Source organism: Schistocerca piceifrons, chromosome 5, assembly GCF_021461385.2.
Source record: "Schistocerca piceifrons isolate TAMUIC-IGC-003096 chromosome 5, iqSchPice1.1, whole genome shotgun sequence".
Classification (NCBI taxonomy): domain Eukaryota; kingdom Metazoa; phylum Arthropoda; class Insecta; order Orthoptera; family Acrididae; genus Schistocerca; species Schistocerca piceifrons.
The window spans coordinates 433580450-433652538 of NC_060142.1; positions in this window are offsets into that span (position 1 = coordinate 433580450).

Here is a 72089-nt window from a genome sequence, read left to right on the forward strand (position 1 = left end):
TCGAGGGACTTCATGAACTAATCGTTCAAAATAATTTTCTGAGAACATATTTGGAAAGATTTCGAACGTTGTTATATGAATCCCAACGACTTTAGATACGTATTTTCGACAACTTACCGAGGGTAGATTGAAGTCAAAACCAACCATAACTGACTGAGTGGGGCACCTGTTTGAAATGATACGTTGTCTTTGAACTGTTCAGCAATTGTATCAGTCAGGGGTCGGTAAAAGGAACCAGTTATGAATTTATATCGGTTGTGTAGTATAACTCCTACCCATATTAACTTAAAGGAACTATCTACTTCATTTTCACAGGAATAAACACTCCACCACAACTGTATTTAATCTACCCATCTTGGTTCTTCGTAAAAATTTCAATCTAACGTATTCCCCACTTTAACAGCTTTCCGTACCGATAACGATTTTGGCTTCAGTGCTCTCTATTACCGTTTGGAGCCCTAGTTCTTCCTCAACACTGCTACGACAATTTACGACTATAATACTGATTGTTTCTAGATCTACCTTCCTGTGTGTGCCCTGCTCCCTTGTAGACTGATGCCCTTTCTGTAGTTTCCCGAGACCATTTAACATAGAAAGAAACCGCCCAGTCTCATTTACACAACCCCGCTACCGAAGTAGTGGTTTTCTGTATGTAGTGGACTGAACTGTTAAGCGGAATCTGGAAACCCACCAACCTATGGCACAAGTCGAGGATTCTGCAGCGTACACTGTCACAGAACCGTCTGAGACTGATTCAGACCCTTCCCTCGGCTCTGTACCAAAGGTCTGCAATCAATTCTGTCGACGGTGCTGCCGCTCCACCTTCTTCTCACAAGTAATGCTGACAGCCTTCACTACTTCAGCTAGCTGCCCGAAACCAGAGAGAATCTCTTCCTATCCAAAGCGACACACATCGTTAGTACCGACATCAACCACCACGTGCAACTGGTTGCACTCTGTGCTCTTCATGGCATCTGGAAGCTCCTGTTCCACATTTGGATTCCTTCCGCTATTTGGCAGCCAACTTCCTAAGAGGCCCCACTACGCACCTAACGTTGGGGCTACCAACTGCAATTAACCCTAAAAGTAAACTCCGTCCGAATAGGCTCTGGAAGGCCCAACGGTACCGACCGGCCACCGTGTCATGCTCAGCCCACAGGCATCACTAAATTCGAATATGGAGGGGCATGTGGTCAATACACCGCTGTCCTGGCCGCATGTGTTTACGAGACCGGAGCCGCTGCTTCTCAGTCAAGTAGCTCCTCAGTTTGCCTCACAAGGGCTGAGTGCACCTCGACCAGTAACCCTGCCCTCTATTAATAGCACTTGTCGTTTTGGGAAAGCTTTTGACCATTTGGAACGAACTATGCTGTTCGAAGATTTGAAGGTAGCGGTGATAAAATACTACGAGCGAAAGAGATTTAAGGGCACCTATAGTTGTGAAGGGTATGAAATATATCCCTGAGATTATTAAATCTACACACGAAGAAAACTTGGAAGGAAACCAAAGAAGCACTTGGAGAAGGAATTAAAGTTCAGGGAGAAAAAACAGTTGAAGAGAATAAAAAGTGTCTTAAAAATATATTATAAGATGAACTTAAACAAAAATAATATAATATAGTCGAATTAAATCACGCTGTGCTGAAGAAATGCGGATAGGAAATAAGACACTAAAAGTAGTAGATAAGTTCAGCTATTTGGGAAGCAAAATAACTAAAGTAGAGAGCATTTGAAATGCAAAGAGGGAATCGCAATAAAACTATTCCTGAAAAATACGAATCTGTTAAAATTCTTCTGCATTTTGCTCGGATCTAGGGTACACTTTAGCAAAGAGGTCTGCTAGGGCTCAGCAAACTACAACACTTAACATACTTAAGTCATTGTAACAGTACTTCAATGTGGCTACGACTACCGTAGAGTGAGTGACATTGAGAAAGTCAAAGAAGGCAGATCGTTTCGTATTGTCGCTAAATACGGGGGAGAGTATCACTGATATGATAAGCTAGTTGGGCTGGTTATCAATAAAACAATGGCTATTTGCGTTCTGGCGAGAGCTTTTAACGGTCACCAAATTCCTCCTCTGAATTTGAAACATTTTGTTGACGCCGTTCCACATAGGAATGAATGATTATCATAATAAAATAAGAGAACTCCTTTCTCGTAGGGAACGATTGTAGTTGGAACAGTGGAGAAATAGTCTGAGGGTGGTTCCATGAGCCCTTTGCAAAGCATTTAAGGGTCAGTTTCAGAGTTATGATGTACTTGCTGATTTCAGTTCGGGTTATTTTTCTTCTACCTTCCGAATTGCAGAAAACATGTTTACTCAAATGTCAGCGATGCAGCAGCGTGCTGACACATTATCAAGCTATAAAGACAAGCGACATTGCGCTATACACATTCCTGATTTCAGTGCAGTGTATACATTTATATCCTATATCTTCTATTAAAATGTGAGGATTCATATTGTTGATTCTCCTTATTATTAATTCGGAAAATGCACTTAAAATCCGCTGTTTTCTGCAAAAGTCCTCTCTAGCCTCTGGTTCAAAGTCGTATTTACTCCTTTTAGGGTTTTCTTGTGCTATAGTGCTTCTTAGGTGCTGTAAGATCATAACCTTCAAATCCGGGAAAAATTTGGAAATTTGTGGTAAGGTCTTATTGGACCAAACTGCTGAAGTCATCGGTCCCTAAGCTTACGCACTACTTAATCTAACTTAAACTAACTTACGCTAAGGACAACACACACACCCATGTCCGAGCGAGGACTCGAATTTTCGACGGGGGGAGCCGCACGGACCGTGACATGGCTTCAAATACGGTTTACGTAAAAAACACATCTGGGAAAACGCTATTGTCTAGCAAAGTCAAAGTCCAGTTGCAAGTCTTCCACTGTTGTGTTTAACATGCCACTATAGATGTCATGCGGTCTTCAGACTGAAGACAGGTTAGGCGCAACTTTCCATGTTAGTCTTTCTCATGTAAGCCTTTCAACTCTGCATGACCAACACAACTTGTATCCATTTGAAACGACTAACTAAATTCAAGCCTTGGTCTCGCTATACAATTTTTACCTCCATTAACAAACTGACGATTCCTTCGTGTCTCAAAAACGGGCGAGGTGGCGCCGTGGTCAGCAAACTAAACTCACAATGTCGAGGTCGACGGTTCAAATCCGTGTCCGTCTATCCAGATCCTAAATCATTCCAGCGTCGTGCTTCTAAAAATCAACAATTAAGAATTTGTAATGTTTCTACAACAATGACGTCATAGAAAGTTTAACCATGTTGTAAATGTTCAGTTCTGTCTTGTCAAGGCTCAGGTTCGCGTCTATATGTAGTAAGATAATAAATTAGTGGATGCTACAAAAGTTTAAATACGTGTTCCGAGAATTTATTTATGAAGAATTATGTGAATGAATTAATAATATATATGACAAGATTATTAATTATTGACAACGTTCATCGCGAGTTTGAATTTCGAAAGTTTATTCAGTGTGGTTCTAATATTTATTAAATCAGATAACCTGCATTAATACAATTTCTGCGGAGAAACAAACGACATCTAAATCGAAAAAGTTTGCGCAAATCAATTGGACTGAGTGACGTAATTCTGCGCATACGACTCAAATGATGAGGTTTTAATTACAGCTTCGTTCAAGAACCATTCAGAGACAAATTTAAAAAGCATTTAAATAATTTTGAAGTGTGTTGTAACTGACGTAGTTGACGAAGTCTGCAAATGGTCATATGTCAAAAGAAAATCATTTATACAAAACTTACGTCGTTACACTACACTACCCACATTCAGTCTTTCAACAAAATAGCTCTAAACTAGTCCCTCCCACCTGTACCCATATTTGTTAGTTGATGTACCTGTCTCTTGGTTTTCGTATACATTCGATTCTAGAGAATTAGCTTTTACTGATAAAGCGAAGACTCCAGAATGAGATTTTCACTCTGCAGCGGAGTGTGCGCTGATATGAAACTTCCTGGCAGATTAAAACTGTATGCCGGACCGAGACTCGAACTCGGACCATTGTAGAGCACTTACCCGCGAAAGGCAAAGGTCCCGAGTTCGAGTCTCAGTCCGGCACGCAGTTTTAATCTGCCAGGAAGTTTCAAAGCGAAGACTGTCCTTAAGAATAATAGGAAAGTTGCATACTTGGAATTTTTAAGAGCTCTCTTCCAACATCTAATGGCTGCAATTCAACTCCAAGGATCCGCGTCTCTACCACTAAGAGAGGCTGCAGATGTGATCTTCGAGGTGTAGATACTTCTGGAGGAAATATCTTGTTCAATGTATACCTAATGCGTCACTAAATTAAGGAATATTCTGATGATGGTAACCGGATATGAAGATATGAAGAAAGTGTGCACCATTATTCAGAAGGAGAAGTACGATTGTGGTTTGAATTGAGGCTCCCGAGCGATTAGGTGAATGAAATATGCACCACTAATTTCTCATGCTGTAGGGAGATATTTCTCAGCCCACAAAAACGTACTTAGGGACAAAAGACAATGTTTCACTCTACAAAAATTAGAAATGTGGTTAATTGTGTGCTCCTGTACGAAAATATAATTCAAATTTATTGTTCATTGTAACATTAAGACATGGATTAAGGTCATGCATAGATACAAATATCGAGTGTGTTTTTATGTGAGTGACAAACGAGAAGAATTTTTCAGTGAAAGACTTCTCATTAAAATATAACAAAAGGAGAATATGAATTTATAACGGGTAAATATTTGAGTTCTGAACGTATTGTTTCGGGTGTCGATGTAAGGAATAAAAATGATAAAACCTTTTAAAAGTAAAAAGGACTGTTCCAAGAAAATAAAAATCTAAACTTCCGGGCCCTTCTAGTAACGATGTAGTAAGATTTCCGAATCACCTTGTATCCATTGTTTTTCACATAATCCTTCCTGTAACATCTTTGTCACATTTGATTAAAGTCATCGAAACAATAACTTCACCAAACTAAAGAAGGCAACATGATTTATGTGTGTTAATAACACATAACCTTTTAAAATTACGGAGTAATTGACTTATTTCTTGACCTCCTCTTGGTTTTGTCTCTCAAAATTGTTCCTTTCAGTACCTCAGTTAAAATCTTATTCTGTCGAAGAAAATGTTGAAAAATTTTTCTTTGCGTGTTTTGGATATTTCTATAAGGTTCGTCTATTCGTTGGTATCTTTCAAAACATCTTCCTCTGTTTCTGTCCTTGTCCTGCTGGTTCTGCTTGACGACTTTCCAAAGCCACGTTTCCATCTCTTTTAAGCACTTTCTTTTTAGGTCACCTTCAGGTCTCCGCTTTCATTCCCATACAGAAGCACACTTCATGAAAGTCCTCTTAAAATAAATACATAAATAATAAATAAATAAGTCTTCACCAATGGATACGTTTGCTGGCATTTCACGCAGCTGTTTTAGTTCATTGACCTGTTTCAAATCAATCTGCAATTTTCACGCTGCACCTGTTGTCCCCTCTTATTAAACTGCCTACGTAATACTTGATGCTATTCCACTGATGATCCTTGCTGCATTTTCAATGCAACTTTTAAACAAATAAGGTGACAATCAAAATATTTATATTACGGGTTTTCTAATTACTTCATCTAACCAATACAGTATTTTATATCACAGAGGAAAGCTTATATAACAGTAGTTTTCACTGTAATTTACTGTGTAAATCTCTCGGAAAATATCGTCGGTATATTGGAAACTCTGCCCCCAACACTGTTCCGCTCATCTGTGAGATACTTACGCTACAGACGTATTTGTGTATAAATTTTCTCGATGTTTTCAACTATAAGTGCAGAATGTAGATGTGTTCTTGTCCTTTAGGTGTGTTGAATAATCAGTAAAACTGTGGCTACGTTAGTTCTTACCACAGAGTTTCATTACCTACTCCTTGGTTTGCTTTAAGTTTTGGCTGGAATTCCTGTTAGCATGCACAGTAGGGTGGCAAATATGTACCTTGAGATCCTCTGGCTGGCGCCTGTACGTCGCTTACGTGAGCTGTGCGTCAGATGTCTGTGCAGCAGTTTGCCCACGCAGCGTCGTAGTTCCATCCGGCTCTCCCTGCAAACACATCCATCAACATAGGGGCAGGGCTCCCTAGCCGTAAACAAGGGCGTGAGTTGGCGTAAACAGAGCAGTGCAGTGTGACGTAGTAACCCCGAGAGCTTGTAAACGCCGTCGCCGCCTACGCATGCTAGTTGTGCAACTTGTCAGTCTGATCTCCACAGCTCAAAATGCCTTTCTGCTGCGTCCCATACTAACAGAGTACACATCTCCGAGAGAACTTGAGATCAAGTGTTTTCAGACTGTATCGAACTGGGAGATGACGTAGCAATCAGATTTTAGTAATTTAATTGCGTTTATGGTACGTGGAGTGCAGAACATAAATACCAGTGTCCCAAAGCATTTTTGTTTATTATCCAAAGTTCTCCAGAAAATCTACTTTTTCATAGCTGCTGCTAAACATTTCGGGATGTGAGATCGTGATCCTAGAAACTCTTTAGAAACTCTTCTGTTCGCGACGTTTCGTCCAGGAATGCGCTGGGCATCCTCAGAGGCGCTCCTCCGCTAAGTCTTGGCGAGTGACCGGTCGGACGCCACAGAGCGACATATATACTGTAGAAAAGGGGGCGTGGCCGAAGTAACACTTGATGAGGAGAGATAATCCTGTCAAAGATAAAAGTTAACTATCGATTGTCGTGTTGTCAAAGATAAAATTGTCTAGCGATTCTGTAGAGCTACTGTTTATATGTCGCCGAGTTTCCTTACCTCCTTTTTCCTATTAAAATTATCCTCATGCTTATAAATTTCAAACTACTTTGAAGTTATCCGTGCATCTTTAAATCGCTAAATGTAGGAATTTTTTGTTGGGTGTTGTAGCTCTTGTGATAGAATGTACTTCTGCCATCTGGGCGGCCCCCAGTTCGAATCCTGGCAGATGCAATTTTTTGAGCAAAGGTCCATGTTCTATGACTATTTACGTAAAGCGTAATAAACCTAAGAAGAAAGAATTAGTCTGAATTTTTTAAAATCCAAACACTCTTTATTTACATGGCTTTATGAATGATTGGTAACTAAGAAATTGGATTAACAATGAAAACAGTAATTTTGCTGGCGACATTTCATTAAAAATACCCTAACGGAAAAAATAGTACACCTGGAAATACGACGTCGATTGTCATCTGATGACGGCATATGCCACTTGCTAGATAGCGAATGTAGTGATAATGGTCGTCCTCCAATAGATAGTCTAGTGTCTCAGGTACGAGAGCGCCGTCTGTTTCTACCCTTTGATAGGTAATGCTCACAATCAGAAGGTTCAGTGTGGTGCAAAAGTGTGAAGCAAGCAAGTAACCATGTCACAGATCCGCACTCGAGCTTCCTACAGCCAAATTATGGAGTTTGGAAGAAGTCAAATTGTAGCCTTACGAGAGGCAGGATGGTCCTTTCGAAGAATTGCCAAACAAGTTGGACGTGCTGCCCCTGTTGTGCAGCGTTGCTGGTAGCACTACTTACGTGAATATTTTCACACCTGTAGACGAAATTCAGGACGTCCAGGCAACACAAACACCTGCCAGGTTTGTCATATTGTAAAGGCAGCAGTGATAGATCATACACCTAATGCAGCACAAATACGAGGGCTTGTGAGTCCAGACGTGTCAACACAAACTGTTGTGAACCGCTTTCCAGCAGTGGGACTAGGACACGCACACCTTCTGCCCATCTTCCACGCTTGCCACAGCATCGATGTGCACTGTTCGAATGGCGCCGTTAGAGGTTCACTTGGAAAATTGAACTGCGCGCCGTGGTCTTCAGCGGTGAGAGACGATTTTGCCTTTACGCAAGTGATGGTCTTTTGTGGGTACGACGTAGGCTTGGTGAGCGCTGTCACGTAGAGTGCATTCGTCCAAAACACACTGGCCCCATCCCAGGTCTTTTGGTCTGGTATGCGATAAACTACAACTCTCGTTCAGCTCTGGTGTTTCATGAGAGGAAACTCGGTATGTGCAGAACGTTGTTAGAATTATTCTTTTGTCGTTCTTCGAAAATGATGGTGATACGTTGGACCAACAGGATAATACTCGCCTGCACACTGCCCGAGGAGCTCAATGTGCTCTGCAAGACGTGCAGCAACTTCCCTGGCCTCCAGTCGAGCACATGCGGGACACGATGGGACGAGAAGTGGCTCATGCTGCTAATCAGCCAACAGCTCTTGCAGAACAACGTGTGCAATAACGTATGTCAGGACAGTATTTGCCGTGTGTACGATCGACTGCATGCCATAGCCAGTTCCTGCATTGTCGCCCGTTGAGGCTGCACCACATACTAATATGGGTGTTTCGATACAGGTCGATACCGGTGCCTCAGAACCTCTTGTGTTCTTATTCTGTAAATATAATCGTTTCGTGTGCCCCATATGCATTGTTCAAAAAATAAAATATGGAGGGAATTTTAAGCATGTAGAATGGTACACCAATATCATTTTCTGGCAGTGTAAGGAGTCGTCCATTTTTCACAAAAAATTAAAATTACATGTGTGTTATTTAGCATATGTTTGATAAATTTCGAATTTAAATGACGTAGGTATTCGAAATTAACGTAAAAAACGAATAGGAAGTCGAAAAGAAAACCTCAGTCAATGATTACCAGTCTCGAGCACTGACAGTGTTTTTCAACTTCGTGTAGTTTGGGCTCCGCAGATAAGATCGTAGTTCACTGAGCTATATTTAAAATTTTTCATCGGCAAGGAACCAAACAGGATCCCACATGTTGCAGGCAAGCATTCTATCACAGTGCAGCGAGGTATACCATAAAGCCCTTCCAGTCTTCGCGATTTTGAGATGCTCCGAAATCTTCAAAGTCGATTTTGTCGAGAATTATTGAGAGTTGCATCGAATTGCTTTGGCCAGTTGATGTTTGAGTTCCGAGCTACAAGTGCCACAGATATAAACACGTATAGAAATCCGACTGCCTGAGATCTCGTTGTAAGCATCACTGTCGTATTTTGTTGCCTTAACATAACATTTAACAGCTGAAATACGGGGGCTAGTCGTAAGATTTTGAATATCACCTCAGAACTGTTAAATTGTGACGATAAAACTTGGTTTTATTGAGTCCTTGTCCCAATACTCACCCTTAAAAACGACACATTTTTTTCGAATGATGGTTGACATGGAGGACATCTTCGTTGAAGGAGTACGAATATTGGTTGCTTAGTGATATAACTTCCTTTGGACGCTGTGTGGTTCTTTAGTGGGTGCATGAGCGAGGAACAGATGCTGTTCATGAACGGAGGATTCAGATACTAATTTTTTCTACATTTAACATAAAATGAAAGAAGTAATACATAGCTTTGTTGCCATAGATGCAGCATCAGTCGCAAACAATAGTTTTTAAGGTTGAAACACATACATAAACGAAAGTTAATGAATGTGCCACTCTTCCGTACAATTTCTATTCAGGAGGCGTCGAGCCCTGTCCACTACGAAAGTCTGTAAAGGTTATTCAACCGCCAAATATACAAAATGAAGTCTCTGCGTGCATGTACAAACCTAAGTACACCTGCCGCTGGAGTTCCGGAGAAGGAATCCTTGCATCTCATTGACAGAGGCTTAATAGCTCATGGCAGCGCCCTCGTGCGGCGGTGGCGGTTGTAGCAAACGCTTTAGAGTAACTGGCTATCACAGTAAGAAACATTATGCATCGTCATCATTCTGCAAAATCCCCGCTACGCTGTTGTGTCTTCATCTGAAAGATGTCGAAGAAGTCTCTGTCAGGGAGAATCTTTGGATGTTCACAGAAGCGGCGTTGCCGTGGACGAAATCACCTCTCTTGACAGCTACCATTGATACCTCGTCTTGACAACCTCCAAAACCTCGTGAGAAATTCCGACAGTATTCTGCCGGGGAAAGGATAATCTGTTAGTACCACAGTACAGGAGGGGGAAAAAAAACTCAGCATCAGTTTGCTCTATCATGGCTGGCTCTTCCCATTTTCCGGAGACCGTACAACCATAGGTTTCCACTGCTTCTGTTGTTCCTTTGACCTGTGGTCACAGAGATAAACCCAGCATTCGTCCACGCTAAATGACGTGCAAAATATCATCTGGATTGACCTGATGCAATTGCATCATTTTCTCGGCTGTCTCGTTCGGTCGCGGAACCCAGTGGACGCTGACAATCATTATAGAAGATGTCGTGCAGGATGATGAAATCCGATCCATGGCTCATTTTCACTTTACCCATTTTCACCTCGAACGTGATACTCTGATAGTCGATTACCAGTATTTCACAGAGAGATTGTCTACCAGTTCATTCTTCATTGTTCAGACTTGGTGGAGCACACAGGAAGCGAGTGCGCTCCCTAACCATTGTGTCATATGATGTTGTATTGTTGGTCTTCACTTCCTCAATTTAGCATGGATCGCTGCGGCGTTGTTACTCTTTGAATGCAGACATCGTATTACCGAAAAATACTCTGCTTTGTCAATGGACTGCGACATTTTGTTTTGACTCCACTAGCTGTATGCTACGATATTATGGCACGAGGATTTTATTGTGTACTGGGACTGCAGGCATATATCTTCCAACAAACTACAAATTAACTACATAATTTTATTTCCTTGGAGTATAAAACTTCATGAATACACCTCAAACATCTATTCTACCATCTATCAGGATCATTTATCAGTAAAAATCAGGACTTTTATACAGCCTATGTTTGGAGATGTTGGATTTAAAGACAAGAGAGCAAGAGTTTAAGAAGAAACAGAACAGCATGACAGACAACTACGTCACACTGATTCACAAATTTACAGATGAGGTATTACGTGGCAAGAAATATAAATGTATGCTTGCTGCAATATATGGTAATAGATGTTGCCGTTCATTCTTCCCTTTTCTGATACTGAAGTGGAGTTTCATGAAGCAGCAAAAACATACACGATTGGAACAGTTCGCACATTCGACAGGGACAACATGTGGCCACGATTCAACACTTTGGGTGTTTCCGCATTCCATTAGTCCAGCATCAAAAGACACAGTGATCGGATTAACCATATCTTGGCCATTCCGCTGAGTTTTGATCGCTTCATTGAAACTCTGCATTTGCGACTCGTTGATAACATACTGCAGCGGCTTTCTATTTTTCTATTCATGTTTTTCGATTCTGAGCGTCAATGCGTCTGAAACATTTTTCGCAGCTACGCATAAGAAAATCACGTGATTTCAACGCTGGGCATCGCGGTTCTGACCTCATTTGCAGGGACATTAAGAAAACGGGTGAAATGTGGCTAAGACAAGGTGTGAAGAGTTTGCCAAAGTATGACACATCCACAGTGGCGTTGAGCAGCCTGGTGATGAACTTTCGTGCTAAAGTGACATCAGTAAGGTACACGTCACGAGGGCCGTTTTTCGCATGTGTCCACAACTTGTTGATACAAGAGTCGACGACCCCAAGAGTGACGTCGCTGGGTACCACGCTTTTGCATCATTACAGAGGAAGGTCGTAGGCATCTTTGAGGCAAATTTCACCTTTCTGTGAAGCAAGGGGGAAAATCACGGGATTCAGAAAAGCTGCTCTTCTACACAATCTTGTTGTCTCTGGCAAGCGTTGTTGTAGCATTATCCACCTTTTCCATACGTTACTTATCCCCTGTTGCCTGTCTCTGGGGGACTGAATTAATAAAAGGACATAAGATAATAACGGAAATGTCACTGACTTTAGTATTATAACGAAACATAGCACTGCAGACAGACTATCACGAAGCTGAAAATTTTTGAGACATGGTGATCCATTTACTATCCTGGGAGCACGTGGTTGACGAGACATCCGACCTGCTTAACGCAGCGGGTATTACGTCAACGTGCGGAAGGGCACTGTAACTACGCGTCTACTCTGAAGGGCATCTATCGGCTGTGCGTGTCATCTCCAGCAGACAGCGAAACTCATATTTGTTGGACGTTGCACTTGTGCACGCTTGATGACCTACCAGCAGCCAAGAGTTCAGAGTTCAGTAGACATGTGTGAAGGGCCAGATAGCTTTCATCAGACAGCTGCCGGTCTTACTCCTTATGGTCCGACGTTCGCCCCGCTGTCTATGGAATCCTGCAGACACGGTGAACCTATGTCAAGCACACGCCGCCTATGTTAACTTCGGGACTTCTATTTCACGATCGCTTCCCACACATCTAAAGGCCGGCACTTCTACCGCAGTGGTGCGTCAGCATTCTGTACGCCAGCAGCGCAATTGGGCTTCCGGTACGACCGTTTCCGCAGCACTAGATACGAATAGTATGTGGATGAAGCTAGTCCGCACCTTCTGAACGGGGACGAGCTCTTATATGTAGTCCAGCTTGATGTGACAATAAAGGGTTTTCTTGAATTCGATCATCTTGCTGCAGCCGTGCTCTGCTCACTTTCGACAGATAATGTCCTCCCTCTCCTCGCCAAGTAACCGACAAAGTCTGGGTGGAAGAACCGCTACGCCACCTTGACAGTCAGAAATAACGCTCCTCTACCTCTTGGCAGGAATGAGCCGTAGTGTCTTCTGTTACAGAAAACATGTAACGTATGGTATTGTGTGTTATGCGTTGGAAACTAACCACTTTTGATAAAGAATCCCCTATCTCAATATTGTTGTATTAGATACTATTGATATAAGGAAAATTTGATACCAAATTTATTATTATTTCGTTTGGTGGAATAATTAACACAGTTCCATCACCAGAGACAACTGAACACCCAGAATGGTCCTAAAGCGTTCCCAGTGTTGTGTCTTCCCTCACTCCATGGTGTCCATCCTAGTTTTTAGGTTATCTAGTGGACAATTTGCAATGAAGATGTTCACTGCACTTGGCCACTACGTATTAGTGTACTGCCATCCTTACTGTTGTTAACAAAGGCATTGCACTTCTATCTATAGCTACTGAAAACCAATCTGTTATGATGAGAATCCTGGGCTATGGGAGGAAAGGCATAGAAAAGCTACTGTATTTTATATATTCTCAAACTAAGGAATTATAGGATGTATAACAAATAAGGACACACAACACAACATCAAAACCGGTCGATGTCGTTGTCAAACTTCGACACCTATATCTACCTGAACTCCCTCTTCAAAGATAATCAAACGGTTTAGCGTTCTGCGCCACATTCAAAGTATTTTCGGTATTACCTGTAATCCAGATAAGTTACCATTCTATAAAACTGCATCATCTGCAAAATAAAATATACATCGGGATATATGTTAGCTATTTCCCTTGAGAACACAGACTGCTGTGAAAACACAACAGCTTCTAGAAACGCTAGTCTAGGCCCATATTCAGAGAAGCACTTAAGACTGTCACAGATAATTGTACTGTAGCGACACGCGAAACTGTTTCCATCGTACAGAGACAAATAATTAGCGAACGAAATTTTCTGTGCTTGTCTAAACACACGACAGTTTGATCTCGAGTAACAGGTGCTACAGGAGCACTGCCGTTTGGAATTGTTTCAAAAAAAAATAAAATAAAACAGTGAAATTACCTTTTCCGTATTATTTCGGATTTATTTTGAAGCCAAACAATGTGATTTTTATAACATGAAGTAAAAACAGGTTTGTGTAAAAGTAAGAGAAAGGAAATCGTCAATTATTTGACAGAACATGATCGTTATATTCAAAATTTCTGGAACTCCCTATATCATCGCAGTCGAGAAAAATAGGTGCTGTTACAGTCACCAGAATTTTACTTGGAGCATCCGACGTCACGTGCTGAATCGACTGACTGACATCAAATTCTGCATTTCTCCAAAATTGTTGAAGAATAATAAAAAACTATGAGCAGTTCTTTGAATTAGGTCGCAACAGATGCCGTTGTTCTTCTATGTCTGACAATGTACTCATGTTTGTTGCCAATAATAAACCACAAAAACTGGAAAATCGTGCCCTTAACTAATTGGAGTTAATTTCCACTTCAGTACTGTGCAGAACTAAGGAATTGCTTATTTCTTCGACAAACCTGTTGTCTGATGTGGACGATATGTTCATTCAGTAATGTTCGTGAAGGTAAGACAAGCTACAGTTCTGTTTTCAGTGTAAAGCCCACAACCTTAGTCGAATGCTTAATTTGTAGAAAAATTTACTTTTTACATCGTTAAATTAGACAGGGATCGGAGTGTGAGATGTAATACTAAACACAGAATATCACGCCGAAAAATTTATGTATAAGCAATATTCTAAGGTACACTATGTGATCAAAAGTCTCCGGACACCTGGCTGAAATTGACTTACAAGTTGGTGGCTACTTCCATTGGTAATGTTTCTATTCAATGATTTGTTGGCCCACCATTAGCGTCAAAGATAGCTTCAAGTCTCGCACGTACACGTTCAATAAGGTGCTGGCATGTTTCACGGGGAACGGCAGCTCATTCTCCAGGGAGTGCTGAGCTGAGGAGAGGTATCGGACGGTGAGGCCTGCATGAAGTCGGCATTCCAAAACAACCCAAAGGTGTTCTATATGACTTAGGTCAGGACTCTGTGCAGGCCAGTCCATACAGAGATGTTACTGTAGTGTAAGCACTCCGCCACAGGCCGTGCATTATCAACAGGTGCTCGATCATGTTCAAAGATGCAATCGGCATCCCCGAATTGTTCTTCAACAGTGGGAAGCAAGAAGCTCCTTAAAACATCAGTGTGTGATAGTGCCACGCAAAACAACAAGGGGTGCAAGCCCCCCTCCATAAAAACCACGACTACACCATAACACAACCGGCTCCGAATTTTACTGTTCGCACTACATACGCTGGCAGATGACGTTCACCGGGCATTCGCCATACCCACACCTTGCCATCAGATGACCGCATTGTGTATCGTGATTCGCCACCCCACACAACGTTTCTCCACTGTTCAATCGTCCAATGTCTACGCTCCTTACATGAAGCGTGGAGTCGTTTGTTATTTACAGGCGTGTTGTGTGGCTTATGAGCAGCCGCTCGATCATTAAATTCAAGTTGTCTCACCTCAAGCCTAATTGTCATAGTACTTGCAGTGGATCCTGATGCAGTTTGGACTTCCTGTGTGATGGTCTGGATAGGTGTCTGCCTGTTACACACTACGCCCCTCTTCAACTGTAGGCGGTCTCTGTCAATCAAGAGACGAGGTCGGCCTGCATGCTTTAGCTCTGTACGTGTCCCTTCACGTTTCCGCTTCACTATCACATTGAAAACTGTGGACCTAGGGATGTTTAGGAGTGCCGAACTCTCGCGTACAGACGTGTGACACAAGTGACACCCAATCACCTGACGACATTCGAAGTCCGTGAGTTCCGTGGAGCACCCCATTCTGCTCTCTCATAATGACTAATGACTACTGAGGTCTACAATGCACTTATATCAAAAACGTATGTTTTTGGGCGTGTCCGGAAACTACTGATTACATAGTGTATAGGCATAGACTGCAGTGGTACTGAACGGTTCTACCAACTTGTGTTGTCTGTGTGATCCACTGCTTGTGTAATTTTAAAATGAGGTTAGTAATGGATATTGAGACGGCGGGGAATTTCGTTGAAATTAAGCACTGATATGGCGCACCCAGTTTCACATTCAATAAAAAATGAAATAAAGTCTACAATTGGATCTTTGGTGTTAAGGAATGTAGAAGGTAAAGCAAAATCAGAACTAACGTTAATGCACTTGACGAAAAACGCCATCTAATGGATAACAGAAGTGCATATGCCACCCCAATGGTAAAAAGGTTCAATACAAATCGGTGTAGAAGAAATGTCACACTCTGCGCTCTGAGACCGGTTTTACTTACTGCTACTTAGACCGACGAGATGACGCATCCTGTCATGTTTACAGATATCCTTAGCGTTGATAAAACTGCTTACCTGGAACAGAAAAAGAGGATAGAAGTCAGACAGATTTTACATGTCATGATCGAACTACCGTTTAACATTTAGAGACCCACTAGCCAAAATACGAGACCCAAACAAAAGTTACCTTTAGATGCGAGGTTCTTTTGTGATTACTGTCCGGCAGCTGTACCCATACAGCCCGTCCAGCACGCAATATCTTAGAAAGTTAAACACTTTGGTCACATACTGAATAATACTAAAAATCTAACATGCAGCGTCATAATAATACTGAGATAAACAGATCTGCGCCTTATGTCAACAATCAGATTTCGAACAATGCGAAAGAACAAATTTTCATACACAAACACAAACACAAACCCAAACGTAAGCAAACACACACACACACACACACACACACACACAAACGACACGAAAACAGAATTAACAGTTAGGGTTTAGTTCGAACTTTTAAAACAAATGTCAGTAATACTATATAAATATCTAAATTATTTGTTACCAAGCGAATCAACTCATGAGAAGGACGCAGCGAAACAGCTCACTAATCAGCCGGCTGGATTCCCGTATGTATCGAAGGCACTGAAAGAAGATGTGATTAATTTCCTGGAGCTCCCCATAGTCCCTTTCTTTTGTTGAAATTAATATTTCAAGGCCACTTATGGGTCTGCAGCGCAGATATGGGGTGCTTTTTGTAGCAAACTCAGAGGGCACGATGACACTTACCCCAGAGCTCGTCCTGGCTCTCACCGACATGTAAGAAAGGCTACACACAACATATTTATATTAAAGACGGAGACATTTAGGAGATTGTAATAAAGAACTACAGCAAGTTTTAGCCGTTAGTTCTTTTGTATACCTTTAAGTTATAGGTTTCATAGAATATCGACAATGTCTTGTATACTGTCCACGAAGAGCTAGGTAAAAACTCGTGTATAAATGTTTCAGAGAACGTGTCTTAGCTTTCACACGATTGACACAAGCAATCCTATTGCGTAACACGACTGCGATCTTCGGGTGCCAGTACAACGATATTCCGTGTAAAACTGAACAGTATATGCGCTCCGGCTCTGTGCTAGGCATGCGAAAACCGACCGGTTAAAACCGATACCGGTATTTTGCTGCAGAATGACCGGTATTTTTCGGTATTTGTTATTCTCACTTACAAGAGGTGGTTTTTTGTAACTAATAACCGAGTGAAAAAAACGAAATATCGATTAGACATAGCAGCAGTGCTAATGATATTTATGTTTAAGTAAACCTTTTTTAAAAAAGGAGTAATTTTTATTCGTAAAATCTACATTGGCTTGAAGTATTGCATTATTGTAGAGAGTGGGAAAAGCGATCACTGCTATTTTAATAGCAATGAAGATAGAAACGAACAACAAACACGTGGTGTAAGAATTTGTTCAGTGTTGCTGAGTCAGTAATGTCCCTGTTGCTGTTCGTTGTGCCTTAAGGTACGCGTGTGTACGTACATTGTGCAGGACTCGACCCCACCTGGTATGCACAGTGGTTTCTCGCTGTCGTCGCCGGACATCCCTTGTTTTGCACAATTGCAGTAACCCTAGCCCGAACATATTTTTATTAAGTGACGTAACAATGAAGTGCGGTGCTTCATTTTATTTAAAAGATTGAATATTCCTTGCCATTTCTGTGAAAATGTTTGAGGAAGGAAATTACGGAAACAGTAATAAATGAAGAACTTAACAATTCATTCACAATACACAATAAAAATGAAAAAATGGCTGATCTGCTCTCTGTGTCCACATAGTATTATTATTAACGGGAAATACAGAGCTATTCAGCCTGAGTTTTCACTTTTCACTCGATAGCACTGACTATTCGTGATTCCCGAATAGTGGTATGAACCCCATTATGTGGTATTTAACGAGGGCATTAAACAATTAGAATCAATGTGATAACGCTGGTGATTTTTGTAGTACTCAGCCACTAACGATTTCGACAAAAGCAGCGAACAGTGGACGGATTAGGTTTTCTTTTATTTGACTTTTCTATTTAATACTTTGTTTCTATGTATCTTGTCACTGAGAGAGTCAGAATTTTTCAATATTCTATCGACTTCTAAATCTATTATAGGTAATAATAGGAAAACAACAAAAATCGATTATTTCAGATACTGGTTACTTTTATTGGATTTAACAATCAGATTAAACTGGCGTGGAAACAAACTATGTAATCTAAAACCAGTTGTTTCGGTGGCAACTGCCATCCCTAGTTTGTGCCCAACAGTAACGATAACAAGGCATCGTCAGAAAAAATATTAAGGACTCTGAGTACTGTTCTGCATAGATTCATATTTGCCTTGAGTTCTGTTCGGCATACAAAAATATTTCTGCACCGAAGGAAACCTAATTCTCCGTGAACAGCGTAACAGTGAGATGTGGCGCCTTATACCGCTCCTGTCTACAGTCCGTGTATCGTGAGAATAACTCATGCGTGCACAGTGACAGATGGTCTGAAGCGGGTTCAGTCGAGTACGTAGTTCTAGTTTTCATCTGCTAGAGGGCAGTAGCGTACAGAAACATTCAAGGAACAGGTCAAGAGAATGTTTTTGTGAATTGTTCTGTTTATTTCTTGAAGGCTTTGTTGTTTATTTATGTTTGTACAGTTTGTTATATGCTTTTAGTAGTGTGAATGATGCCTGAATGTGGCCTAAAGGAAATATGTAGATCATTTTTCTACTGATGAACGCTGTATGAACTAGTGTGAGAAATTTTTACGACAATGTGAATGCAGACAATGGGGAATTTTGTATTATAATATGTTAAGTAAGTTTATGGTAAAAGGAAAGCTAATTCTAGGGCAAATGAAAATAGTTAATAATGTAAAGTATAAACAAAGTATCAGAATGGTATGTTTATATATACTATTCCCGACTGTCATCCTCAGCATTATGCCACAATTACCTAAACCTGCACATAGGCTGAATCATATTGACTTTAGTATTGTACAAGAAATTCTATAATGAATAGTACGTGTATACTCCAGTCTCGCTTTTCAGTCGACCATTGTATCTCCCCTTGCACACGCTTAGGGTGCATAGATCCTGAGAAATCAGTACCCAGAACAAAAGCCTCTGGTCGTAATAACGGCCTTGATACGCCTGGGCATTGAGTCAGAGCTTGGATGGCGTGTACAGGTACAGCTGCCCATGCAGCTTCAACACGATACCACAGTTCATCAAGAGTAGTGACGCGTATTGTGACGATCCGGTTGCTCGGACACCATTGACCAGACGTTTTCAATTGGTGGGAGATCTGGAGAATGTGCTGGCCAGGGCAGCAGTCGAACATTTTTTGTATCCAGAAAGGCCCGTACAGGACCTGCAACATGCGGTCGTGGTTTATCCTGCTGAAATGTAGGGTTTCGCAGGGATCGAATGAAGGGTAGAGCCACGGGTCGTAACACATCTGAAATGTAACGCCCTCTGTTCAAAGTGCCGTCAATGCGAACAAGAGGTGACCGAGACGTGTAACCAATGGCACTCCATACCATCAAGCCGGGTGATAAGCCAGTGTGGCGAAGACGAATACACGCTTCCAATGTGCGTTCACCGCGATGTTGCCAAACCATCATGTTGCTATAAACAGAACCCGGATTCTTCCGAAAAAATGACGTTTTGCCATTCGTGCACCCAGGTTCGTCGTTGAGTACACCATCGCAGGCGCTCCTCTCTGTGATGCAGTGTCAGGGTAACCGCAGCCATGGTCTCCGAACTGACGGTCCATGCTGCTGTAAACGTCATCGAACTGTTCGTGCAGATGGTTGTTGTCTTGCAAAGTCCCCATCTGTTGACTCTGGGATCGAGACGTGGCTGCTCGATCCGTTACAGCTATGTGAATAAGATGCCTGTCATCTCGACTGCTAGTGATACGAGGCCGTTGGGATCCAGCACGGCGTTCCATATTACCCTCCTGAACCCACCCATTCCATATTCTGCTAACAGTCATTGGATCTCGACCAACGTGAGCAGCCATGTCGCGATTCGATAAACCGCGATCGCGATAGGCTACAATCCGACCTTTATCAAAGTCGGAAACGTGGTGGTATGCATTTCTCCCCCCTACACGAGGCATCACAACAACGTTCCACCAGGCAACTCCGATCAACTGCTGTTTGTCTATAAGAAATCGGCTGGAATCATTCTTCATGTCAGCACGTTGGAGGTATTGCCACGGGCGCCAACCTTGTGTGAATGCTCTGAAAAGCTAACCATTTGCATATCACAGCATCTTCTTCATGTCGGTTAAATTTCGCGTCTGTAGCATGTCATCTTCGTGGTGTAGCAATTTAATGGCCAGTAGTGTATTTGTGGTGCGCTGCTTCTTGAGATATACTGTCCACATTGCTGGTTATGTTAATTTTGCAAGGAAGTGAGCTACTGCCGCGGAGTGTTTCACAGAACAGTACAGTAGGACAAGCAGTCGGAGCAGCATCCATCAAAGCCCTAGCCGCCTCGGGTTCTGTGGCGGGCAACAGGTAGCGAACAAGAAATAGTGTGTAGCAAGGCGCTGTGTGCCAGCACCCCCGTTGTGTCTCGCCGGCCGGCCCGTGGCGTTATTGCAGTGACCCGCCTCTGCTCGGCCCGCCTCGACTGCTGTTTGGATTCCGGCCAGCTGTTTGATCCGCGCCTGTGTGCGCACCGTGATTAATTTCAGCAAGCCGCATCCCGCATGTTGCAGAAGCCAATCCCGCTGACGCTGCTGTTTGTTCGAAACTGACGCAGTGTTACCTACACTGCCATAATAACTCTATAGCATTGTTTACTGACTACCATCTGCTCATTTGGTAGCCATTCATTATCCTTCGGCCTCGTCCCGTAAGTAAATTACTACGATCACTCTTTAGTAGAGTCACAATGCGTGCATAGACTGGAAGAGAGGCAGTTCTGTGATGCTGTTTTGGGGGATTTCTTAAAGACTCAACAGTTTAAGGGATGAACGGAAGAAAGTGCTAAGTCACAACATGGTATTTTGAGTTGTTGCGTATTGTACGTTTCGTTAAAATCAAGAAAAAGAACAGAAATATAAAGTTACCGCTTGAGGGCGTTACTGCAGCGTGTATGCAACATAGCGCGACTCCGATGCTGCTCCATAGACACCGATACGTGAGAAAGGTATCAGTGTGGTATTCTTATTTTTACAATGAGTTGAATACCCCTAGCTGCATACAGGCGTTGATATAAGTCAACGGGGACAGATGAAAAGGTGTGCCCCCACCGCAACTCCAACCCGGAATCTCCTGCTTACATGGCAGACGGTCTATCCATCTGAGCCACCGAGGACACAGAGGATAGTGCGCCTGCAGGGCCTTACCTCTAGCACGCCTCCCCTGAGACCCACATCCTCAACTTATTTTCCAGCACTATATTCATAGAGCCCCTGCCCGTTATACTCATTACTCGCGTCTTTTTGCCCATTCCTGTAAGAGTTCTGGCACTGTTTTTGCATCCGCACAGAAGAAGATGGTCAAATGGCCGGTGAGGATTTTATATATATATATATATATATATATATATATATATATATATGGGGGGGGGGAGTGGTATGTGTTGTTTCGGACAGTGCCCGAACACTTACGGGAATCGACAAAGAGCCGCGAGTAATGAGTATAATGAGCAGGGGCACTACGAATATAGTTCGGGACAGTAAATTGAGAATGTGGGTCTCAGGGGAGGCGTGCCAGAGATAAGTCCCTGCAGTCGCACTATCCTCTGTGTCCTCAGTACCTCAGCTGGATAGAGCGTCTGCCATGCAAGCAGGAGGATTAGGGTTCGGGTCCCGGTCGGGGCACACACTTTTAACTCTCCCAGGTGACTTATATCATCGCCTGTATGCAGCTAGGGGTATGCATTTCATTGTAATTTCACTCTAACGAGCTGCATGGTATCTGTTCTTTCGGACATGTCTTCCCATGTTGTGGTAAATGAGGAAACGTGAACTATGGCGTCATTACTACCAAATGCGCCCAGGAAGGAAGAACGTGCTGTTATTCTTTTTTGATTGCCCAAGAACGAACACCGGCTGACATTCGTCGGAGGATGAAGAATTTGTACGGGGAGCATGTCTGTCGATAACCACTGTATTGGAATGGTGCGCCAAGGAGTGCTGTTGCTTCATGTTAACGCACGTCCCAATATCGCAAATGTAATACAGACGTTACGTCAACTCAAGTAAGACAACCACCTCACAGTCCTTGTCTCTCTCCATTCGATGATCACGCCTCCGCTCCCTTCAAAAGTCGACGATTCCGGTCGGACGGGGATGTGCAGCAGGCAGTTACGGAATTTTTCACGCAGCAGGGCAGGGTGTTTACCGAATGGGTATCTTCAACCGCGTGCGTCGGTACAATGATTGTATAAATGCTCATGACTATTTTGCATGATAGGCATACTGATGCTGGAGTGTGAGGCCTTCGAACGGATATATTTTGATCTTCTCTTATAAAATAACACAAAGAAGTATCTAGCAGATAGGTTTTTCTCACAGTACATGTGGAAAAACTCGTCAGCATGCAGTAAATTCGAAAACACAGAGTTTAGGGTGATCAGACAAACCTCACTAAATTGAGAGCTACCACTTTCTTTTTCCGACCTCTTCAAATGTAATAAGTGATAAATTTTATTTCATTGTAACAGGAACACGGTCTCACATATAAAATGGCTTAAAGGGAACGGGTCGTGATGCGTTACAAGAGGGATCCCACCTTAAAACTAAAGTGTTGTAGTGAAAACCCATAAATATAAATGTTAAGTAGAAATTTGCGTTCCCCACCTCTCCACTTTCGAGTAAAATTGCATGGTAATGACCACTAAGTAAGTTTTCTTGGTCCATGACTGTGATGTGGTATGAATACTGAAACGTATCTCTCTCCATAACAACGAAAAATGTAAATGGAGCGGAATGTTATCTGAAATTTTTACGCAACCAGGCCAAAGTTATATGAGTCGTAGAACATGAAGGGCAAGCAATAGTTCCAACGTGACTGAGACAGTGTTGTAGCTTATCCTCCATGTTATACAATCTGCAAATGCAGAAAACAGTGTAAGAAACAGTCGAGAAATTTAGAAGGAGAACTAATGTTGAGGGGAAAAAACTAAGATTTTTAGGATTAGCGAATAACAAAGTAATTCTGTCACAGCTAGTAAATGACTTCAGAGAACAGATAAAATGAAGATACTTTTTTATGACGAATATTATCACAAGTTGACGAGTAGTGGAATGTAGTGAAATTAAATCAGATGATGCTGAGGAAATTAGGTTACCAAATAAGACAGTAAAACTCGTTGATGAGTGATATTATTGGGGCGGAAAAGTAACGGTCAGTGGGTGAATTAGTGGGCACAGAAAAAGTGTAGATCAACGATAGGAAGAAAGGAACTTCTGAAAAACAAATATTTGTTTGCATCGAACTTAAAATCAATTGTTAAGAACTCTTTTCTGAATGTGCGAATAATCCCCATGTCGATTTTTTAAAGGAAGGAACTCCTATGTATAAAATATCTTCAAATGTCTGATTACACTTCCAATTAGTTAATACGTTAAGTATTTGGGACTGACTGTGTAAGATCTTGATGATTGACATTTATGCCTCTTAATTCACCACTGGAGCTAACGTGGATTTCTGAAAAATAGCGGGAGAGAAGAACAGAAAGAACCCAGCAAATATCATCAACTCATCATCTGCGCCTGAAGATGGAAAGAAGTAGGCTTACCGCACCTCTCTCCCCCCCCCCCCCCTCGCTGAACTATTCAAGATTTTCCTATGCTAGGAAAACCTAAAATAACACAAGAAGAGGATGTTCTTGGAGGAGAAGAGGAAAAAGCAGACCATATTGCTCATATGCCCATATTGCTGCAGAGGCCGTAACGGAAGAAGAGGATACCTCTTAATGATTATACTGAGGCAGCATTATACATTAGTAAATTCGATCAATAATTATGTGAAATACGGAAGATAACTTTTTCCATAGACGCTGTTGGATAGGTAAAAGGCTACAGGGATTATGTGATTGTTTTAACTAGTTGGTAGCATAGATTTGTCTGGAGTGTAGCCTTGTGAGGCAGTTAATTGTGAACAATGAACACTGAAGTGAGGAAGAGGTTAGAACGTTTTGAAATCTGTTGCTGTGGGAGAATACTGAAAATTAGTTGAGGTGATCGAATAACTGAGGGGAAGGTACATATTCTAATAAGGAGAAAGGAAATTTGTCGAAAAACTTGACTAAAAGAAAGTATCAATTGACAGGACATATTCTATAGCTCGATATTTCCTCGTCAATTTTGTAATGGAGGGAGGTTTGAGGGGTAAAATCTGTACATGCAAATCGAGGTGGGACTACAGCAGGCAGGATGAAACGGGAAGTGGTTGTAGCAGTTGCGTATGGATGAAGAATTTTTCAACAGTAGACTAGCGTGGAGTGCAGCATAAAACCTGTGTTCAGACTGAAGACCACAAGATGAAGAAGAAGAAGAACAACAACAACATCTTTCTCCACAACACTCTTCATCTCCTCGCTAAACACTAAGATGTCTCCTTCTGCATGACAAGGAAATTGTTATTGTTTTGTGAGCCCTCGGCTTATGTTAAACATAGCTTCTCATTGTGTTCTGTCGACCTCAACAAATGCGTTTCACCTAATTGCAGTCACATTTATTCTCCGCGTTCTATAGCTGCATAGGAGATATGAACTGTGAATTGAAGTGATGCGAAGTTTCACTTAAATTCTCACTTAAATGCTGTATCTTAATTAAGGGTGACTTTTCTTCCCTTCACCAATATAGTCGAAAAATGTTGACGCGATTATCTACCGAAATATTTATCATTTAAGTGGGTAATAGAGTACTGACTTCAGGCCGCAAGTTCATTAAAAGGTGTGTAAACTACGTTTTATTTTCTACGGGACCGCTTACGAGGGCGTGCTGAAAAGTAATGTCCCTCAATTATTTTAGTCTGTCTCAATATCGATTTGAACTGTTACATGTCATGAATATTATTCGGTCGACATTTCCGCTTCTCTGGCGCCAGTTGTAACCCTCTTCCGGTAAAGGACTCCGAATTGTAGCGTTTAATATGGCAGTGTGTAACGTAATTACGAGGGGTATTCGTAAATTAAGGTCCGATAGGTCGCGAAATGGAAACGACAGCGAAAATCTTATGAATCTCTCCACAGACTTGTTGGGGCGTGATTTTAGTACGGCTGTCAATAGCGTCATGTTGCTCTTTTCAGTTCTGAGCACACAGTGAGCATGTAATGATGCCTGGAACAATAATGTCTCAGGTGAAGTATGGGTGCCCACAGAGATGTTTCGCCTGATACCGTGAAGCACTGCATAACGTATCTGTCATGCTTTTCCTTCTTCATGTTGATCTTAGACAGCACACTGCATGGCCGATAACGACGTCCCTGCAGCATTTTCGATGGGAAGTGTCTGATCACCAACCATACAGCCCGGACTTGGTTCCCTTTGATGTTTATCTCTGCTCACATGAAGCGCTGGCTATGTAGATAGATTTTGGCATAGGCTAAAAACTGCAGCATAGGCTAAAAACTGCAGATCAGCATAGAGAATTGACAGAAAGCCAAGCAAGTTGGTACATCACTATGATAAATCGCTACGTAGGTTCGGCGATTATGTAGAGAAGCAGATGAGAGGTGTAGCAAATTGTTGCAAATAAAACATATTTTTTTCACTGTAGTTTCCATTTCACCACCGATCGGACCTTACTTTCCGACAACCCCTGTATGATGGTGCGTGGGGAACAGCGTTGTGTTATCGAGTTTCTAACTGCAGAAGAGTTCATCCTCACATGGATCGTCCTCTCCTTCAGCATGACAATCCCAGACCACACAAGCGCGCTGAGACCTCTACAACAATCCGACACCTTGGGTTCACTATCATCGACCATCCTCGATACAGTCCCGACTTGGCCCCACCAGATTTTTACCGGTTTCCAAAACTTAAAGGACTTCATTTTCATAGTAATGAATCGGTCCAATCTGATGTGAGGCTCTGGATCCATCGACAAAGTCAACATTCTACATTGGCGCTATCAATGAACAGGTCTCTCGTTGTGAGAAATGTGTTCGTCGCCAGAGCGACTACTTTGAGAAATAAATGTGTCGACGTGAAGAATAAAGCTGTGGAATTTTAAAAAAGTTTGTTTTCTTCAAAAAGATTTAAGAATTTTACATAAAATGTTATGAGACATTACTGTTCTGTACGAACTCGTTATTTGCAAGTTTGCCATATTTGATAGTAGATTGCTATGGAAATATGCGTCTCAGCTAAGCCTCAACGTATTTAGTTTACTTGGCAAGGCTAGATAAGCTCACCGGATATAAAACAGTCACCCCAGTTCTCACCCGTAGATGAATTCTTAGGCGTTTACAGGTGGCGCAGCAATCTAATCACATGCTCAATTGAAAGCCCAGTGCCCCTGAGTATAAGGTAGTAGTGATCAGTGAGACGTTTGTTTTTCAAGCCGACATTGTACGTAAACATGTATAAATGTACGAACGTGACAGAGCGGCAAAAAGCGGCAATCAGGTTTGGCCGCGTCCATGGACGTACGGTGAGTGAAGCTGCTGGATTTGCTAGTATTTCGCGGCAGACTCCAAAACATACGCTTTTCATATTAGGTGCATTGTGCTGCCACCTGCCGCCAGATACTGCATATCAGCGACCTCAGTAGTCATTAGACATCGTGAGAGAGCAGAATTGGGACCTAGAACGTGGTCAGGTGATTGGGTGTCACTTGTGTCATACGTCTGTACGCTAGATTTCCACACTCCTAAACATCCCTACATCCACTGTTTCCGATGTGATAGTGAAGTGGAAACGTGAAGGGACACGTACAGCACAAAAGTGTAGAGGCCGACCTCGTCTGTTGACTGACAGAGAACGCCGACAGTTGTAGAGGGTCGTAATGTGTAATAGGCAGACACCTATCCAGACCACCGCAGAGAAATTCCAAACTGCATCGGGATCCACTGCAAATACTATGACAGTTAGGCGGGAGGTGAGAAAATTTGGATTTCATGGTAGAGGGGCTGCTCGTAAGCCACACAACACGCCTGTAAATGCCAAACGACGCATCACTTGTTGTAAGGAGCGTAAACGCTAGACGACTGAAGAGTGGAAAAACGGTAGAGGGGCTGCTCGTAAGCCACACAACACGCCTGTAAATGCCAAACGACGCATCGCTTGTTGTAAGGAGCGTAAACGCTAGACGACTGAAGAGTGGAAAAACGTTGTGTGGAGTGACGAATCACGGTACACGAAGAGGCGATCCGACGGCAGGGTGTGGGTATGGGGAATACCCGGTGAACGTCATCTGCCAGCGTGTGTAATGCCAACAGTAAAATTCGGAGGCGGTGGTGTTATGGTGTGGCCGCGTTTTTCATGAAGGTGGCTTGCACCCTTCGTTGTTTTGCGTGGTACTATCACAGCACAGACCTACATTGATGTTTCAAGCACATTCTTGCTCCCCACTGTTGAAGAGCCATTTGGGGATAGCGATTGCATCTTTCAACACGATGGAGCACATGTTAATAATGCGTGGCCTGTGGCGGAGTGGTTACACTACAATACCATCCCTGTATTGGACCGGCCTGCACAGAGCCCTGACCTGAATCCTATAGAACACCTTTGGGATGTTTTGGAACGCAGACTTCGTGCCAGGCCTCACGGAACGACACACGATACCTCTCTTCAGTGCAGCACTCCCTGAATAATGAGCTGTCATTTCCCCAAGAAACCTTCCAGCACACGACTGAACGTATGCCTGCGAGAGTGGAGGCCGTTATCAAGGCCAACAGTATACTGAATTCTAGCATTACCGGTGGAGGGCGCCACGAGCTTGTAAGTCATTTTCAGCCATATGTCCGGATATTTTTAATCACATACTGTATCTACAAGCAGACTCTAACACAAGTGGCCACAAAACACGACGTCCGAATAGTGGTCGGAAAATGAACCTGAGTGTGAGAAAAATGGGGACACGTTTCACGGAGTGTCACTCATAACCGTTTCCAAACCCGAATGCAATTACTGCAGGCAGTAGGTGAGAAAACACTGCGACGGGAACTGCATGCCACGAACTTATGGAATCGGTCACCTCGCAAGAGGTCACTGCCCACACAGGCACGTAAAGACGACTAGGAAAATTCATCGGGCTGGAAGAATATGTCACTGGTTATCTGAACATTCCCTCACCCTATTACACCTCAACTGGTCTGCTAAACCTCTTGACTTGAACACCATAGAAGTTCTGTGAAACATGTTGGAACTGCGGATAAACTGCGACATCAGCATATTGGTGGAAATGCGCGGCAAAACCGTCAGGAAGTGGCTTACGCTGTATGCAAAAATCTGCAAAAGCGTGTGGGTGCACTTCCTAACAAAATCCACGCTATTATCAAGTCTAGGGTCGGATCTACACGGTATTAAATGACGGTTGTAACGATTTCTCTATGGGTGAATAATTTTTTGTCCGGTGAGCTTATATGCTGCCTATAATACATTTAACGAACTAACATTCAGAATCTTGCTTTCCGCGAAATTCGGGAATAGTATACCAGTTCAGAACCCTGACAGAAATTACGAGGCGACAGGTATCCACAAACTCAAAAATCCGTTCTTTCATTGTTCTCAGAAAGTTAGTGTGTAATAAACGTCTTGATTTTTTCTTGCTTATTTCACTTCTACAGCTGTTGGAGAAAAGCTGCACGTCAAGGTACACATTCGTTATATAACCACGAACTGCGAAATGTTTCTAAATCCGATATTAGAGGGATTATATTCCTCTTAAATATCCTGTTTCCTCTGAATCAAGTTACAATAGCTGAAAGGAGAGATAGTATTAGTGGATTGTTTTACAAGCATTACGCTAATACTTGCACTATTTGTGGCATATAAACGAGAAGGAACATTTTCGGTCTGTAAACAAGTGTGCAATAACGTAATCACTATCCACAGAGAGAGTGCGAGCAGTATTCGGCTGGCTGTGTGACGAAAGTGAATTATTTTCCAGAAGTTTACGCCGTGTGGGTTCCACTCCTTCGCACTCTCTCCTTGCCTCACGGCCTCTTGAGCAGACGGATTATAAGAACTACGTCAGGAGTATATTCTTGTTCTTCCCGCGGGAGAGCTGTTCCACAGTTGTGTTTGTTTTGCACTTGTTCTGCCGGACTCCACCGCTGTGCTTGCACAGCGGACCTGAGACGGAGTCCGCCTGCGTGTCCGTTTGTGTGTGTGTGTGTGTGTGTGTGTGTGTGTGTGTGCGTGCGGGAGTGTTCGTGTATGTGGGAGCGGGCGGAGACGTTGGGGTGGAGGGTGTTTGCTCTTCCAACCTTGCACTGCGCTGTTGGAACTGCGTGTGTGTGTGTGTGTGTGTGTGTGTGTGTGTGTGTGTGTGTGTATGCTGCTTCCCAGGACTGCCTCTCTGTCTTGTATCATGCAACACCGTCTGCTAGGTCGCTACTCTTTTTCAAAATGGCGTGAGCCATATCAGAATAGACTTTCTTTCACCTCACAATTCTCTCACACAGAGAGATTGTTGAATTAAGCAGTTTTTGTAAATATCATAACGTAGCATATGCTTGTCAGTTGTTACTGCGGAATACTTCAGCTACAAAAGACTAGATTCTTAATGAGCTACCTGTGAGGCAGGAGGAAACAATGACGGTTTCAGTACAGATTTTTTGGAGTATTCTGACAGGGAAAAGTAGTATTCTGTATGCTGTCCTATCTAAGTTACCAATTCGTGTGTAGCGAGATGCCAGGCTTATTAATTATAGCAGGATACAATGTTTTAAGAACTGTTGAGGTGGAATGGGATGAGGTGTATACAGACAGATGGTAATGTTGAATTGAATATAATCCTCCGTTAATTTGTGGCAATAACTAAAACTACCTGCCCAAAAACATACACAGAAAGTCTATTAAAGGAGGAAAACAAATAAGACATGGGGGCCTGAGAGGATTAAAATACAGCGAAAAACAACAAAAGAAATTTCATTTAATCTGCAAAAGAAGTCCAGTACCTCTAATATTCTGCAAAAAAATATTGAGAAGCATTAAGATTTCCAGAAATATCAACATCAAGACAGAAACAATAACGTACACAAAAAAATTCAAACTGAGTCAGAAACAGTGAAACGAGATGCAGGACAGGCAGCCAGTACAGAAGCCACTATCACAATTAATACGAATGATAATTTTGTGTCGGTAATAACAAGTTGCGAGTACTTGTAACAAGCACTTAGCGTATGTAGTAGCTAAAATATAATTAACGGGTTTATTTGAAGATGAAGGGAATATGTCAAAAATATCGTTCCGTAAAACTTTAAGCAACAAGAAATACTACCAACATCCCTCACTTAAATAAATAGAATTATGTAAGTTCTCAAAAGCAAAAGCTCATATTATGCTAAGGGAATCTGAAACGTAATTCTGAAGAGCTATGTAATAACTTCTACAGTGATCTACATCTACATCTACATCTACATTTATACTCCACAAGCCACCCAACGGTGTGTGGCGGAGGGCACTTTCCGTGCCACTGTCATTACCTCCCTTTCCTGTTCCAATCGCGTATGGTTCGCGGAAGGAACGACTGTCTGAAAGCCTCCGTGCGCTCTAATCTCTCTAATTTTACATTCGAGATCTCCTCGGGAGGTATAAGTAGGGGGGAGCAATATATTCGATAGCTCATCCAGAAACGCACCCTCTCGAAACCTGGCGAGCAAGCTACACCGCGATGCAGAGAGCCTCTCTTGCAGAGTCTGCCACTTGAGTTTGTTAAACATCTCCGTAACGCTATCGCGGTTACCAAATAACCATGTGACGAAACGCGCCGCTTTTCTTTGGATCTTTTCTATCTCCTCCGTCAACCTGATCTGGTACGGATCCCACACTGATGAGCAACACTCAAGTATAGGTCGAACGAGTGTTTTGTAAGCCACCTCCTTTGTTGATGGACTACATTTTCTAAGGACTCTCCCAATGAATCTAAACCTGGTACCCGCCTTACCAACAATTAATTTTATATGATCATTCCACTTCAAATCGTTCCGCACGCATACTCCCAGATATTTTACAGAAGTAACTGTTACCAGTGTTTGTTCCGCTATCATATAATCATACAATAAAGGATCCTTCTTTCTATGTATTCGCAATACATTACATTTGTCTATGTTAAGGGTCAGTTGCCACTCCCTGCACCAAGTGCCTATCCGCTGTAGATCTTCCTGCATTTCGCAACAATTTTCTAATGCTTCAACTTCTCTGTATACTACAGCATCATCCGCGAAAAGCGGCATAGAAGTTCCGACACTATCTACTAGGTCATTTATATATATTGTGAAAGGCAATGGTCCCACAATACTCCCCAATGGCACGCCAGAGGTTATTTTAACGTCTGTAGACGTCTCTCCATTGATAACAAAATGCTGTGTTCTGTTTGATAAAAACTCTTCAATCCAGCCACACAGCTGGTCTGATATTCCGTAGGCTCTTACTTTGTTTATCAGGCGACAGTGCGGAACTGTATCGAACGCCTTCCGGAAGTCAAGAAAAATAGCATCTACCTGGGAGCCTGTATCTAATATTTTCTGGGTCTCATGAACAAATAAAGCGAGTTGGGTCTCACACGATCGCTGTTTCCGGAATCCATGTTGATTCCTACATAGTAGATTTTGGGTTTCCAAAAACGACATGATACTCGAGCAAAAAACATGTTCTAAAATTCGACGTCAGAGATATAGGTCTATAGTTTTGCGCATCTGTTCGACGACCCTTCTTGAAGACTGGGACTACCTGTGCTCTTTTCCAATCATTTGGAACCTTCCGTTCCTCTAGAGACTTGCGGTACACGGCTGTTAGAAGGGGGGCAAGTTCTTTCGCGTACTCTGTGTAGAATCGAATTGGTATCCCGTCAGGTCCAGTGGACTTTCCTCTGTTGAGTGATTCCAGTTGCTTTTCTATTCCTTGGACACTTATTTCGATGTCAGCCATCTTTTCGTTTGTGCGAGGATTTAGAGAAGGAACTGCATTGCGGTCTTCCTCTGTGAAACAGCTTTGGAAAAAGGTGTTTAGTATTTCAGCTTTACGCGTGTCATTCTCTGTTTCAATGCCATCAACATCCTGGAGTGTCTGGATATGCTGTTTCGAGCCACTTACTGATTTAACGTAAGACCAGAACTTCCTAGGATTTTCTGTCAAGTCGGTACATAGAATTTTACTTTCGAATTCACTGAACGCTTCACGCATAGCCCTCCTTACGCTAACTTTGACATCGTTTAACTTCTGTTTGTCTGAGAGGTTTTGGCTGCGTTTAAACTAGGAGTGAAGCTCTCTTTGCTTTCGCAGTAGTTTCCTAACTTTGTTGTTGTACCACGGTGGGTTTTTCCCGTCCCTCACAAAATGACTCTGAGCACTATGGGACTCAACTTCTGAGGTCATTAGTCCCCTAGAACTTAGAACTAGTTAAACCTAACTAACCTAAGGACATCACAAACACCCATGCCCGAGGCAGGATTCGAACCTGCGACCGTAGCAGTCTTGCGGTTCCAGACTGCAGCGCCTTTAACCGCACAGCCACTTCGGCCGGCCGTCCCGCACAGTTTTACTCGGCACGTACCTGTCTAAAACGCATTTTACGATTGCCTTGAAATGTATATGTAATACATCACTGGCACAGCAAATTCTTTAAGACAGGATAAAATATGCCATAATTCTGCCTCTTCGAAAGAAAATTCACAAAAAAATTGAAGCAGTTATCATTTAGTTACCTTACTGACGTCTTTTCCTAAAATATTTTAATAAGAAGTACTGAAGAGTTGTCTCACATTTAAGCAGAAGTTAATTTTTAGCGCGATACTGTTTGGAATCCATAAACAATGCTCTACTGAGAATGATATTGATGTACTCATTCACCAAATCGTACAAGCCTTAAATAAGAATTTATCGCTAGCTGGTAATCTTTGTGATGTGTCTTAATTAATTAATTAGTTTCATATTCCATGGACCATTTGTACCATAAATCGTAATAAGTGGGCTCTGAATGTGTAGACCATGTTACTCTCTTGGGCAAGCTAAATTTTGTGGAACAGATGGCTTTACAAACAACTGTTTTGAATAATACTTAAGAAACAAAACGCAAAACGTGGTGATGAATAATTCAAGCAATGTTTAAGAACTCAAAAAAGGAGCATCACAGGATACAATTTTTCTTGTTCTTTATATTTGCGAGTGAACTTTCACGTAAGATTCATCAAGCAGAAGTGGTACTTTTCGGACGATACTAGTTTTTTAATAAATCCGATTAGAGGGAAAGCAACAGAAGAGATTTTTCATAATTTTTTAAAAGAATTATCAAGTGGTTCTCTGAGTAGAAACTGTTCCCTAAGTTTCAGAAAACACAGTATATTCAGTTTTCTGCAACAGATAGTCAGCCAAACAACTGACGCAGAACATGAACAGGAGTCTACTCAGATAGTTCCAATATTTTTGGTATAGACATAGACAAAAACTTGAACTGCAAGAAACATATACTGAGCTGCTCAAACAAATTAAGTTCAGTTACTTTTACTTCTCATGTAAGGGCTACTCTTGATGTTAACGGCTCTGTCTTCTAACACTGCATACTTCCAATCAATAAATCCTTATTGTATAATTTCTGGCGTCACTCATCACTTCTGCGACAGAGTGTTGATTGCACAAAAGTGAGCAGCAAGAATAACATGTGGTGTTTACCCTCAGTCATTTGTCGATACCTCTTTAAGGAGTTAGGCATTTTAACCGCAACTTCACAGTAAAAGTATTCGCTGTTGATATTCGTCATAAATACTCCATCAGAATTTGAGAAGTATAGCAGCCACCGTACGTACAACGCTAGGAAGAAATGTAAATTGTTATTGGATTTTTAAAGGAAACGAAAACATCGGCCGCATTTGAGCATAGAAATAAATTTAACGTGACAAGTGAAAATTAGAATCGGACAGGGATTCGAACTCGGATTTCCCACTCTACGCAGGCGGTCGCCTTAAGCGCTTTGGGCATCCCGCCATGCTTTCGATCCCAGTCAAATTAGTTTCAACCCTCCACACACTAGTGCTGCCCACTGTCTGCCTAAAGCTTTTGACAGAGTACCTCAAGAGCTCGGACATAGTGCGCACCCGCACTGATTTTGCAAGGAGCAGTTTATGTTCATAGATATTACTACTTGCGTGTGTGGTGTCCGTTCTGTTGGACATGTCCGACGTAATAGACACCAACAAACAGGTTGTTGTATCGGACGAAAGTGCTCACATTGGTGCAACGAAAACTCTGGTTTGCTCCAGGAGGAGACCGGGTGGATACTATACACATAACGTATTAGCTCACCTTATTACAACATAGATATGAAGAATTACTGAAATGTATACAATTCATTATCACAGTAATGTCATACGTATTTAAAATTGACCCTGAACTTTTACGTAACACTTGATACAGACAAATTACAAATCTCTCACTAAGAGTACATTCTAAGAGTACATTTAACAATAACTTTCATGTACCCGCCTGCCTAATATGGTGATCACACTGTTTGATTTACTAAGAGACGATGATGTTGTCACACTCAATGACAGCAGACTGTGCCGAGTGGTTGTAAGTAGAAGATCCGTTACGGCAGCATAGCGAAACGTTTCTAGGTGTAGCTACACTTGTGTCGCTCATTCGTCGATGCGGCTTTCAGTGACTTCTGTTTGTGTTGTGAGGCACCAACCTTGCCTTGACGTCTCGCTCTATGGGCGGCATCACACATATATAGTAATATCTGTGAGCATAGGCGGCTCACGGTATTTGGACAGTTTATCCGAACTCTTGCGGGATTCAGCAGAATAGTGCGAGCAAAGAAGTTACTGGACAGTGGACATTACTAGTTTGTGACAAGTTGAGAAATTTGATCGGATTGGAAGCGCGTCGGGATGTCCGAGGGGGCAGACTGGTCGGATAAAGCGGGATATCCAAGTTAGAGCCCCGGCCCAGCACAAATTATTATTTGTCACCTGTGAATTTCTTCAACTTTTGGCCGATGTCTTCGTTCTGCTTAAAACTCTTGTATGTACGTGCAGCCGCTGTATCATTAATAGGTGTCTGTTCCGTCGGACAAAAAATGGCTCTGAGCACTATGGGACTTAACTTCTAAGGTCATCAGTCCCCAAGAGCTTAGAACTACTTAAACCTAACTAACCCAAGGACATCACACACATCCATGCCCGAGGCAGTATTCGAACCTGAGACCGTAGCAGTCGCGCGGTTCCAGACTGTAGCGCCTAGAACCGCTCGGACATCCTGGCCGGCTCTGTCGGACATGTCGAACAGCTCTCATATACAAGGTGGCCAGAAACAGACTAAAAACCTTGTAAGGGTACTGCAGGGTAGGCTGTGCTGAGAAATAATTAAGAAACAAATTGGATACGTTGCGTCGTTTCCAGGTTAGTTAACGTTGAAATTGGCCTTCCGGGCAATAACACACACTAGTTCTAGCGGCCTTGAAAGTGCGTTCCAAGCAAAGTGCTGTAATTGAGTTTCTTTTGGCGGAAGACCAGAGCATCCTCAGACATTCATACATGCTTGCAGATTATCTGCGGAGAAGTGGCAATTAATAAAACCATGGTGAGTCGTTGGAAGAAGCGTCCGTCATCACCGCACCGAGATCGCTCAAACCTGACCCATCTCCAGTGTGCCGGAATGCCGCACACAACTGTGACTCCTGCAATGTTGGAACAAACAGACACTCTCATTCGAGGTGGTCGACTGTTCACCTTGCTGACAACTGGGATGTCTGTAATGCAGAAACACTCGTTCACCAGTTTTGGTAATCAAAGGCATATGCACAGTGCGTTCCTCGCCGCCCAAGAGAAGACCATAAAGAGTAATGAAGGACCATCTGTGCGGAATTTTATGTGCGTCATGGCGATGGCCTTCTGGGATTCTGAAAGTGTTATTCTGTTCGATGTCTATTCTGAAGGGCGTTGTCCTTCCTTCAGGAAAGTGAAGAAACGAATTCAGCATATTCGTCGCCACAAACAATGCAAACGAAATTCTCCTTCCTCAGAAAACGCTTGGTCTCACACAAGTCTGCGCACCTGAGAGGAGGTAACAAAACCTCATTGGAGTCTTCTCTGGCAGTCATCCTATAACTTGGCCTTCCGCCTACCAGCGGTTTGGCCCAATGGGGGATGCACTCCACGCCACGACAAGCAGTACGTGGATGATGGGGAGGTTATTGATGCAGCAAGACATTGGCTCCGACCTCGGCCAGTAGAGTAGTCCGATAGGAGCATACAGGCCCTGCCAGTAAGGTGACGAAAGGTCGTCGCTCTGAATGGAGATTACGTAGAAAAAGAGTGGGGAATAATACGGTGTAAACATCATACCATATTGTCAAAGACTTTCACTGTTCCTGTAAGTACATGAGGACTTACAGCCAGGCTTTCGCCAACATGGCGACTATAACGAGCTCCTCTGCGATGGGCGCTAACTACGCGGACGCCACATGTCAACTGCTGCAGGTCACCAACTAAAGTGGGGTTTTGTGGTTATGCAGGGCCCTATATAAAAACTCAGTCCCAGCAAGACAGCAGCGGACTGTGAGTGCAGGTACGGTTCCTATGAAAAAACTATGTTCGTCTTGTAATCTAGTCCTGAGGGAAGTTTCCATATCTGTTAGGCTGCCATTACCAGGCTCATACTAAACGCCAGCTACCTTCCAGGAAGATGTCCCTACACTCCTGGGATCCTTCGTAAAATCAAGGAGGATGTCTATCAGGCATTGGTATCTAGATGACCAAGAAAATTTATAGTTTGAAAGACGACGAATTAAAATTGACCTCACTCAGAATTGCTCTTGTACAAATTATAATATTTTATTTTCTGTCTCATGCTCGTCTGAGTGACACTTGGAAATCAAGAGGAAAGTGTTTTTTTTTCCTCTAATTTCTAATTTAATACCTCAACAAAATAATTTTAATGCGCTGTAAGGGAAAATGACAAAAATTCACGAGAAAATACAAAGGTATTATCCAAATGCAATTCAAGTCGGTTCATGTGATGTACATGTACAGACAAAGAAATGATTACAATTTCAGAAAAATTGGATGATATATTCAAGAGAAAGAGTTCACGAATTGAGGAAGTCAGTAACCCGTTGGTCCATCTCTGGCTCTCATGCAAGCAGTTATTCAACAGACTGAGACTGGCATTTCTAGATAGACTTTTTTTCGTATCCTCCTGAGTGCATTGCACCAAATTCTGTCCACCTGGCGAGTGAGATCGTGAAAAATCTCGAAATGGTTGGAATGCTCCAAGCATTCTCAATTGGAGAGAGATCCGGAAACCTCGTTCGGCAGTGTGGGGGTTTGGCAATCACGGAGACCAGTAATAAAAACTCTTTCTGCGTGCAAGCGGTCATTGTCTTGCTGAAATGTAAGCCCTGGATGGCTTACCATGGAGGTCCGTAAAACGAGGCGTAGAATATCGCCAACGTACCGCTGTGCCGTAGGGGTACCGCGGAGAACAACCAAAGGGCTCACTCAATGAAAAGAAATGGCACCTCAGACCGTGACTCCTGCTTGCCGGGCCGTATTCCGGGCGACACTCAGGTTGGTATACCAAAGTTATCCGAGGCGTCTCCAGACACATTGTCGATGCTGGAATCTCGTTGACTAGAAGAGAATTGTTTCCCGTAATGAGTCCTGCTTCAAAATGAGCCCCCACGGTTCTAGATATGCCGCGAGCAGTAATGGGATATCAACCTGATTGTCAACCGTCATGCGATCAGTATGACAGAGATATGGTCGAGAGTGACATTTCTTTTCATAGCAGGACACCTTTGGCTGTCAACCACGGCGCTCTTAATAGCACAATGATACGTCGACGATATTCTATACCCCGTTTGTTTGCCCTTCAAGCGTAGCCATCTTGGGCTTATATTATCGCAAAATAATGCCCGTCCGCGCATGGTGAAAGTTTTGTTTGCTTGTCTTCGTGCGTGCCAAACCACACCGTGGCCAGCGAGGACGAATGGTCTCTACAAAATTTAGAGCGTTTGAAGCGTTATAGGCACTTCCTCAATCGAGCTCGGGACTCTGACAGCTAACAAACCGATTTACAGGACATTCAGCTGCACTGTCAATCAATGGCCAGCCGAATAACTGCTTGCATAAGGGCCAGAGGTGCATCAACGCGTTATAGACTTGGTCAATTTGTGAATTTGTTTCTCTTGGATAAATCATCCATCTTTTCTGAATTTTTAATCATTTGCTTGTGTGTACATGTACATCTCATCTATCGATTTCTGTCCCATTCGGATAATTCTTTCACGGTGCCGTTTGTTTTTTAATGACGTATTACACACATCCAAATACATAACACGGACAATGTAAAATTTTCATAATGTGAGCTAACAGGTAAGTAAATCAGTATTGTTTCAGAAACATCAATATATCTATATTGTATGTTCATGTTCTGTTTATCATTAGTTCCACGGTAATGGAGTTTATTGAGCGTGTGTTATCTATTAGTTTCTCCAAATAAAGATTTAATGTTACGTATCGTTGTTAGCTTACTGCTGGTTGCTAAGCATTTTACGTTAGCTTACATTTCTCACTAGATAATGGAAGCTATTATTCACGTTACAGTATTAATTTTACACACTCATACTCTGGAACGATCCAGTAAATACAAGAAACAAAATTTGATTTATCGTGTGAGAGTACTTCGTATAAACAACTGGATCTCTCCAGATAAAAATGACAAGAAACTGAAAGAATGCTCTTGCATAAATAGCGTGGACCACTAAATAAGAGAAGGAAATAGACTTGGCCACTGTTTCTATGTTTCGATACAGTGTATCGATACCTGGAACTGTTTCAGTGTTTCGGAAAGTCTATGGTTCACTGTATCGAAACAGTGGTGTTTCATTCCGCCCCTGTCTCGGATCTCGAGCCAGACACAGAAACTGTATCGTTGTTTCAAAATAAGACTGTTTCAGTCCACCTGTGACTGGAACGGACTAATTGTATCGAAACAGTGATGTTTCATTCCGCTCTGTGTCGGACGAGATTCGGGCTCGGCACAGGTACTGAAACACAACATACCACTTCATGAAACACTTTCAAGAGTGTCGAAATCTTTTGACAAGCAATAGCATCCGAAAATAAAGCTTCGTTTCTAGCTGACTGTCCTATTCCGAAATGGCGTAACATCTGCTGTATAAACACTAACCAAACAATAAAACAACGCATACTATTCACATTCAAAATAATAAATATGTGAAAATCATTCAGTTAAATTACACTTTTTTTATAACATACGCTTCTCTGTTCATGTACAGAAATCATATTAAGAAACGCAAGTAAGACTACAACATTTTAAATAAAAAAAGGCGTAGAGTGACAGTTATTAGACGTACATAAATTTGATGTAGGTATAATTGCAAGCAATCTGTTTGACATATCACTGATAGTGTAAGGGTGAACGGAAAGCATCGTAAATTTATAGCAACGGTTCGAAACACCTTGAAACACAAAAATTTTTTTCTGTTATCATTTGTTATTTATTCGAATTATTTGGTGTTATTTGTGAGTCTATAGTTACTGTGTCTATTATCCACAATGATTCCGTTTGTGTGCATGGAAATTAGTAGGATGGGTATATTAGCCATACTAATGGAATGTGGGAATCCCAGTAGCATATCCGTTGTTTCTGCAGTTTGCTCCCACCCCCAGTTCCGTTCGTGGTGGTTCTTCTGTCTTCAGATATGGCTGTCCTCAACCAATTGAAAAGTATGAAAGTCACACGACACGAAAGCAGCGCATTTGCTGAAGGAAATACGAAACTACCAAGACGCCTAAGTGATAGTTTCATACTTTCTACGATATGATTAGCGCTCTCGCACCTCATTTATGTTTATGTGGACATACTTATACAGTAGACATTCAAGATTATAAAATGTGTAGATTTATTAGATTACAAAACACAAACTGTTTCACTGTTTCGAAACATTACATCGTACTGTTTCATTAGTTTCGAAACAGTTACGTGTTTCAGTTTGCCCATCTCTAGAGGGAAACGTTAAATCTGGGCATAATTTCTGAATATCATTGCTCACTGTGCTCATAAGGCACTGTTTGTTGAGTCTTCATGTGTTTCTGTTAGTACATTTGTGACCAAACATGTACCCAAGAAAGTTTCTCCGTCATATCATACGACGCGATCTCTGGTGCTTCCGGCCTAAAATTATTGCTGTATCAAGGGAATAATGATATATAATTTTTGTCCTACTTTCGTCTGCGGGACACAGAAAACGGGGAGGAAAATGATTCATTTTAATGTAAAGCATAATTCCAAACAAGGTACATACTTTAATACAATCTTTCGCCTAGGTAATGAAGTGTGGGCCTAATGTCAGGGACACTGACAAGTAGCAAACGTGCTGGTCTGTGACTGCCCAGTCGCCCTCCGTCTCGGGGAAATCACTTTTTGTTGTACCCGAGGTGCAAGGAGCCCGTATGACTAAGTCCCAATTTTACTCGAAGGGAATGACTTCGTGAAACCTGAAGGGTCACATAATAATCCATACGTGCACGAAGTCAACCACAAATCTTTTGACATATTTCGGGATTACCCGAGTTGGTGGATTGTTTTGCTGAGGGCACGTGTCTCATGTGCCAGTACCGTAGGCGAATAAAAATACTCTTTGTAGGACACAAAGTCCCTGTGTCCTTTACTACTGAGATGCGATCGGTAGGCAACTCTTAGCGGGACCATCTTACCTCGAGTAATCGTTCTCCTAAACGAGAGTACTCCATCACTTGCCAGTCTAGCGCTCCATTGGCAAATGGAATGCATCACGTTATGCGGTTTTCGATTTTGTTGCATTTTGCTTCAATGTGTACTAGCTGATAACTTCAGACGTTAGTTCAGTTTGCTAATTGCGGGTGTTCCCCCTTTCTTATGTTATCTTTGTGTCGCGTGGCTTGTGGCCAGAGCAGTATCCTTGAATGTATACTAAGATCAAACTTTGTGGAGTTGTTGGAATTAGCGCGGATTCAGGAAATAATCACACGTGTAAAAGACAGCTTGTTCTGTTCAAACATGGCGTCTTGGAAACAACAGATGCATGGAACAGGTAGATTACATCTTCTTAGATTTCCGTAAGGCGTTATACACAGTACCATATCGAAGATAAGATCATACGGAGTATCTTCACAGATATCTGATTCGCTCTATGAATATTTGACTAATAATGCCCAGTACGTTTGGACAGAGAGTGATTGACAGAAACCATGGTATGAAATGGGATGATCTCGTAAAATCGGGATTAAGAAAGCGAATGCAGGACCTAGATTTTCTGGAAGATGATCTTGGAAAGTGTGGTGCGTGGAAGGAAATAGCAAACAAGACGCTAGTGTGACCAATTCTAGAATACTGTTCCAATGTTTGGTGCCCCTATCAAGTAGTCATGGCAATAGACACTGAACGAATTCACAAGCGATCTGTTACAATCGTAACAAGTTGCTCGCGAAGAAATCTGCCTTTGACTTCACAAGTTTAACTCTGAACGTTACTGAACGATGTATATCTTGTTCAAACCATTTTTGAGCACTGAAAGAACGGTGTATTACGGTAACTGGAAGGAAATTTTGTGGCAATATAACAATATTCTATAGCTGTGTGCCTTTAGATCGTTTGTGAACCGGTATAAAAGTGACATACGTATCAATGTCATTCCAGATAGGAAGAATTTCATTCGTTACAGTACTTGTGGAACAGTCACTTGTCGATACTATTTATGCTGTCATCGGGTAATATACGTACGTTCGTTTGAAGTACGTATGCTTGATCGGAATGGAATCACAAGCTGGCAAGAAGGCCTCTTGTTGTAGACAGGGAGCTAAAATTAAAATAGCAATATTTTCACATAGTAAAAATTAAACTACATTTTATTAGAGATTTGTTTTCTTATGAAAGATGCCAAAAATTACTCACTTCGAAGAATTCACGAGTATCTGGTCCATTAGGACATACGAAATTACACATTACCTTTTTACAAGCATTCTTTAAATTATTCGGTAATTACGTCACTGTTGTATGTGATATTTTTTTCAGTAAATAACATCGTTCTCAAGTAATATGACGTAAAATTTACCTTAATATGAACAATTGTTTTTCTAAAAACTTATGTGCCTACGCTCTTCATCAAAGTCAGTGGTCTTTCACCAATATTATCACATTAACACATTACACTATTACTGACGCGGGCTCCGTTTTAGTTGCTTTGATTGCTATTAAACTAAGTTAGCTTTGAGAATTCTGACTGCACCATCATAATGCAAATTCTCGAAGTAGCACGTTACGTCCAGTGCGGGCAATTACGCAAGGCGGTCATAGAATGCCAACTTCATCGTTGCTCTTAAACTTAACGATTTACGTTGATAGTTTCGTCGTTCTTTCACAGCTACGGAAACTTTATACTTGCAAGACAATGAAGAACTTCTGCATTTCTGTTAAATTGTCGGATCGTAAGACAGTAAAAGATACAGTAACGCGGAAAAATAGTTAGTCAAACTGTTCGTTTTTCACAAAAATAAAACGTTAATTGTTAAAAAGAAAAAATCAACATCGGAATTACGTACTGTGAACTTTGTAAGGGGAGCGGTGAATTTTGGTCACTGCTATTCATTTAATGTATATGCAAAAGACCGCGCAGAGGGACTAAAAGCTAATGCAAGAAAAGAAGAGAAAGTATTAGTGGAACCGATGCCAATCAATCATAGAAACACAACCATAGAAAAACAACCACAGGGCCGAGAATAAGTGTCTCATAAAACTTTCAAAGGCAAGGTAACACAATCTATAAGCTAAGGAAACGCAAAAAGCCGTGATAGTTTTCAAGTAGAAATGACAATGGTGATTTCATAATCTTCCAAGCTAACGATACACATATTGCAGGAAACAAAGGACAAATACTCAGGAAGCCAGGTTAAATAATTTGAGTGGAACAATGAGGAGCATCGCAGTGGAAAGTGTTTTCCGGCGTACAGTGTACGAGTAGGCTGAAATGTAACTCTAGCTAGAAATGATAAAATAATTTCTTAAAGTCACCCAACGGCCAACACGGCTCTGGACAAGGTGAGCATGGTTTTACTGATAAAGCTGTTTTATTAAAACTACAGCAGCGCAGCTGATACTTGTGGCGGGTATCAGCCAATCAAAGGTGATCCTCTTTCGACACTGCGGTTGAAGTACATGATTGGGAAGATCGAATTAAGTGGCGATTAGGGAGTTCTTCCAGGGAGAGGCCGATGGGCAATTGCGCAATAAATTGTTGACGAAATTACTGTTGTCGTGGTTGAGAACGCTGGAGGCAATGGGAGACCTGCAATCAGCGCTCGAGTTGTGCCACAACAGCTGAATGCTGCGAACAATTGTGAAAAGATATCTCTAGTGTGCTTCTTGGCTGTCGTGTATGCAGATGATCGTTACACTGAGAAACGCTTGTAACATGAAGCGTAAAAAGATACGCAATTAACAAATCTTAAGCTCTCATGTGGAAAACAAAACGTGTTGCTTTCAATTGCTTATTCCTTATTCCGCATGTCCTTACAAATGTTTCCAAAACGTTTCATTGTCCTACGATCACTTGTTTTTCGCCGGGGGGGGGGGGGGGGGGTTGATTCTTCATAAGTGGCTAAAGAGTAGTTAGAACCACCCTGTATATTGTGCAGGGCATCAGTGATTCTGAACAGTATTGTATTTTGTACCTCACTGTCTTTACTACACCTTGGAATTACAGACAGAGAGCTCTAACGTGTTATTCTTCTATTGAACAGCTTCACTGTCTTTTCTAAGTGTAGTCTTTTCTGCCCTAAAGGGCTGCAAGGTGTAGGAGAAGCAGAACCATTTCAGCTCATACTGTACCTAGTTTGTATTTCACTAGTTTCCCCCCTGAAAAACTCTCCCACCTTATCTGAACCGGTCATCAGTTTCAGTCGCACTAGATTCCTTAGATGGGGTGGAGCGATTTCGATGTTTGACATTAACTTATGTTTCTTCAGACAATTCTAAAAACAAATATTTTCTTTCAGTTCGTCCCTTTAACAGTTCTATTTACCGCGCCACTGCTGTTACGTTACTAGATGGAATCCCTATAGCATTCTTCAACGATGCTAATTTTACAGCGTTAGTACTTCTAACTGGTTCAGAAATGAAGTGCTCTTTACCTCATAGTGTTCTCCTGCCCAATATTTCTTTCTCCTATTTGGTAATTACTTTATCCAGTTAACAATGAAGGAAAACTATTGGCAACCTTTTATGATGGGACACTCCAGGTTTCATTTTAAATTGAAAGAGCTGGCGGGAGTTAGTGTTAAGTTACAGTTTATTAGGGATTGGTCTGGTCACACTCTGTATTGTCTTTACGAAGTCATCATATGCTGGTAACAAGTAGCTCCACATGAACGACTAGAAAGCGCTGTCTACAATACCAATTGCCCTGTCTTACCGTGTTTTTGTTCTTGCTCTTTAATTTACCCAAAGATACAGGGTGAGACAAATAAAAGAGGCCCGACGAGTGTATGCGATTGGACTTGAACTTGTGGCAGCATTAATGGAGGAGGAAACGACCAACAGTTATTTCCGATAGGATGGAGCAACTGCCCATTTATCCGGCTGAACCCTGGAGCACATTTACACGATCTTCACGCCCAGTATTTAGCGGGTTGCAGTCTGGTTGCGGTCCTAGCTGGCCACCGACGTTACCTAATCCTTCAGTGTGCGATTACTTTGTGTGAGGGGTCCTCAAGTCTAAGGGGTGTCGCAACAACCCTCATTGCCTTCAAGAACCACAGCAGAACATTTCGGATGAGACTGCAGAAATTCCAGCAGTTCATCTTCGATCCGCCTTCAGGAATTTGTTGACCAGGGCCCAAAAATGCCAACAGATGAACGGTGGTCCCTTTTTACATCTAATATAGTCATGTTAGCACTGTATTTCCTTTCCCGTGCTGTGTCTCTTTGTACCCTGGAACTCTGTTCGCCGGGCCACTTTTATTTGCCCCATCTTGTGTAAAGCAGGAACTAAAAATGGCCGGCCGGTGTGGCTGTGCGGTTCTAGGCGCTTCAGTCTGGAACCGCGTGACCGCTACGGTCGCAGGTTCGAATCCCGCTTCGGGCATGGATGTGTGTGATGTCCTTAGATTAGTTAGGTTTAAGTAATTCCAAGTTCTAGGGGACTGATGACCACAGATGTTAAGTCCCATATTGCTCACAAGGGAACCTCCCCATCGCACCCCCCTCAGATTTAGTTATAATTTGGCACAGTCGATAGGCCTTGAAAAACTGAACACATATCGATCGAGAAAACGGGAAGAAGTTTTATGGAACTATGAAAAAATAAGTAAAATATACAAACTGAGTAGTCCATGTGCAAGATAAGCAATATCAAGGCTAATTAGAACAGAAGAGCGCCGTGGTCCCGTGGTTTGCGTGAGCACCTGCGGAGCAAGAAGTCCTTGGTTCAAGCCTTCCCTCTAGTGAAAATTTTAATTTTTTGTTTCCGGTTTACATGACAAACTCTTATGTTTTCATCACTTTTTTGGGAGTGACTATCACATCCACAAGAAAACCTAAATCGGACAAGGTAGAAGAAGTTTGTATATTTTGCTAATTTTTTCATAGTTCAACACAACTTCTTCCTGCTTTCTCGATTGATCTGTGTTCAGTTTTTCAAGGCCTATCCACTGTGCCATCTTATAACTAAATGTGAGGGGGGTGGGATGGGGAGGTTCCCTTGTCAGAGCCATTTTTGAACTAAAAATGCGCTCTCGTGGACTAGCACTTTCTTCAGTGCAACTTTCCATTCATCGGGAATTCGACAGTAAACTTCAAAGTAAGAATGGAAGGCAGATAATCTTTCCACCTACCATGTATGGTTGCACCCATTGCTGGTTAAGAAATCTGACCGGAAGAAAGTTTTTTAAATGTGGGACGAAAACACCGTTTTCACGAGCTTGGACATGGTTGCAGCAAAATTCACAGTAATTCTAGACAGGAATTTATGTTTATTTCAGTTACAGGCCATAATATTTTACATGAGCTAATTAATTTCACTTTTTGATGATGGTATTCATCACCGAAAAATAATAAGACACATCTACGACATACAAAGCAAGGAAAGCAGAATCAGTTTATTGTCAAATGACATATTTATATCCCTGAATATAAACAACTCCTGAATCCTGCCGAAATAACACATGTAAATATAGTAGAGTCAGAAAATAATAAGTTAAAAAAAGATTCGCCTTATTACATAAAAAAGTAAGCCCACCGTCACATAGAAACTACTGGAATAAGTATGCTGTCTATACTCCTCTTGGTAGAGTGAGGTATCAGCGACGACTGACATGTCTACAGCATGATGGCCATGTGCCGCTACTGCACATCCACTTTACATGAAGTGCATAATTAGCCAATGTTCGAATAAACATTTACTAAAACCTATTTCAATAAGAGCCGAGATATGTTTCTGTACCTGCTAGTATATCAAATATAAAAATACGGAAGTCGTGCAAGACTTTAGCAGGATTAACAAATAATACAAAACAGATTTTAAAAAACAACATTGCGTTATTTAAAACATTTAAAGTAAAGCGACATTCAAACAAAAATTTTATAACATCACGAAAATAGTTCCAAAGAACGATTGTTTTGGAGCTCCCAGCGGTAAAACTTAAAAGTTCACCTACCGTTGATCTGTTGGCATGTGCATAAATTAACGATGTGCTATTATGTGACTGCGACATGAATATTATTTTATTTCATTTATATCATAATTATCTTTTAAAAACGTTTTCCTTCATAATGAACAGATATGTCAGTTTGGTACGCACCCCCAAATCAATCAACCACCAAAATAAAATTTAATAGCTAATTGTTGGTCAACGATTCACATAGGGCGAGCACAACACGAAAGTCTATAATTTGACAAAAGTTTGTAGGCAGGCAGCTTCATTAAACGCATGGATTACTTTTGACGATATAATCATAATTACCAGAAAATTGTAGATGGAAGTAAACTAGTTCGGGACTACCTCAAAACTTGATGAGTTTCTATGACGTAACCGTATTGTCGGGGTAAACGCAAAATGAAAGGTGGAGAAAGTATAAAGGATCCGGAGGATACACAAGTCGAAGACGGTAGTACATCTCCCTTAAAAGAATCGAGGCACTTGATACGGAACGCCCTGTCGCGGATATTATTCTGTGGAAGATAAGTGCCGAAGTGATACGTCGGTATCACCAGTATAGTGAAAGGACTTTACAGGTAATAAAAAGAACAACAATTTAGCGGTGTACTGACAATAGTGGGACTGGTGACATTTAATTTCTCCGCGCGACTCCTCTCGATTCTTGCGGTGTTGTGAATACGGCCGAGCAGCGCTTCCTCCGTATCCCCGTGGACTGATGTGGAGTGGCAGCGGCGGTTGCCTGTGTCCGCTTAATTAAAGTGGCTAACCGTGTCAGCCCGCGCTGATGGACTGTGTCACATCGCCCATCATACCGCCGCAGGGCGCACTCCATTTAGAGTACAGAAATAAACCTGCGGTCTGTATTATCCGCATGCACTGCATTACGAAAGGCGATATCGTAAAACATGAAAATACCTATAACAAACCACACTTGTTGACAGCTCTGGTAGGGAAATATTCTATAACGTTCTGAGAGAAAGTCTGTACACATACAGGGCAGTGGGCGTGACGGTTCTCTCTTGTTAAAATACAGGAAGTTTTGCTAGTATTTCAAGCGTAGCACACGGAAAACTACTGACAATCAGTACATTAGTATCATGGACCACTATTGTTAAGATATTTGCTTCCGAAACACATCCAGGAAAATTCTGAATACCTATGACTACCTAACTGAGTACAAAGTTTTAATATCTCAATTGTCGGGTAACTATTGATGCACATATACCATAAATTTGAGTATGTATATTACGTGCTGTGTCTCAATATAAACCATAATAATTGTGTATATTGTGTTTAAAACGAGCTTAATAAAGTGATTAACAGTTTCCTTCATGTTATTACTCCAGAATTAAGAATTAAAAGTTCAAATTATTTTATCCACAGCCTTTGGTTATCATTTTTAACGATCCAAATAGCTGATTTCTTTCAGTAAATTCTGTTTTTTCGCACTTGTGTGTCAGTTGCCTGTTTTGTGACTTCTGCGTGTTATTACACAAATCCAAATAGATTCACCACCAAACGAAATTAATTATCCCTAATTTTAATTTTTTATCCATTAGCACAAATAAAAATGATGAGTATTTTCAGGCTCACTATCAACCGTTACCGACGATCTCACAGTTAGCAGAAGTACAGATTACGGAAGACACTCTTCACTTTAGAACGTTCTGCAATGTTTTTCCTATAGACGAATAATTAAGGCGTTTGTTTCAACAATTTACGTAATGACTGTTGAAGAACAATTTACACAAAAACATTAAACAACATTGGTGAATTCTGTACCAGGATTGGAAATGCTGTTTGACATTTATCTGTGCCTGGTGATTAAATGTAGCTTAGTGAAAGCAAAATGTGAAGGCGTAAACGCGCTAGAACCAGACGGCAATAAAGTATTAAATGAATAAGGAAGAATAAGCAGATGAGAAGAAAACATAGTCCAGTGTTACGGACATAAACTGTTCAGAAATGGGTTAGTAGTTGATCCAATAATGCCGTCAGAGTTTGAAATAGCAGTAAATAATGTCAGCTCAAAGAAGTCTGCTGACGTCGATGATATATTAGGAAATATATCAAATGACTTGTCTTGACTGTTGGACTTATAGACTGCAGACAAGAATAATATACAAACACAAAGATATATTGAAGATATTAAGGACTAAAATCAGTTTGGTTTCAGGAATGGGAAAGGTATGAGAGAAGTATTCCTGACATTGCTGCTGCTAATGAAAAGCAGATTGAAGAAGAATCGGAATATCCTCCAAGCGTTTGTGAGGCTAGAGAGAGCCTTCGACAATGTGAAGATCAATATGATGTTGACAGTTCTTGGACTGCAGCTGAAGCGTACAGACAGGCAAACGATTAACAATCTCTACAAAACCCAAGTGAGAAAAATGACATTTGAAGATGAGTAAAGAAAAGTCGACACTTGCAATAGGAAATGTAGATTTGCACCTTATTACCACCGCTGTTCAACTTCTATGTCAAAGAAGTAACGAAGGAGGTGAAAAGAGATCCGGAATAAAATTGCAATGGGAACTGGTATCTATGCTCCAGTTCGTTGACGACGGATGTGAGGGAGAGTGAGACCGGTTAAAAGGAATAGACAGCAAATTTATCACGGAATGTGGCTTTAAGACAAACATACAAAGCACGCAATCGAAGAACAATAGCAGAAAGGAGAGTACAAGTACGCCTAACATAAAAATTGCGAAAATCACAGTTCTGACAGAACTCACCCATCCAAGATGTGTTAAACACTTTGGTCGAATCAAAGAATACAAGAGATATCTGCTTGTATCAACTTTTGATTTGGAAGTGAGGAACGTCTAGAAAATGTACGTTTGATGCACAGCAGAGTACGCAAGTGCAGTGTGGAAGCATCTGGAATGTAATACTATGAAACAGGTTTAAAAATTAAGTGGACAATTAAATCACGAGATGAACTATTAAAATAATAGGTAAGGAATGAAGTATGTGGAAACTCTTCACCAGGATGATGGGACATGTGGTTCGAGATCAAGAAATAGTTAATCTGTATTTAGCATGTACTGTGAAGGGGTAAAATAGTACGGGTAGACCAGGACTAGATTTTGCTAACAGATTATAAAAGTTGTTTTGTGTACTATGCTGCTGGCAGATTGCTCTGTAACACCAAAAAGACGGCATGCGACAGACGTCAAATAGATATGTACTGTATGCTTGCATGTGCAAGTGATTAACATTTCCTTGCAACCACACATAGTAGACAGGAGTAACACGATTCATTTTCGTTGTATAAAGAAAGATGACACGACGAGTTTCTCATTCAGAGAACGCTTTTGAATATTACTTATTTGAGAAAAGAACGTGTTATGATCTGAGTAAGAAGGGGAAAAGTCTACCAGCAACTGTCGGAATTCGACAATTCCACGTGACTAGCGCGCAACAGGAAATTTTTCGATGGTCTACGAACTCTCGAAGAGCCAAGTCACGTACTTTGACTTAGGAAATGGGCTTTCGTGTAGTACACGGACAGTGTGACGATGTGTGGAGCATCACGGAATATCAATATAGCGACCATTGTTTCGGCTTCTGTTGACGCGTCAGTAGAGAATGGATCGCAAACAACAAGACAGTACACGAGACAGACACAACAAAGTCTTTTCAGATGAGCTCTGATTCTGCGTACAGCATAACGGCTGTCGTATCCGCGTGTGGAGGTGCTGAGAAGAGCGAAAGTCACCATACTAAATTCTAAATTTTTGTACGAGCCCTGCACCTTGCATGCCTGTATTGGTGTCATCGATCACACCACATGAACATCTCTGTTTCACATAGTCCGTAATCTACACAGCAATCGTTGTATTTATGATACGTCAAGGCCTGAGATTGTGCCCGAAAATGTTCCATGCTTTTCTTCCTTACTAGATGCAGAGGTTGTTATACCCTCTCTACTTCGACCATCATCAGTTATTTTGCTCCCCAAATAGCAAAACTCCTTTACTTCTTTAAGTGTCTCATTTCCTAATCTAACTCCCTCACCATCACCCGACTTAATTCGACTACATTCCATTATCCTCGTTTTGCTATTGTTGATGTTCATGTTATACCTTCCTTTCAAGACACTGTCCATTCCGTTCAACTGCTCTTCCAAGTCCTTTGCTGTCTCTGAGAGAATTAAAATGTCATCGGCGAACCTCAAAGTTTTCATTTCTTCTCAATGGATTTTAACACCTACTCCGAACTTTTCTTCTGTTTCCTTTATTGCTTGCTCAATATACAGATGGAATATTATCGGTGATAGGCTACAACCCTGTCTCACTCACTTCCCAACCACTGCTTCCCTTTCATACCCCTCGACTCTTATAACTGCCATCTGGTTTCTCTACAAATTGTAAGTAGCCTTTCGCTCCCTGTATTTTATCCCTGCAACCTTCAGAATTTGAAAGAGAGTATTCCAATCAACATTGTCAAATGCTTTCTCTAAGTCTACAAATGCTAGAAACGTAGGTTTGCCTTTCCTTAATCTTTCTTCTAAGATAAGTCGTAGGGTCAGTATTGCCTCTCGTGTTCCAACATTTCTACGGAATCCAAACTGATCTTGCTCGAGGTCAGCCTGTATCAGTTTTTCCATTCGTCTGTAAAGAATTCGCGTTAGTATTTTGCAGCTGTGACTTATTAAACTGATAGTTCGGTAATTTTCACATCTGTCAACATCTGCTTTCTTTGGGATTGGAATTATTATATTCTTCTTGAAGTCTGAGGGTATTTCGCCTGTCTCATACATCTTGCTCACCAGAGGGTAGAGCTTTGTCAAGACTGGCTCTCCCAAGGCTGTCAGTAGTTCTAATGGAATGTTGTCTACTCCGGGGGCCTTGTTTCGACTCAGGTCTTTCAGTGCTCTGTCAAACTCTTCACGTAGTATCATATCTCCCATTTCATCTTCATCTACATCCTCTTCCATTTCCATAATATTGTCCTCAAATACATCGCCCTTGTATAGATCCTCTTTATACTCCTTCCACCTTTCTGCTTTCCCTTCTTTGCTTAGAATTGGGTTTCCTTCTGAGCCCTTGATATTCATGCAAGTGGTTCTCCTTTCTCCAAAGGTCTCTTTAATTTTCCTGTAGGCAGTATCTATCTTACTCCTAGTGAGATAAGCCTCTACAGCCTTACATTAGTCCTCTAGCTATCTCTGCTTAGCCATTTTGCACTTCTTGTCGATATCATTTTTGAGACGTTTGTATTCCATTTCGCCTACTTCATTTACTGCAGTTTTATGTTTTCTCCTTTCATCAATTAAATTCAATATTTCTTCTGTTACCCAACGGTTTCTACTAGCCCCCGTCTTTTTACCAATTTGATCCTCTGCTGCCTTCACTATTTCATCCCTCAAAGGTACCCATTCTTCTTCTACTGTATTTCTTTCCCCCATTCCTGTCAATTGTTCCCTTATGCTCTCCCTGAAACTCTGTACAACCTCTGGTTTAGTCAGTTTATCCAAGTCCCATCTCCTTAAATTCCCACCTTTTTGCAGGTTCTTCTGTTTTGATCTACATTTCATAACCAATAGATTGTGGTCAGGGTCGATATCAAGAACCTTACGATTTTATATTCCTTCTTATCTGGATGCCATACAGGAAGTTGGCAGAGTGTAGACAGGCTCTTTACATTGAGTTCGTCGGAAGGAGAATTTCCGCTCAGGAAGAAGACTTTTCGAGATGTCTCCTGCGCTGCCCAGAGTACACTTTTATGCAAATGGTCGCAGCTTGGTAATGTACCATCGATTACGACGGTGCAAAGTTGTACAAGTCTTCTAGACATGAAGTACCAGAAGGCTAACGTGCTTTCATTACTGTAATCACCAAAAGAAAATATTTCATTGTGGCGACGTTGTTATGTGTCTCTTATGATCTGTTTGATACCAACTGATATGGTACTGTACTGCCTCTTGAAGCTTTAATGAACAGTGACATCAAAATTATATGAAGTTAATGCAGCAGAAGGAGACGGTTACGATCGGACATCGTGCTTTGGTTCATTCTACATTGTGGTGAATGCAAATATCGAGCAGTTAAATTCTGAGTGTGTAAGGATGTCTTATTGATTGAACAACTACTTACAAATTATTCTGTATGCGGGTCTCATTTAGTAAATCATTCTGGCACAGCTTTATTGTGAATTTCTTTTTTATGGCAGAGTCTCGGATTTTGTTGATTGTTTCTTAGCATGCATTGAAATTCTGATGTACAACATTAGTGCTGTTGAACGTATAGATCATTTGTATGATTCGATACCATGCTTTCATCAAGCAAATGTATGGTCAGACTTACTTGTCTCCCAAGGCTCTCATTCCAGTCTAAGAAAGCAAAACGGGAAGTAAAATGTTGATTCCTCGTAGAATATGTTGGTGTTATTCTCGTGGCTACAAGAAATAAGGAAATAGCTACCGAGGAAGAGTTTCAAAGTGCTAGGTTAATGGGTCTGTAGTACGAGAGGCAATCGCACAAGCACAACACTTAAGTTTCCACTGATATAACGCAATTTATTTACGTTTCAAACAAGCAAGGGAATTCTGTTTCTTTCTTTTAAACCCAATATAGCTCGCAACATATCGTACAACAGGCCACCGGAGAATAACACATGCCTGACCCACAGTGCGAACGTACTCAATTGGCGGAAACGGTAGAATCAGTCTTTTGTGCTACAGAAGGATGTGTGTCCAATTCACAAGGTCTTGAAAGATATTAAAAAGTTGTTCAACAAAAAATGGTTGAAATGGCTCTAAGCGGTATGGGACTTAACATCTGGAGTCATCAGTCCCCTAGACTTAGAACTACTTAAGCCTAACGAGGCTAAGGACATCACACACATCCATGCCCGAGGCAGGATTCGAACCTGCGACCGTAGCAGCAGGGCAGTTCGGGACCAAGCGCCCAAAAACCGCTCAGCCGCAGCAGCCGGCAGTTATGAACCGGAATCGATATTTATTACTGATTCACAAGTTATTAATGCTTGTGACAATGTAACCAGTTATGATCGATTTTACAGTTAAGAAATAATCATTTACTTGACAGAAGCATCAAACCACTCAAATTTAGGCATAATAACCACTCACAACGTTTTAAGTTTTGTTCTTTCAGCTGGACAGGGCAGTGCCTTTGCCTCAGTAATGATTTCCCTCATTGATCGTCCTTCTCTTCTAAACGTAGCTGTCCTCCGTTTTTGGAACCGCCTGACCCATGTGCCTCACGATAGCATTACGTGTTGTCGTTCAACTTCATAACTGATTTCTCGGAAACCTGTCAAGAATTATTGACAAGTTGTCTAAAAATGGTTCAAATGGCTCTGAGCTCTACGGGAATTAACTTCTGAGGTCATCAGTCGCCTAGAACTTAGAACTAATTAAACCTAACTAACCTAAGAAAATCACACAGACCCATGCCCGAGGCAGGATTCGAACCTGTGACCGTAGCGGTCGCGCGGTTCCAGACTGCAGCGCCTAGAACCGCTCGGCCACTCCGGCCGGCTGACAAGTTGTCTGTTGTTGTGGGAAACACTCTGCTGCTAGGTGTTTCTGGTTATGACAAACCTCTAAATTCGCTAAACTTTAGCGCGAATGGACTCATCCCTATCCATGAGTGGACCAGATGCAACTCACAAGGATGAAAAATGCAAATGCCAGCAACACCTTCAGTCACAGGATATAAGAAACACACTGTGGCGGTCTCTTGCTACACATTTCATTCTTCTTAAATGTCTCCCCGAAATAACATCTATATTTAATAATAATTTACTGATTTGATACTCCACTCTGTAGTTACAGACCACATCCAATGTGCGAGAAAAACAAAACAATAACACTATACTTACTTGGGCTTTGGCTATTCCGTTTACTTTCGACAATAGAATGCTTCCTGCCTCCTTCGTTCCACGGTTTCCGGGGCCCCGTAAATATAGCGATGAAGTCCAGCAGATTCGAGAGATGATTTTCTTGGGTTGCTGTATAAACCTAACAGTTTTTTCTGTGTTGCGAAGGCAAATTTAATAAATCTCCGCGTCAGTGGGAGGATAATAAATAACATTTGCGACCATTCCACACCATATTTTTTTCCGGCTTGAAAAAATATCGAGTTTCCCTTCTTCCGCCAGCCGTATAATTAAAATTTAATTAAGCGGAACGACCTTGTCGCGGCACACCTGCTGTCGGAGAACGACCGCAGTCCCCCCCGACACTGCCGCCATGAGCGTGGATCACACCAACCGTCAGTTCTCGAATTCAACCTGCCATTTGCTACTTCGCAATTTCGCCTGCCGCCGGACTGTCTGGGCAGTTTATTTTTCTCCTGTATACCCAAAAGGAAATGAAGATTTTAGAGACCTCCAGGAGAAAAATATAATGCGGATGTGCAAAGCCATCATTCATCAATGCAACAGCGAATCGCATTCATAGGGGACGAGGGCTGTCTACGCAGCATCTAGCTCCATCTTCTCCACTAGCGAGCTTGGCAATCAGTCATGATCACTCGATAACAAACAGCATTGCGAGACGTTCCGCCTACTGCCCATCAGCGTACAAAGTCACGTTTGCTGTCGAATGTGTGGCTTGCTGGTAGGCAGTGACGCCTATAGCTTACACGGTGTGTAGTGTCGTTGGAGGACGTTTCCGGACACGGGTTCCTATCCTCGCTTTATTCCTCAAGTCAGCCTCTACAATCGCTCGAAGTTTGTCGCACCATTTCTGGGACACCCTGTATAGATAATTTGTTCATTTGACAATCGTTCCCTCCGATACTTTTTTGTGCTTTTCATAGCCTAGTATCATCCCGTGGAAGCAATCGGATAACTACCAAGACATACAAAGCATCGGAAAGTCGCATTCTCCTACTGGTTATTTACATTTCCGTCCATTTTCTCTTTTTGGAGAGAGAGGGATTTGCTCATCCTCCTCAGCCCACTTTAATGGCAGTTTACATACAAGTACAACTATGTATTGAAACTGTGGCGGTAGTTATGATGGGGTCTGTGGTGGTGGTAGTGGTGGTGGTGGTGGTGGTGGTGGTGCTGGCAGTTATAAGTGTCCTTCTGAAATCAAAGGAGATAACTAGGATGCGAAATCCTGATAACTGTAGGTCTGGAATTTAAAGGAGTTTAAGATGAAAATAATGTTTTAGGAGAATTATATAGAATGTAGACTGGGGAAGGAAAGTGGGACGTGGGTGTCGGAAGACGCTTCTTACTGTATCTTGCAACTACACCTACCCGAAACATGGACGCGATTGGAGTTTTGCCGCAGCTCAGAATCCCCGACGGCTTCACCATTGTCACTACAGGTGGGCGTCCAGGGGTACTGCGGTCGGCTCATAGTGAATTTTTATCGTGACATGTGCAAGGATACGCTAAACAACTTGACTTTATATGCACAACAATACTGCAAGCGTTCACAGAGCGATGTATTTTAGTTAGTGGCCAATGTACTTGTGTACTGTACTGTCACCACGTGTTCAGTTAAGCGCCACGGGAGGCCAAGTGCAATAATATCGTGGTCGCGTATTACCCCAGTGGGATTGTATACAAACACAGTGCCTGTCCATAACACGTCTATCTATGCTCAAGACTTACTTGTGTCGGTGGAAGCACTCCAGTCACCAAACATCTAGTTAGGAGAGGGGTTAAAGGCTCCATCCGGTGAATCAGGAATAATGTTATGGCAATTAAAGCTACACTGAGAAGTGATGCGGAGAGTTTTGAGAGATGCAGTAGCAGGCAGGATGAGGGACACGTATGGGGTCTTCGAGGGTGTACGATGTGGGCGGGAGAAGATTGTTGGCTACGATAGTAAATATGAGTGCCAGTCTTACAAGTTTTCCAGGAAAGTGGTAACGCACAAGGAGAGTGGAGTTCTATGGAACAAATAACGTTACAATAACGATAAAAAGACAGAAGAATGTGCAAGCAGTGAAAGGAAACCTCAGGATTTTAATTCACTTTATGATAAGATAATATAATTTCGAAATTATCATGCGTTTCCGAAAATACTTCGAAGTAGGCACAATTAGTAAAATAAACTTGAAAATCCAAATATAGCATGATTGACGAACATAATTTCTCATTTCTTTGGAAGTTATTGAGCTCTTACGTAGTGCATACTAATTCACATGAAGGGTTTTTCAAATGAGTTTTAGAGTCCAACATGTACGGAAGAAATTACGGAAAAAAATTACACTATGCCAGTCACATTTTAAATTTCATCTGCAGAGCGTTTCGAAGTATACTGTTTGGTTATCATGTAGCCTAATGTCACTTCAGCACAATCTGTGTAGTTACGTGGTTTTGTTGCTTCAACGGTTCGATGTAATCTACTGCCTAATAGCGTGGTGACACGCGCGTCATTGCATTGGCCTCGAATTTCCTGAAACCATTAGTGCCTCGGAGTACACTGACGAGGTGAACACCGTCGCAGGCATTCTGCGCATTGTGAATGTCAAAACTGCCTTTCTAATACCTTTTACTTTCTTGAACTCAATCTGATCTTCGTCAAACAGGTCTTTAGATTTTATGTCTTCAATTTCTCTTTCTATTACTCTGTGTATTATTCTGGTCAACAATTTACATACATAATTTGTTACACTGATCGTAAAGTAGTTTTCAGGATTTTTGGGCATCTGCCTCCTTTTGTAAGACAATAATAATGCTTTATGGGAAATGAGATGGTAAATCATCCGCTACGCGGATTTTTGAGGTCAACTGAAATAGTCTTCTACACCTATACCCCAGTGAGTGACTGATTCAGTAACTTAATCGTCTCCAGGTCACTTAGTGTTCAGATAGTTTGTCGATTTCTCAAACTCTGCCCACATTACTGTATTACATTCACTGATGACCTAAAACATTATGACCACTGCCTGCCGCAACAGTGAATGCAGTCTGGCGCGTTGAGGTCACGTGACATGATAAAGAAGTACTTAAGCGGAGGGAAGGAGAATCTTAAATCATTCTAGCGACTATATTCACCGAAAATTGGATAATCAGCTGACGTGAACGGTTACTATAAAGGGTAGATCGTTATGGACCGGCACATGGGAACGAACCATCGGACGCAGTAAGGTTTCATCGGCTTTTATGGTGTTACCGTCGGGATCATCTATAAGGAGTGGTGGAGTGACATGGTGAAGCAAGTACATGCCTCTTCAGAGGAACTGGAGTTCAGAGGTTTGCTTATTCGGTATAGCAGGAGAGGCGGCATTTGTGGCGTAACTGACGACAGAGTAAAATGCTGGTGCAGGCAAAATTCGGAACAAGCCGTTCGACGCGCACTATTGAGCATGTGCTCCGCACCTGACGACTTACCGATACGGGTTCCTGTGTTGAGGCAACGACCTTGTCAATTAGGATTGCGCCGGCCGTGGCGGCCGAACGGTTCTAGGCGCTACAGTCTGGAACCGCGCGACCGATACGGTCGCAGATTCGAATCCTGCCTCGGGCATGGATATGTGTGATGTCCTTAGGTTAGTGAGGTTTAAGTAGTTCTAAGTTCTAAGGGACTGATGACCTCAGAAGCTAAGTCCCATAGTGCTCAGAGCCATTTGAACCATTTTGAATTAAGATTGCAGCGGACACGTGATCATCAATACTGGACCGTGAATCCATTGAAATATGTCGCTTGGTCTGATGAATTACGTTCCTTCTTACACCAGATCGATGGTTATGCTCCGCATACGACTTCAGCCACGCGAACGGCTGCTTGGAAATGCACTGCCGCAGCCTCGTAGAGGTATTACTGTGTTGAGCGGGACATAACAGCTGGACTTTCAAGAGACTTGAGGTAGTAATCGATGACAGCATTACAACTGCGGACTACGAAAACACTGTGAACCTCTCACATCCCTTCATGCTTGCTGTCTCGTAGGTTTGCGGTGACATCTTCCAGTAGGAAAACCGACCACGCCACAAGGCCCCAATCATGCTACGGAGATTTAAGTAGCGTGATTTTGAACTTACGTTGATGTCTTGGTCATCAAATTAGCCTGATCTCAACTAGAAGGAAGGCACCCGAGACGCTAACCCCGCTGCTACGCGTGCACAAATACTCGGCTCGTCATTCACGGGAATTGCGTCATCTGCGTCGTATGTATACGTGTGTCGTGTCACGTGCTTCTGAGAACCTACCAAGTACTTGACGAATATACGGCACGAAGGAGCCTAACAAGTACCTGATGAATACACAGCACGCAGAATCGCTTGTATATTGCGTACCTAAAGTGGACGAACAAGCTATTAAGCAGATGGTCATAATATTTCCGCTCATCAGTGTATTTCTTCATCACCTCTTCTGTTTCACAGATGGACAGTCGTTGCCTGTCTACAAATATTGATATATAAGTGTCATCTATTGCAGTTACTTTTGCGTTTAAGGCTTTTTTCATCTATTAAGGTAATACGTTTCCCCTGCAAGTCTCCAAAGTTACGCTGAATCTTCCTGTACTTTGTGCCAGTTTCCTAACAATCTTATGTTTCTCATCATTCAGCGTGAGTCATCCCTAAGACGTACCACCCGTTTCATTTTCTGAACGATTCATTACATCGAAAGGAGATCTTCCACAACTGATAACACGTTGAGAGACAGTAATGATTTGCATGGGTAATGCTCTGAATTCTGGTATCAACCGAGACATTAAAACAAGTATGGATTTTTTAACAGCATCGTGTACTTCTCATAACTACGTTTAATAGCTCTTGGAAATCTAATTCCAGTGATACAGCGCTTACTAGTATTTACGTAGAAAGATTTATCAAAAGAGTCCGAGAAATGCTGTTAAACTGGAAAGTGATGCGGCCAGAGTCGGCTAAAGACAGGCAGAGCTCTCATGCCAAGCTGCATCGTCACACGCAGTAAGCCAGGCGTACAATACAAAGAGAAATTTTCTGTACACCATGTTTACAGGGTCAACTACGCTTTTTGTGTATGGAACTATGGCATTTTCTAACTTGTGGTGCATCAGATGGGGCTTGGCAGAACTATGTCAAATCTATGTACGTTTTCAGACGTTTGTGGAAATAAATACAGTTACGCCAGGCCGTTTTGCATCACTTTTTCGACAACAGTTGTTTGATATTTTTCGGGTAAAAGTAGCACGTCTAACTTTTCCACATTAATGTACATGTCTGCTTGCAAAGAACGTTGAAGCAGAAATGACCCGCCTTTAGTCAACACAGCACCTGCTAGTCCTGCAATGCAGGCACGTAAACTGTTGAAAGACTTCATACAATGACGTTCCCTAGCATGAGCGTATTTACAACGCAATAGCCGATTTACCCCGACATTTTCATTTTCAAAATATTTGTTGTATTCGTCTTGGAAGAGTTTCAACCCGAAGGTTAACTATCACTGTAATACTGTACTCGTCTTTCTAACTGCTTTCGATTGTCGTTAGAAAAGTGTATCACTCTATTAAAAAAAAAAATGTACCTTCTTCAATATCTCAATCGATACAAGAGTTACTATTCTTTATTATAAACCGAAGTACGTACCTTTATTTCCTTAGAATGACATTCAGGGGCTGAGTTTATATCAAATTTATTTCCAAGTTTCTATCTGTCCAAGGCCTAGTGCTGCTGTACAACATTAACCATTCGTATTTCGCCTTTTATTTAACATGTGGTGTTAATTGCCAACATAAGTATGCTGTCTCGTCTGGCAAGTCTTTCTTTACTGTATTTGGGTGACAATTTCAGTTTCAATATTAAAATGTAATGAAGACCCCTTTTTGCATACCGGCGTTGATAAACGTCAACGGGGACAGCTGAAAATGTGTGCATCGACAGCGACTCGAACCCGGGATCTCCTGCTTTTATGGCAGACGCTCTATCCACTGTTTCTGAAACTGGAATTTAGTCGCAGTACATTGATGAAACTGAACGAGGGCTGATCAACAAAGACTACTTTTCGCATAGCAAACACTGGAGGAGATGCTAAAGGAGGAGTATGGCGCAATAGACTTCCGTATCTTTTGTATAATACAGTCTCTGAAACGTACGAACAGCTGAAGGAAAGGTACTGTGGAAATGCATTACCCTTCGCAACAGTGTTTAGGTGGTTCAAAGATACGAAAGAAGGCCGGCTAGCCTATGTTAAGTTAGATAAGGATGGTGTTTTGGCTTCTGCTCTAGTTGAAGTCAACATCGACACAGCTTCTGGGATTGTCTCTGAGGATCGGGGGGAAAACATTACGTAGCATCACTGAAGGGTTTAGAGTTTTATATGGCAATGTCTTTACAATTATGCATGATAATTTCCACATGATCCGTGTTTGTGCCCTTTGAGCACCACGTCTGCTTTCCCTCGATAAGCGGCTCTGCGAATTGAGATTAGCCGTGAAGTGCAGCATCTGTTTGCTGATGGAGGAGATGCTTTCATAAAATCGATTATCAGCGATGATTAGTCGTGATTGGCGCACTATGATCCTGCAGGGAAACGAGCCAATACAGTGTGGAAATGGCCAGGTTCTCCAACACCAAATATGGCGAAAGCAGTTGCATCTGCAGGGGAAGGGATGGTGATCATATTTCTTGATTGTCATCGAATGATTTCTCAGCATGCACTTCCCGCTCACATTACTGTTTTAACAGCATACTGCAAAATCAGTACTGGCTAAAATGAGGAAACACATTTCAAGGAAACTGTGGTGTCACCGCCAGAGACCACACTTGCTAGGTGGTAGCCTTTAAATCGGCCGCGGTCCGTTAGTATACGTCGGACCGGCGTGTCGCCACTATCAGTGATTGCAGACCGAGCGCCGCCACACGGCAGGTCTAGAGAGACCTCCTAGCACTCGCCCCAGTTGTACAGCAGACTTTGCTAGCGATGGTTCACTTACAAAATACGCTCTCATTTGCCGAGACGATAGTTAGCATAGCCTTTAGCTACGTCATTTGCTACGACCTAGCAAGGCGCCATTACCAGTTACTATTGATGCTGTAAAACATGTACCGTCAAGAGCGATGTTCACCATTTATGGATTAAAGCTAAGTATTCCACAGCTACGTCATTTTTTTGCTAGTCGCACTTCCTTGTCCTGTTCCAGACCTCACGCCAGCCTGCGTAAGCTAAAACGCGTGCCTTTCGGCTTCTTCTCATAGTGGGTTGGCTCTCTAGCCAATCCACAACAGAAACGACCAGGACATTCCCAGGCATGTTCATCATGACAATGCTTAGACTCATGTCGCAAACCAGATCAAGCAGTTTCTCGCTCAGTTTAACATTACTTGTGTACCGCATCCACATTTTAGCCCCGATCTTGCACCCTGTGATTTTCTTTTATTTATATCTTGAAAGGCAAAGCTTCTGGGCATTCGATCTGAAAACTCTGAAGCAGCGGTCAATACAAATGAGTCGATTCTTAAGGACATGACGAAAGATGGCTGGCGCCATTTGTTCGAGAACTGGCAAAGACGCTATAAAATGTTTATTCTAGTAGGAATATAGTACTTTGAAAAAGATCACTTAGACATTGAAATGGAGTAATAAACATCTGTGGAAGAAAATCAGTCTCAGTGCTTGTCGATCAGGCCTGCTATATTTGTGCACACACTGCTCCCACTGCATAAGAGTATTAAACAGGCCATGGCTACCTGCAACCCTGCTTGAAACTGTAGTTGTTACTTGCAACACGTTTAACTCTGAGAAGTTTTGTTCAGATTTAAACTTCTCCATCAGGAACAAGTATGATTGAACACGAGAGGAAATGTGCGGGATAGTAACTGTTACCACCAGCTGTTGCGGATAGTAGGATCTCCACTGGCGAGTTGAAGAGAGGTACCAGAAGATGACCTGCATCCAGCAGGCTGGAGGAAATGACTCGCGCCCGCGGCTGGAGTCTAACAAAGCGGAGCAGTAATCGCAGAGCGCAAAGAAGCGGGGCGCGCCCTTCCTTTGTCTCCGACCGGCAAGCCGCGCTGGCTGCCTGGCGGTATGGCAGCGGGAAGCGCCAGGCCGTGTAGGCATCCCCGTGAAACATGCATGCCGAGGCGCTCGGCGGCTGCAGCCCGGCCGCCCTCAAACGTTAATGCGACTCTCTCGCCGGATTATCTCCCACGTCTGCGCTTGTGTACCTACGCCAACCACATGGGACAAAATAAAAAAACTAATTTATTTACCGGTTTTGACAGTGAGCGAAACTTATGTATTACAGGAAAGGAGGACCATGTACCCATTCATTTGCTAAGCTGCGAAATATGTGACCTGCTTTTTTTTTTTTTTCTTTTTTTAGAAATTTGCTCAAGACGTTTACTATTAATGACTGTGATGGCAGAAGAGACAGAGCGTGTAGGTGGAAAGAGTACATCGAATGCCTCTACGAGAAGGAAGACTTGTCTGATGAAGTGTTAGAAGAAGACACAAGAGTCGACAAGGAAGAGCTATTGAATCCCGTAGTAGAATCAGAACTTAAAAGAGATTTGGAAGACACATGATCAAAGAAGGTGGGAAGGATAGATATCATTCCATCGGAGTTACGAAAATCATTGGGGAAACTGGCAACAAAACGACATGTCGCGTTGGTATGTAGAATGTATGAGACTGGTGATATACCATCAGACTTTCGGAAAGATATTATTCACATTACTTCCGAAACAGAAATAGCTGACAAATGCGAAGATTATCATACAATCAGCTTAACAGTCATGTATCCAAGTTGCTGACGAGAATATTATACGCAAATAAATGGAAAACAAAAGTGAGGATCTGTTAGATGACTATCAGATTGGCTTTAGGAAAGGTAAGGGAACCAGAGAGGCAGTTACGGTTTTGCGATTAATAATGGAAGCAAGACTGAAGAAAAATCAAGACATGTTTATAGGACTTTTCGACCTGGAAAAAGCATTCTATAATGTAAAATCGTGCAAGGTGTTCGGAATGCTGAGAAAGATAGGGACAAGCTATTGGGAAAGGTGGGTAATATACTACATATACAAAAACACGAGTGAACCACTGGAATACCAACAATGAAGTTCCCGGATTAAAAAGGATGTAAGACGACAAGGCTGTAACCTTTCACCCCTACTGCTCAATTATACAACGAAAGAGCAATGAGGGAAATAAAAGAAAGTTTCCAGAGTGGGATTAAAATTCAGGGTGAAATGATATCAATGGTAAGATTCACCGATGACATTGCTATCCTCGGTGAAAGTGAATGGAATGAACTGTATAATGAGTACAAAATATAGATAGAGAGTAAATTGAAGAAAGACGAAGGTAATGAAAAGTAGCTGAAATGATAACTGCAAGAAACTTAACATTACAATCGGGGATCAAAAATAAGTTAAAGAATTCTGCTACCTAGGAACCAAAATAACCTACGGCGAGCGGAGAAAGGAGAACGTAAAAAGTAGACTGACTGGAGAAGAAAACATTCCTGATCAAAAGGACTTTGCTAGTATCAAACTTTGGCGTTAACTTGACGAAGAATTTTCTGAGAACGTATATTTGGAGCACAGCATTCTATGGTAGAGAGACATGGACTGTGGAAAGAGAGGAACAGAAGAGAATCAAGACGTTTTGCAATAGAACAATGTTGAAAAATTAGGTGGACTGATAAGACGAGAAATGAGGAGATTCTCCGCAGAATGGCGAGAAAATGAGTATATGGGCATCACTGTCAAGAAGAAGGGACAGAATGATAAGACATCTGTTAATGCATAAGGGGATAACTTCCATAGTACTAGATTGAGCTGTAGAGCATAAAAACTGTAGAGTATGATAGAGATTGGAATACATCCAGAAAATAATTCTGGATGATGGATGCAACTGCTACTCTGAGAATAAAGGGTTGGCACAGGAGAGGAATTCGTGGTGGTCCGCATAAAACCTGCCAGAAGACTGACGACCTTCAAGAAAAAATTCAGCGATGGAGTAGAGACAGTATTTTTCATAAGCCTTTGAAGGAGACCAAGCAGAAAGTTGTAAAAGGAAACAGTTCAGGGAGAAAAAATACTAGGGTCGTTCAATAAGTAATGCAACACAGTCCTTTTCTCCGCCAATTTCGTTTGAAAAACTGGGGAATTTGATGTGGGACATAGGGGTACGTTCTTGCTTCAGCCCCTACAGATTCATAGAGTTCCGCTATGTGGCGGCGCTACACGTAGCCACCAAAATAGCGTCTCTAACAGAGGTGTGTTCCAAGCAGAGAGCTGTCGTTGAATTTGTGTTCGTGGAAAGCCAGAGCACCGCAGATATTCATAGACGCTTGCTGAATGTCCACGGAGACCTCACAGTCAATAAAAGCACAGTGAATCATTGGACAAGGCGTCTGTCATCATCGCAACAAGGTTGCGAAAACCTATCCGATCTCCCGCGTGCCGGGCGGCCGCATACGGCTATGAATTTTGCAATGTTGGAACGTGCGGACACTCTCATTCTAGATGATTGACGGATCAGAATGAAACAGCTTGCTTCACAGCTGGACGTCTCTGTTGTTAGTGATGACACACTCACCTACCAGTTGAGGCACTCAAAGATGTCTGCCCACTGGGTTCCTTGCGCCTACAGACCTTGCGTCTTCTATCTGTTTGGCGCAATGAAGGATGTAGTCCGTGGGAAGCAGTACGTGCATAATGGGAAGGTTATTGCTGCAGAAAGACTCTGGCTCTGACATCAACCAGTAGAGTGGTACCAGGCTGGCATAGAGGCTTTCCCAGTCGGTAGCGTAATGGCGTCGCAATAAACGGAGATCGGGTTGAAAAATAGGGTCTTGTAGCCAGACAAGTGTGGAATAATATTATTAATTGGAATCCCGAATAAAACCAATCTGCTTTCATCAAAAAAATTGTTTTGCGTTACTTACTGAACGAATCTCGAAAAAGATTTGATACCTGCCAATGACTTAATTCTATCAGAGGTGGCAAATGACTTGGGAGAGCAATTGAAAGTAATCGATAATGTCTTGAAAACGGGTTACTAGGTGAACATCAATAAAAGTTAAACGAGGGTAAAAGGATGTAGTCGGATTAAATCAGGGAACGCTTAGGAAATTAGATGAGGAAATGAGACACTAAAAGTAGTACTGCAGTTTTTCTGTATGTGCAGCAAAATAAGTGACGAAGTAGAAAGGATACAAAATGCGGATTGGCAATAGCAACAATACCTCTTCTGAAAAAGAGAAATTTGCTAGTAACGTAGAATATAAATGCGAGTGTTAGGACGTGTTCTTTTGAAAGTATATGTACAAAAGTGAAACGTCAATGATCAGCTGTGCAAGCAAGAAGAAAATAGAAACATTTCAAAGATGATGTAACACAAGAGTGTAGAACATTAGAAGGGTAGATAGAGTAACAACTAAGGCGGTACTGAATCGAACCGGGGAAAAAATAGCGCACAATTCGCCGTAAAACGTGTCATATCAATCAAGCCATTTTCAAGTCATCAAGGAATCATCAATCTGATATTGGAGGAAGTGTGGGGGTATAAGGCCTGTAGAGAAAATTCAGACTGATGTAGATTGCATTAATTATGCAGAGTAAAGACGCTAGCACGAGATAGTTTACTGTGAAGATATTCATCAAATCGGGTTTTAGACTGAAGACACCAATAAAATAAACCTATAACTTACTTTACTCATCACGTTCGGGAATGATTCTACTAACGCTGCAATGACTGCCACATATTACCCGATACCAGTTGTCCGGTCTGGGATGGAACTTCATATGATCATTCGATACGAATCCTTTCTCGTCTATGAGGTCACAGCGACCACAGCGTTGTTGGCTGCATCACAAAATCATTGCAGACATCTCATTGCAACACATTCAGTGTCGATTCGTAAAGCAGAAATGTCTTAAAGTCCAGCTGCTGGCTACAGTGATATGATATGTTAGTTTTACGAAAGTGTAAAAACACCGCATACACTTAGTCATCTCCAATTACCGATAATGTGGTATCATGAGTGACGTCAGTAGACTGATGGTTTGCAAACATACTAAAGTTTTTATAGTGGAGGTAGCTCAGATCCAGTTGGCTCATTACATTTCAACGCAGAATACATTCCAGAATTCTGCTACAAATTAAATTTAGCAATAATAAGATTATAATTTGGGGAAGACCGTTCCGATGGTTTCTACAGATGTTTGTTAAATACGCTCTTTCCAACTGTAGAAATATTTCCCTGCTATAGGGACAGTTAACTTCGAGTTTCCATGAACAAACTGACAAGTGTCACTCGTCATTTACCCGCGCACTATGAAAGATATACGAGTATGTTAGAAATCTTGTATAATATTTAACCTGTCTGCGTCTGCCATTTCTGCCCCTCGCTTCTCAGTTGTGGTAATAGCAGCCCTCGAGGAAGATGTAGTATGTCTGTTTGTTTATTCCACTCTCATAAAAAGTATCAGCGTTGTTTCTACCATCCATATCCCCTACTTACATAAACAAAAATGTATGACAGTGTGAACAAATGTAGCTTTAATCCTTTGGGAGGATGAATGTGTCTTGTAATGTGTTTCAAAGTGTTTTTTTGGTTGAAGGGAAGCACGTTCTGCCAACAAAAGTTTGTGGATCGTCGAACGTAAGTGCTTGCAGAGTGAGACTATCCGCACAACCTTATTACACTCCTGGAAATTGAAATAAGAACACCGTGAATTCATTGTCCCAGGAAGGGGAAACTTTATTGACACATTCCTGGGGTCAGATACATCACATGATCACACTGACAGAACCACAGGCACATAGACACTGGCAACAGAGCATGCACAATGTCGGCACTAGTACAGTGTATATCCACCTTTCGCAGCAATGCAGGCTGCTATTCTCCCATGGAGACGATCGTAGAGATGCTGGATGTAGTCCTGTGGAACGGCTTGCCATGCCATTTCCACCTGGCGCCTCAGTTGGACCAGCGTTCGTGCTGGACGTGCAGACCGCGTAAGACGACGCTTCATCCAGTCCCAAACATGCTCAATGGGGGACAGATCCGGAGATCTTGCTGGCCAGGGTAGTTGACTTACACCTTCTAGAGCACGTTGGGTGGCACGGGATACATGCGGACGTGCATTGTCCTGTTGGAACAGCAAGTTCCCTTGCCGGTCTAGGAATGGTAGAACGATGGGTTCGATGACGGTTTGGATGTACCGTGCACTATTCAGTGTCCCCTCGACGATCACCAGTGGTGTACGGCCAGTGTAGGAGATCGCTCCCCACACCGTGATGCCGGGTGTTGGCCCTGTGTGTCTCGGTCGTATGCAGTCCTGATTGTGGCGCTCACCTGCACGGCGCCAAACACGCATACGACCATCATTGGCACCAAGGCAGAAGCGACTCTCATCGCTGAAGACGACACGTCTCCATTCGTCCCTCCATTCACGCCTGTCGCGACACCACTGGAGGCGGGCTGCACGATGTTGGGGCGTGAGCGGAAGACGGCCTAACGGTGTGCGGGACCGTAGCCCAGCTTCATGGAGACGGTTGCGAATGGTCCTCGCCGATACCCCAGGAGCAACAGTGTCCCTAATTTGCTGGGAAGTGGCGGTGCGGTCCCCTACGGCACTGCGTAGGATCCTACGGTCTTGGCGTGCATCCGTGCGTCGCTGCGGTCCGGTCCCAGGTCGACGGGCACGTGCACCTTCCGCCGACCACTGGCGACAACATCGATGTACTGTGGAGACCTCACGCCCCACGTGTTGAGCAATTCGGCGGTACGTCCACCCGGCCTCCCGCATGCCCACTATACGCCCTCGCTCAAAGTCCGTCAACTGCACATACGGTTCACGTCCACGCTGTCGCGGCATGCTACCAGTGTTAAAGACTGCGATGGAGCTCCGTATGCCACGGCAAACTGGCGGCGGTGCACAAATGCTGCGCAGCTAGCGCCATTCGACGGCCAACACCGCGGTTCCTGGTGTGTCCGCTGTGCCGTGCGTGTGATCATTGCTTGTACAGCCATCTCGCAGTGTCCGGAGCAAGTATGGTGGGTCTGACACACCGGTGTCAATGTGTTCTTTTTTCCATTTCCAGGAGTGTAGTTGTAGTAGTGAATGGGTGGTTCCGCTAAACTGGTGGGCGGCAGGCACTAGATAGGTCAACCGTGGATTGGCTCCACTCTTTATGTGGTATCATGAAAGTGTTAGAATTTTTACTTCAGTGCTTTATTAAGTTTTCCAATGATTTACCCTTCAGTGTTTAAATACTAGTCGAGGTTTCAGCTATACATTTGAGGGAACTTCTGACTTTTGGCAGAAGAGTAGTTTCTACGAGTAGTGATCATACGAGGAAAGTGGATACTTGTTGAACGATTACTGTAATGAATCCCCTCTCGGTTATTATGAATAATTAATGTGAGCTGAAGTGTTTCATGCGTGTTCTCAATTTCAATTCGCTTCAAGTTATTGAACTTAGAAATTCAGTGTCTGCGTGGTCAGCGTGCTTACCTACGATCGATTTTTTATGTGCTGCAGTATAGATTATGTTCAGTGAGGATAAATTACAAGTCATGAATCCGGTAGTTATTCAACTTACTTGTATTGTGCATTTTGTGTCGGAATTGTAGTCGGTCTCCTTGCGACAGTTCATTGGTGAACGACCACATGTCTTTTAGACAATCCGCATATATCCATAGTATCAATGGTGAATGAGAATTCTCTCTCGTGTTTATCAAGTAATCGTTTGTAATAGTGGTAAATAACTAAATTCGAAATATAACTAAACCTTCGGTAACTTACGTCATTCAATTTGATGAGTTGGATACTGAGCCCCAAGTTTGATTGAATGCATTTGATTTTCTTTTCAGTGAAGTCAACTGGTCCATATCTGTGGTCTGCTCGGTGCATTACCAGAGTGTTATCTACGGAAACAATTAGGAATTAAAGGGAAAGCCGTTTCCGTTGTACGCCATTAATATACTCCTTTTCCTCAATTTTGATTAAATTAAACATCCAGCTACGACCACAGTAAGTCCTCCTCTTTTCTGTTCACGGCAGTGTGTTCTGCGTGCTGAGCCATTCTTTTACCCACTGCTTACTTACACATGTCTGAATCTGTCAGGATTGCCGTCCCCAGTAATACTCCCCAGAACAAATAGCTTATAACGACGATCTATGTGTGAGCCACCATTAGAGTTGAAGTGCAGTCGGGCAGGAGGCATTTACATTTGATTTTCCTTATTTAGCGAATATGTTAAGTTTGAATGAAGTAAGTAAACTTTCAATTTGACGTAATGAAATAAGTTTGTAGCAGGGGACCGGACTGGGAGACCTATAGGGTACCTGACACGCAGCTAACATCGTATCTAGTGTCCCTGGTTTCAAACACGGTCACCAACTCTCCCATCGTTTGCGTTCATCAGGTTCCGTACTAAATTTCATGACCGCAAACAGCGCATAGTCTGATGTAAATTTCATGTATCTCGCAACTACACTCCTGGAAATGGAAAAAAGAACACATTGACACCGGTGTGTCAGACCCACCATACTTGCTCCGGACACTGCGAGAGGGCTGTACAAGCAATGAACACACGCACGGCACAGCGGACACACCAGGAACCGCGGTGTTGGCCGTCGAATGGCGCTAGCTGCGCAGCATTTGTGCACCGCCGCCGTCAGTGTCAGCCAGTTTGCCGTGGCATACGGAGCTCCATCGCAGTCTTTAACACTGCTAGCATGCCGCGACAGCGTGGACGTGAACCGTATGTGGAGTTGACGGACTTTGAGCGAGGGCATATAGTGGGCATGCGGGAGGCCGGGTGGACGTACCGCCGAATTGCTCAAGACGTGGGGCGTGAGGTCTCCACAGTACATCGATGTTGTCGCCAGTGGTCGGCGGAAGGTGCACGTGCCCGTAGACCTGGGACCGGACCGCAGCGACGCACGGATGCACGCCAAGACCGTAGGATCCTACGCAGTGCCGTAGGGGACCGCACCGCCACTTCCCAGCAAATTAGGGACACTGTTGCTCCTGGTGTATCGGCGAGGACCATTCGCAACCATCTCCATGAAGCTGGGCTACGGTCCCGCACACCGTTAGGCCGTCTTCCGCTCACGCCCCAACATCGTGCAGCCCGCCTCCAGTGGTGTCGCGACAGGCGTGAATGGAGGGACGAATGGAGACGTGTCGTCTTCAGCGATGAGAGTCGCTTCTGCCTTGGTGTCAATGATGGTCGTATGCGTGTTTGGCGCCGTGCAGATGAGTGCCACAATCAGGACTGCATACGACCGAGGCACACAGGGCCAACACCCGGCATCATGGTGTGGGGAGCGATCTCCTACACTGGCCGTACACCACTGGTGATCGTCGAGGGGACACTGAATAGTGCACGGTACATCCAAACCGTCATCGGACCCATCGTTCTACCATTCCTAGACCGGCAAGGGAACTTGCTGTTCCAACAGGACAATGCACGTCCGCATGTATCCCGTGCCAGCCAACGTGCTCTAGAAGGTGTAAGTCAACTACCCTGGCCAGCAAGATCTCCGGATCTGTCCCCCATTGAGCATGTTTGCGACTGGATGCAGCGTCGTCTCACGCGGTCTGCACGTCCAGCACGAACGCTGGTCCAACTGAGGCGCCAGGTGGAAATGGCATGGCAAGCCGTTCCACAGGACTACACCCAGCATCTCTACGATCGTCTCCATGGGAGAATAGCAGCCTGCATTGCTGCGAAAGGTGGATATACACTGTACTAGTGCTGACATTGTGCATGCTCTGTTGCCTGTCTCTATGTGCCTGTGGTTCTGTCCGTGTGATCATGTGATGTATCTGACCCCAGGAATGTGTTAATAAAGTTTCCCCTTCCTGGGACAATGAATTCACGGTGTTCTTATTTCAATTTCCAGGAGTGTATATCATAAGGATTTCGTTCAGACAGTAAGTGATTATTTAATTTTTCTCTCCTGAAATTCGGGCTCAGTATGGTGTGTCTGGTCTCGCCAGTCCGTTAAGTTATGACACAATTCCCGGTGTACACTTTTTTATTCTCTGTCTGTTACTTTATTCAAATTATCTCGTATGTAACCTCTCGCCAGTAACGTAAACTGCAGCTACACGAGGCATAAATTCGTCTAGGAAAAGGAATCTGTGCTCAAAGAAGCAATTGAATAAGATATGTGATCACAGAAGTAGATGTAGTAACCAGTTATGTGGGAGCATTATTTACTTACAGGGGAACCTTGTGTTGCACTAATATGGAGCAGTCAAAGAATTTTTGTCTGTGTTGGTCTTAAGAGAGTAACTTGTATTTTGTAACGTGATACAGCAAGAGCTCGAACTTTAGAATTTTCGTTATGAACGAAACGAGATGAAGAAGTGTGACATGAGAAGTATTTGTCTTAAATGGAGCAAGTAAATTTTGTACATGTACTAATCGGTATAAACGCGGAATAATGAAGTAAAATGACTCAGCGACTTGTAGTAACTTCTCAACACCGA